Raw genomic sequence first — 72,089 nt, 5'->3', positions numbered from 1 at the left:
TTTTCCCACATTTTTCATGTTACAGCCTTATTCTAAAATGGATGAAATTCATTTTTCCCCTGGATAATTCTAAACACAAAACCCCATAATGACAATATGAAAAGTGGTGGTGGTGGTGGGGGGGGATTTTTTTTTTAGATTTTTGCAAATTTATTCAAAATACTAAAAACAAACAAAAACAAAACAGCCTTTACCATGAAGCTCAAAATTGAGCTCAGGTACATCCTGATTCTACTGATCATCCTTGAGATGTTTCTACAGCTTAATTGGAGTCCACCTGGTGTAAATTCAATTGCTTGGACATGATTTGGAAAGTCACACATTTGTCTACATATAAGGTCCCACAGTTGACAGTGCATGTCAGAGCACAAACCAAACATGAAGTTGAAATGAATTGTCTGTCAACCTCCAAGACAGGATTGTTTCGAGACACAAATCTGGGGAAGGGTACAGAAACATTTCTGCTGCTTTGAAGGTCCCAGTGAGCACAGTGGCCTCCAACATCTGGACTCTAGGACTCTTCCTAGAGCTGGCCACCTGTCTAAACTGAGCGATCGGGGGAGAAGGACCTTGGTCAGGGAGGTGACAAAGAAGCTGTTGATCACTCTGTCAGAGCTCCAGCATAACTCTGTGGAGAGAGGAGAACCTTCCAGAAGGACAACTATCTCTGCAGCAATCCACCAATGAGGCCTATAACACGTCAGTATTTTTCACAGCAATTGACGCAGGTCTTCTTCTTTGCTTTTCTTTGGACATATTTAAGTTTTATTGTCCTCTCTCACTTTAATAGACCTGTCTTTTTGCTATTCACACATTGACAGAGAGGTCATCTTGCTCATGGAAGATGCACAACTGCCAATTATCTTCCATTATATGGAGATAGGGTTGATCTGTTCAGTGGTGGGCACAAATAACCAGAAAATGAACTTCAATAACAGATAATCAGATAACTGAAAAGTTATCTTTGATAAAGATAAAACGATAAACCACCCAAAAATGTATCGGAAGTTACAGATAACCAATCAACTCCAGTATTGTCTCTGGTACATTTGCAATTACTAACAAACTGAATTTGAGTTTTAACACCACGATCGCTTCTGGTAGCATCAAAAGCAACAACAGACCCAAACAATGAACCCGCACTACTGTCTTTGAACATTTTGCCTCCTGCTGGAAGCTCTTGTTTACTACATGGCTTCCAGCACAGACGTAAGCTGAGTGCAGCCGCAAAGCCCAGCTCTCTATCCAATTGTAACGCTCCGGTCAGGCAGAGGTCTTGGAAAATAAAGCAATGCTGAGTTATGGTTTGGTGTATAAATAAAATGAATACTGATAGAATAACTCCATTAATGTCAATTCTGTCATTTGTATAAAGTTAAAATCTAACATATATCTTTTAATGTTGAATAATGCACTAATTCTGAAGTTTTGTAAAAAACACAGACAGATCGCAAAGGATTCTGGGTAAAATGTGCCTCTGCTAAACACTGATTGGTTGAGTCATTCATTATGTAAACCAACACGTTAATGTGATGTGTGTCGTGTGTTGCTGTTTACAAATAAATATGCTTTTGAAAAATATTCCATTTTTTTATTTGTAAAAACAGCCATTTTTACAGAGCCCTGGTGGTGTTATCGCAAAATGTTTTGCATGTGGAGAGAATGTGCGCTCATTTTATTATATTGTGCACTCATTTTATTATATTGTGCACACGTTTTATGATGTTGTGTGCACGTTTTATTATATTGTGCACATGTTTTATTATATTGTAAAACGTGCACTCATTATTGTCTTGACACATAAATGTTGGCTATTCACCCTATTGACGTTTCAAATCCCTCAAAACCTTGGAGAGGTCGCTGCGCTGCAAGATCTCAGTAACATTGAGAACTGCATTGAGACGCTCTGATCGGGCTGCACTTTAACCGCTGTACACAGACAACACCAATAACATCACAACATAAAACTATTTTTATATTGTGCCTAAAACTCTCGTGAATATATTCTCTGGGTTTATAGACGTTGTCATTGCATTTGTTTTATGTAAACATGCGAGAATCACAGGCTGTCGCTCCATTATTTTCAATGGGAGCTGCTGTGAGCTACACTCGCTTCCTGATCATGTCGTTCTGAGGGAAAGTGAAGTTTGCTCTTTAACGTCTTGATTATTGTTCTTTACAACACTGTTTGTCCTCTTTGTTCAAGACTAATATATATATATATATATATAATATGTCTGAAATTCGGTTTGCGTTTATTAAATTCCATGCAGATTAAACGTAACAGACACGGATTATTTGTTATAATTGTTTTAGCAAGATTTCAGGGTATCATGCAGCAGTCTCTTATTAACGTGACAAAAAGCATAAAAAAAAAATACATTTTTGTAGTATAATATTAATTTACAACTGTCATCATGTTGATTCTCTATATGTTGTTTGACTGCAGCGACTCTCTGGCATGCAAGGGATTATTTGTATACATCAATAGAGCGAATGAACACTACGATGGCAGTAGAGACCTTGAAAACTTGCCACAACAAAATTCCAGATAATCCGTGTCTGCTACATTTAAGATGCATGGAATTTAATAAACGCAGACACAATAACAACGTCTATGAACCCAAAGAATATATTCACGAGAGTTTTAGGCAATAGAGTTTAATGCTGTTGTCTGTGGAGCCTGATCAGAGTGTTTCAAATGCATTTCTCATGTCGTGAACGTACTGAGATTACCCTATCCTACCCATAATGCACTGCTGGGCACAGCATATATCCACACTAAAACCTTAAAAATTAGCACATTACTTTAAAACTAAAACATATATCTGATATTTTCACTTTATAAAACTTCAGACATGACATTAATTTAAATAACTTGTCCTAAATTAGTTTGGTTAAAAGTTGAACCATAAGTTAGAAATGTATGCCTCTGGATGACTTGGGTGATATTGGCCACGTATCAGTATGGGGTTAAAAAAAAAGAAAAAAAAAAAAGGTTTTTTTCGGTGGTGGTGGTGGTGGTGGGGGGGACAGTTCTCCTTTGTTTACAGAGGATAGAGCAGTTTCTTCTTAAAGCAGCTCTTCTCTGTTTGCAGAGGGTAGAACTACACATCAGCTACAAATCATTTAACAGGTAGGTGCTCAACTGATTTTAAGTTTTATAAATATTTGTAGCTGTTCAGCTTTATTTACCACGTTATCGGTCTAAAAATTATTGGACAAAAATTTATCGCAAGATAATCAGTCAGATAATGGTTTTTAAAGTTATCTAAAAAGATAATCCGATAATGAAAACATTATCTTCAATAATTATCGGATTATCGGAACTGTGCCCACCACTGTGCCCACCACTGGATCAGTTCAACTTTTTGCAGCCTTGACACAAACTCATCAAAGCAAAAACAGGGTCTTTTTGAGAAACAGAGACACTCTCATAGTTAGAAAGGAAACCCTCAGAGAGGAGGAGGAGCCACAGACATCCAACAAAACAATAACTATAGCAAAGCATCACACAAAAAATATTGAAATAGGATGGATTCACAATGACAATGAAGTGGAAAAGCAGGTCAGAGGAAAAACAGGGTGGATGGACAAGAAAGGTCACAATGAACATTTAGGCAGATTTTGACGAGATGTTGAATCAAGGAAAGGTCCTGTGCTTTCCAGAAGGTGAATCAGGCAAAGGTCAAGAATCTGACTTTGAATTTGATGTTTGGGATTTAAAGCAAAACTCTCTTTCCAACGTTTCCATTGAACAAATATAGAACACTGTCAAACTCCAAATTTTACCCTTCTGTTTCGCAACTAAGCCAAAGCTAGTGTTGAGTGAGGAGTCTGATCATGAGCTTTTCTGTTCTAATGTGTCTGAACCTGATGAAAAGTCAACACTGGAGTTCACAATGGACAGAAATGATCTGTTAGACTTTATAAATGAACCTCACAGCTCTCTTGAAGAAGTACTCATTGTTTCTGAAGAAAGCATCACTGGAGTCATCAGTAACCACAGAAAATCCAATAAGATCAAGTCATGTTCCAAGCATATTTGTTGACGTAATCCCATCTACACACAATACCCCATAATGACAAGATGTTTTGAAGACATTTCAGGCATGACCGAAGCAGACACCTCTGATCCTGGGATATTTGATATGATATATGATTGTTGCAGCCTTGGAACAACTTTGAAAGTGCCTTTTCTCAAATATGATTTCAGTGCTGCTACATGGAAAGCAATTGGACAAATTCTTCTGAAAGGGTTTCAAGATTACCAGTACTTTCCCATCAAGATACCCCACCTTTTTGAGAGGTGATGCTTTCTGGAACAGTTCACAGTGACCTGAAGACAAGTTTTCTTCAGTTTGTGAGCTCCCAAGAGCAGGATGTCCTCAGACAGGCTGTAGATGATTTTTCATCTCTTCATACTGATGACCTTCTAGAAGTGCTGGACACTTATGAGTGTAGAAAGAGTGTCACTGTTGTTACTCTGCCACACATCTTGGATGAGGAACACATAGCAAGAATTTACAGGAACCATGCCCGACACTGCAAATATTGCCATAATCCAATGCAGTCAGGAGGAAAAGATGCGTGGTCAGCAGTGTCAGAATGCATCCAGATTACCTCATCCACACCTGGACGATGGCATTCAAAGCACATGTAGACAACAGGTAGATGACACAGACTGCCATCAGACACCCAAAAGGGCCCCTTCACAATTAGTGCGAATTTGTTCAAATTGCGCATTAAGTGCGCATGAAACAGGAATCATATTCAAACTGTGTAATTTCGTAGCTGCTTCCAATGCCTCGTACACCTGTTGCTACAACTGCACACCAGTGGCTGAAAGACGGAGTTTGCGCTGTGCGAGCCCATCGAACCCTCTCATGGCAGGTGTCGGCCAAATTCCAACTGACACGCACAAACATCTAACACCGCTCACATGGCACTTAGAAATGTGTGGCCATTCGCACTCTTGGCATGACAACAAACTGCAGACAATCACTTTCATAATCGCAGTGAAATTTGTCTAAGTTCCCCAGGACTGTGGCTTTGCAAACACACACACACTGACACGTGGGTGTGTGCGCTCCACTGACAGGAGGTGTGGCTTCCGACAGAAGCAGCTGTAGGGATCTGTCATTCTGGACATTCCAGCTGGACAACACCTACTGTGTTTGGACAGACATGGACTAACAACTGTCCACTGTGACGTGCGTGTCTGACTGCTGTACTTATGTGGACATAAATAAAAACATATATCCCTGTGGCGACAAGCTGCAGCGAGCAAGCATGCGCACAGAGTGGACATGGACATTGACAGCCTGCCAGGTTGAAACGGACCGTCATATCAGAACACGCAGCGGGCGACCTGACCGTCATGTCACCCACGTGAGCTCTGTTGCACATGACGCGGGGTCAGTGCTGCGGCGCGCCATCCAGAAGACATGCGTGTGGGGTGAATGGATGCACCTGACCAGTAGATGTGGACATGATCAGAGCCCACTGCTTCTCATTCATGTCATTTCATGACTGTATGTCAGTGACCATGGGTCATCACCAGAGGAACAGACGGATCATATTTGTATTGCTTGCTTGATAAATGTGGTGTTTTTATATGGTGTGTGATTTTTTTTTTTTTTTTTTTTGTAATACTTCCATGTCCTTCCTCATATGAGGCAGGTTCTTGCAGCTTTCAAAGGACAGCTCCGTAGCTCAGTGGTAAAGTTTCTGAGTGGTAATCAGAACTTTTTGAAGGCATGGGTTCAAATCCCGTGGGTGGGATGTTTTCCCACATAAGCCGCGCGATGTGGTGCACCTCGCACTGTGTTCCTCCTCGAAAGACACGGTCGCATGCACGAACTTTCGTACCAGGATTGTGCAGGCCTGCCCGTCAGCGCGATGTTTCGTGGTGTGCTAATTCGAACTGTTTTACGCTGTTTCTCTGTATTCGACCAAACTTCGCACTATGTGTGATAGGGCCCTAAAAGGCACTGCAGACTGCCCGATATCCAAATGTCTGGTTGGCAAACATGGGACCAGAGTGGCAGGCAGTGCTGTGTTTCTCATGTGCGCGAGTGCGCAGCGCATGTGTGTGTGCGTGCCGAACATGCACCCCACGCAAATGCATTGGGCTGAAATTATCACTCAGCTGTCTGTGTGTGTGTGTGTGTGTGTGTGTGTGTGTGTGTGTGTGTGTGTGTGTGTGTGTGTGTGTGTGTGTGTGTGTGTGTGTGTGTGTGTGTGTACAGTAGTGTTCAGAATAATAGTAGTGCTATGTGACTAAAAAGATTAATCCAGGTTTTGAGTATATTTCTTATTGTTACATGGGAAACAAGGTACCAGTAGATTCAGTAGATTCTCACAAATCCAACAAGACCAAGCATTCATGATATGCACACTCTTAAGGCTATGAAATTGGGCTATTAGTAAAAAAAAAAAAAGTAGAAAAGGGGGTGTTCACAATAATAGTAGTGTGGCATTTAATCAGTGAGTTCGTCAATTTTGTGGAACAAACAGGTGTGAATCAGGTGTCCTCTATTTAAGGATGAAGCCAGCACCTGTTGAACATGCTTTTCTCTTTGAAAGCCTGAAGAAAATGGGACGTTCAAGACATTGTTCAGAAGAACCGCGCAGTTTGATTAAAAGTTGATTGGAGAGGGGAAAACTTATACGCAGGTGCAAAACATTATAGGCTGTTCATCTACAATGATCTCCAATGCTTTAAAATGGACACACAAAAAAAAAAAAACCCCAGAGATGTGTGGAAGAAAATGGAAAACAACCATTAAAATGGATAGAAGAATAACCAGAATGGCAAAGGCTCACCCATTGATCAGCTCCAGGATGATCAAACACAGTCTGGAGTTACCTGTAAGTGCTGTGACAGTTAGAAGACGCCTGTGTGAAGCTAATTTATTTGCAAGAATCCCCCGCAAAGTCCCTCTGTTAAAGACATGTGCAGAAGAGGTTCCAATTTGCCAAAGAACACATCAACTGGCCTAAAGAGATATGGAGGAATATTTTGTGGACTGATGAGAGTAAAACAGTTATTTTTGGGTCCAAGTGCCGCAGACAGTTTGTGAGACGACCCCCAAACTCTGAATTCAAGCCACAGTTCACAGTGAAGACAGTGAAGCATGGTGGTGCAAGCATCATGATATGGGCATGTTTCTCCTACTATGGTGTTGGGCCTATATATCGCATACCAGGTATCATGGATCAGTTTGGATATGTCAAAATACTTGAAGAGGTAATGTTGCCTTATGCTGAAGAGGACATGCCCTTGAAATGGGTGTTTCAACATGACAATGACCCCAAGCACACTAGTAAATAGCAAAATCTTGGTTCCAAACCAACAAAATGAATGCCTTGCAGATGTGAAGAAATCATTAAAAACTGTGGTTATACAACTAAATACTAGTTTAGTGATTCACAGGATTGCTAAATAAAAAGCCCTTTGAACATAATAGTTTTGAGTTTGTAGCATCAACAGCAGATGCTACTATTATTGTGAACCACCCCCTTTTGTACTTTTTTTTTACTAATAGCCCAATTTCATAGCCTAAGAGTGTGCATATCATGAATGCTTGGTCTTCTTGGATTTGGTGAGAATCTACTGGTACCTTGTTTCCCATGTAACAATAAGAAATATACTCAAAACTGGATTAATCTTTTTAGTCACATAGCACTGCTATTATTCTGAACACTACTGTATGTGTGTAAACATAACGCTGCATGTTCCAAGTGTCTTACACCACTCAAACAGCCTCAGGGACATGATCGAGAGCCCTTTCCTGACCCTGAGATTTTTGAGGTTCTGCACTGTTTCTGATTTGTTGGTATCTGGTCATATCAAGGTGGAGTTTGTAGTATAAACCAGTTTCACAAGATGGCCAATTGCACATGTTCATGTGGGATACTGTCTGACAGCTATGATAATTTTCCTGAATTTTGCAGTGAATTCAATTCCATTCTAGAGAGCAGCATCTGGATAATGGATAGTGTTTAAGCAGAATGTGTAGCATCAAATGTTGCAGCTGATTTTTTTCATTCTGAAATATAGTTACATAGTTTACTACCTTCACACACCTAGTGCAACAAAGATGTGAGATCATTAACACAGATGTTTCTTATAGACATATTCAACACACACATTCTTATCTTACAGAAAAGCCAGCTACAATACTCACTCACTCACCTTCAACGCTTACTCCAATTAAGGGTCACACTGTAGCCTATCCAGATCGGCCTATCCATAGATCATGAAACAGGGTACCCCTTGGACAGGACACCAGTCTGTCACATGGCCACATATAGACAAACACACTCACACCTACAGACAATTTAAAGTTTCCAATCCACCTAACCTGCGTGTCTTTCGATGTGGGAGGAAGACAGAGCACCCGGAGGGAACCTGACACGGGAAGAACATGCAAACTCCACACAGGAAGGCCACAGTGGGAATCGATCCCACAACCTTCTTGCTGTGAAGCAACAGTGCTAACCACTAATTCCACCATGCCGCTCAGCTCAAATGCATTGTTCAAAAATTTCTCAGTTACAGAAAAGTGTTTTGGCCTGTTCTAATGAAATGAGGTTTCTATATGTTTACAGAAAATGTATTGAACAGTTGTGATGAATGTGATGTTGCTGGTTATTCTAAAAAAAGATACTGATCCGTTTTAATCAGACTGAGATTGCTAACAGTTCCAGCTGTTAGATTTTCTTCATTGTTGTGGATTACAAAAGTAAGTGAAAGTAAATGACTTCCAGAGGTCATATGCAGATCTTTGCAAACTTTATTATGAATGTTTACGCACTAATAAAGTTAGTAAAAGATATGTTTGACATCTTGTGTTTGAGTCATTTTTAATAAAAAAAAAAAAATGCATTAAACATTTCCAAAGTTCACTCGGTAGTGGGCAGAATAGAAATACATTAACTCAGTTGCTGCTCCTAAAAGTATGGTACTTGCACTTTACATGAGTATTTCCAGTTCAAGCTACTTTATTTACTTTTATACAACAGTTCATATTCTGTATTATGGCTTTTAGTAAAGACACTTTTGTCACTTTGGTGATAATTTGTTGTAAATTTAAGACTTACAGAGTACATTGCATATTCTTGCTATTTTCATTGATCGCCTTACAAGAACTGTTTTAACGCTTGAATTCCTGTTGCTCCTGTTGGATTTGGCTTTTAAGTGGACCTTTATCCAGTGACAACAAATATCCATTTAAAATGACCTGTACTCAATACAACCACTGTCTGTCACAATAAACGTACAGTGTATTTTTAAGCTGATGTTTAAAAAAGTAATGATTATACTTTTCTATAGGCTATGCGTGAAACTACAATAACCAGTGAGTGACCTCAGGATTGTGTTCAAATATCAAAGATTTCTAAAAAAAAAAAAAAAAAAAATGATGTAAAGATGTTTTTCAGGATTTCATCAACCTAACGTGGTGATAATCAGAATGAGAATTCCATACTTACTGGAGTATTTTCCTTTTAAGCAACTTTAACTTTGTATTGCACAACATCTTAAATTTAACAAGAGCAAATGTACAAGATTTCTGGCATGCGCTGAGGGTTATTACTCATAACCATCCCAAAGACATATCGTTATCTTTGGCTGCTCTCAGTGATGCCGGTATTTGGTTAGACTCTTTCTCTCCAATTGTTCTGTCTGAGTTATTTTCATTAGTTACTTCCTCCAAACCATCAACATGTTTATTAGACCCCATTCCTACCAGGCTGCTCAAGGAAGCCCTACCATTATTTAATGCTTTGATCTTAAATATGATCAATCTATCTTTATTAGTTGGCTATGTACCACAGGCTTTAAGGTGGCAATAATTAAACCATTACTTTAAAAAGCCATCACTTGACCCAGCTATCTTAGCTAATTATAGGCCAATCTCCAACCTTCCTTTTCTCTCAAAAATTCTTGAAAGAGTAGTTGTAAAACAGCTAACTGATCATCTGCAGAGGAATGGTCTATTTAAAGAGTTTCAGTCAGGTTTTAGAATTCATCATAGTACAGAACAGCATTAGTGAAGGTTACAAATGATCTTCTTATGGCCTCAGACAGTGGACTCATCTCTGTGCTTGTTCTGTTAGACCTCAGTGCTGCTTTTGATACTGTTGACCATAAAATTTTATTACAGAGATTAGAGCATGCCATAGGTATTAAAGGCACTGCGCTGCGGTGGTTTGAATCATATTTATCTAATAGATTACAATTTGTTCATGTAAATGGGAATCTTCTTCACAGACTAAGGTTAATTATGGAGTTCCACAAGGTTCTGTGCTAGGACCAATTTTATTCACTTTATACATGCTTCCCTTAGGCAGTATTATTAGACAGCATTGCTTAAATTTTCATTGTTACGCAGATGATACCCAGCTTTATCTATCCATGAAGCCAGAGGACAAACAACCAATTAGCTAAACTGCAGGATTGTCTTACAGACATAAAGACATGGATGACCTCTAATTTCCTGCTTTTAAACTCAGATAAAACTGACGTTATTGTACTTGGCCCCACAAATCTTAGAAACATGGTGTCTAACCAGATCCTTACTCTGGATGGCATTACCCTGACCTCTAGTAATACTGTGAGAAATCTTGGAGTCATTTTTGATCAGGATATGTCATTCAATGCACATATTAAACAAATATGTAAGACTGCTTTTTTGCATTTGCGCAATATCTCTAAAATTAGAAACGTCTTGTCTCAGAGTGATGCTGAAAAACTAATTCATGCATTTATTTCCTCTAGGCTGGACTATTGTAATTCATTATTATCAGGTTGTCCTAAAAGTTCCCTGAAAAGCCTTCAGTTAATTCAAAATGCTGCAGCTAGAGTACTGACAGGGACTAGAAGGAGAGAGCATATCTCACCCATATTGGCCTCTCTTCATTGGCTTCCTGTTAATTCTAGAATAGAATTTAAAATTCTTACTTATAAGGTTTCCAATAATCAGGTCCCATCTATCTTAGGGACCTCATAGTACCATATCACCCAATAGAGCGTTTCGCTCTCAGACTGCAGGCTTACTTGTAGTTCCTACGGTTTGTAAGAGTAGAATGGGAGGCAGAGCCTTCAGCTTTCAGGCTCCTCTCCTCTGGAACCAGCTCCCAAATCAGATCAGGGAGACAGACACCCTCTCTACTTTTAAGATTAGGCTTAAAACTTCCTTTTTGCTAAAGCTTATAGTTAGGGCTGGATCAGGTGACCCTGAACCATCCCTTAGTTATGCTACTATAGACGTAGACTGCTGGGGGGTTCCCATGATGCACTGTTTCTTTCTCTTTTTGCTCTGTATGCACCACTCTGCATTTAATCATTAGTGATTGATCTCTGCTCCCCTCCACAGCATGTCTTTTTCCTGGTTCTCTCCCTCAGCCCCAACCAGTCCCAGCAGAAGACTGCCCCTCCCTGAGCTGGTTCTGCTTGAGGTTTCTTCCTGTTAAAAGGGAGTTTTTCCTTCCCACTGTCGCCAAGTGCTTGCTCACAGGGGGGTCGTTTTGACCGTTGGGGTTTTTCCGTAATTATTGTATGGCTTTGCCTTACAGTATAAAGCGCCTTGGGGCAACGGTTTGTTGTGAGTTGGCACTATATAAATAAAATTGATTTGATTTGATTTGATCCACATCGTGACCCGGACTTTACCTGCATGCGGAATCCACAACACAATGCAATAATTGCATACTGATCCAGAATGGTCCGACTGATCAAGATGTTGCAATCTGATATTTAATTCACAAGCTGAAACAAAATAGTGTCTTCCTGATCTTGGGTTTACATCATAATGTTTCTGCTACAGAACCTGTATATTGATCCAGATCACTCTCACCATCCAACACTAACAGGGTCTTCCTTTGTATAACAGACGTGATTTAAATTTTGTCAAGATCCATCAAGCAGATTTGAGATGATCTTCAAAATCCACGCAGTAGTTTTGATGTAATCCTTAATAAAGTCATGACTAATGCCTGACATGATGTCAGACGTGATGTTGAGATGAACTCAAAGATCTAAAACTTTTTCCACATACACAATATCACCATTTCCCTCAAATATTGTTCACAAACCAGTCTAAATCTGTGATAGTGAACACTTCTCCTTTGCTGAGATAATCCATCCCACCTCACAGGTGTGCCATACCAAGATGCTGATTAGACACCATGATTAGTGCACAGGTGTGCCTTAGACTGTCCACAATGAAAGGCCACTCTGAAAGGTGCAGTTTTGTTTTATTGGGGGGGGGATACCAGTCAGTATCTGGTGTGACCACCATTTGCCTCATGCAGTGCAACACATCTCCTTCGCATAGAGTTGATCAGGTTGTCAATTGTGGCCTGTGGAATGTTGGTCCACTCCTCTTCAATGGCTGTGCGAAGTTGCTGGATACTGGCAGGAACTGGTACACGCTGTCGTATACGCCGGTCCAGAGCATCCCAAACGTGCTCAATGGGTGACATGTCCGGTGAGTATGCCGGCCATGCAAGAACTGGGACATTTTCAGCTTCCAAGAATTGTGTACAGATCCTTGCAACATGGGGCCATGCATTATCCTGCTGCAACATGAGGTGATGTTCTTGGATGTATGGCACAACAGTGGGCCTCAGGATCTCTTCATGGTATCTCTGTGCATTCAAAATGCCATCAATAAAATGCACCTGTGTTCTTCGTCCATAACAGGCGCCTGCCCATACCATAACCCCACCGCCACCATGGGCCACTCGATCCACAATTGTTGTGTGTTGGGGGGGGTTTGGCTGGTCAAGATACTGTTTTGTGTGTTTTGTGTATATTCCGGGTGGTTTGGTGGGGGGCGTGTCTGAAGCTGTGATGATGGATGAAGCGTCTCTCACCCTCCACTGTCATCATGCCACCCCATGCACCTGATGAGCAGTTCATGTGCAGATCTAAAGGACTACCAGCTGAAGAGGATGCACCTGATGAGCAGTCACGTGTAGAGCTAAAGGACTACCAGCTGAAGTGGATGCACCTGATGAGCAGTTCACGTGCAGAGCTAAAGACTTCCCGCTGAAGTAGATATCCTAATGATGTACTACATTTAAGCCATGATGCTCTGTTTAAGGTGCTGGGGAATCAACCTTGTTACTTCTGTTTGATGACCGTTTGTCTAACACTGTGACGCCGAGGATCGCTCCAGGTTTGACGCACCGTGCCTGTTAAGGAGATGGGTGAGAGGATATGCTCCATCAGCACACCTCAGAAGTAACTAAAGCTTAAAGACTTTGAGTAATTAACAATAGTAATTTGGCGTTTTGCACACAGCAATATTTGAGCTACTCTATAGTTGTGTAAATTCGCTCTTCACAGCTGTGGCGTGCGGATTGATGGTCCTCCACAGGCTGTGAGAGCTGTCTCTTTAATTTGAGTCTGAAGTAGAACCTGAATGTGTTTTGCTGATGGTGTGAATCCTAACAGTATTGTGTGAACAGTGACTTACCTCACCTCTCGTCCCTTAACAGGCGCTGTCCCGATTCATTAACCAACCTGGGGGGTGCCGGCGGGAATTTCTGGGTCCAGAACTGTCGGGCTCCAATCCCTTGGGCGCTAGGAAGAGCGCGTCGTCCTCCACCCCGCCAGGCCATTAATTCACCTTTTTGTTTATACATAGCATTGTAAAATAAATCTGTTTTCTGGAACCGCTGTCTGTTTATTAGTGCTGGGTCCTTGTCAGATGCTGGTTTCGCTCCTCAAACCCGCGTCCAAACTAACAACAACATTGACATCAGAAAACCGCTCACCCACACGGACACCACACACGCTGTCTGCCATCTTGCCCTGGACAGTGTGAACCGGGATTCATCCGTGAAGAGAACATCTCTCCAACGTGCCAAACGCCAGCAAATGTCAGCATTTGCCCACTCAAGTCGATTACGACAACGAACTGGAGTCAGGTTGAGACCCCGATGAGAACGACGAGCATTCAGACGAGCTTCCCTGAGACGGTTTCTGACAGTTTGTGCAGAAATTCTTTGGTTATGCAAACCGTATTGTTTCAGCAGCTGTCCGAGTGGCTGGTCTTAGACGATCTTGGAGGTGAACATGCTGGATGTGGAGGTCCTGGGCTGGTGTGGTTACACATGGTCTGTGGTTGTGAGGCTGGTTGGATGTACTGCCAAATTCTCTGAAACGCCTTTGGAGACGGCTTATGGTAGAGAATGAACATTCAATACTACGAGCAACAGTTGCTGGTTGACATTCCTGCTGTCAGCATGCCATTGCACGCTCCCTAAAATCTTGCGACATCTGTGGCATTGTGCTGTGTGAATAAAACTGCACCTTTCAGAGTGGCCTTTTATTGTGGGCAGTCTAGGCACACCTGTGCACTAATCATGGTGTCTAATTCAGCATCTTGATATGGCACATCTGTGAGGTGGGATGGATTATCTCAGCAAAGGAGAAGTGCTCACTATCACAGATTTGGACTGGTTTGTGAACAATATTTGAGGGAAATGGTGATATTGGTGTATGTGGAAAAGTTTTAGGATCTTTGAGTTTCATCTCATACAAAATGGGAGCAAAACCAAAGGGCTTGCGTTTATATTTTTGTTGAGTGTACATTTATGTTTGAACTATGCTGATCAATAATGGTACAGTTTGAACAATTGTACTGTTCAAAATTAATTGCTGCTTCGGTATTCTATAAAATGTGAGTGATTTCATACTTTGACTGTGTGAAAGAATTTTAACAAACAAAAAAAAAAAAAATTCCCTACCTGTCAATCTGGTGGTGCTTTTCCATAAATATACGTTGTGGGTTATTTCTTATCTGAAGCCACCCTTGAGATGTTTGGAGAAACACAATTACGTTCTCTGTGAACTGAACTGAACATGGACCTGTTCTCATACGGAGCTGAAAGTAACAAGAAGAGAGTGATTCTTTAACAACTGATCTACATTAATTAATTAGTTACACTTGCGCAAAGGCAGAGTGGGGTGATATGTGCTTGCAAACCTCTGCACCCAGGGTGATTATCAGATCAGTTTCCATCACAACGTGGACGATTAAGGATTAACAACGCCTGCTTTATGGACTTCATTTCTACCATGGAGTTACATTACTGCATGTTTGTGCTCAGACCGAGAACGTGTGGGACTAGGAGCCCCGGCCGGACAGATTTCTGGACTGCAAGATTAAAAACTCTGTTTTTGAAAAGAAGAGTGTTCATTTTTGCTGCACAATGCTGTGGGTATCAGTTTTGTGGCGTATTAAAGATGTGTATCAATTCTGAAGCCATTTTTGCGCAAAGATGAGTGATTTTTGATGAGTGATCTGCTCTGCTGTTTGCTAAATGTGAGATTTCACATAAAGTACTTAGACTTTAGATATAGAGCTTGCAAAGCAGAACTGTCCAGAGAAAACTTTCTGGCATTGGTAAGAACAAACTGATAGTGCCTGATGCATATGATTCTGATGGAATGAAATTTTTTTTCTTTTTTTTTTCCCGTCTGCATATAGTAATGGTAAATACCACACTGGCAGAACTATGTTATGAACTTAATACACATATATACACTCCTTGCTTGCCTCTACTGGTGGTTGGCTCTCACTGCGGTATTGTATCACTTTCTGTTCCGGAGCACAGCGGTGTTTGTTCTGTATCTGTTAGCTGTTTAATCTGCGCAGTTAGATTGATCTAGTTATCTAGATTACGATTTGTTTCCCAGTGTAATCTTTACGTGCCTTAACTAAAGCACTCCCTCTGCTGAATCACCTCTAAATTATTTACACATTATTCACTTTGCGTGTTTTTAGGAATCCGCTAGCTTAGCGTAGCTACTAGCTCTTAGCCGATTTAGCATGGGCGGCTTCTCCTGTCTCTCCCGCACTTTTCTGCTCTGGGTGTGAAATGTTTAGTTATTCCTCGGCCTCCTTTAGCAGTAACGGTACTTGTAATAAGTGTAGCTTATTTCATAGCTTTGGAGGCCAGGCTGGGCGAATTGGAGACTCGGCTCCGCACCGTGGAAAATTCTACAGCTAGCCAGGCCCCTGTAGTCGGTGCGGACCAAGGTAGCTTAGCCGCCATTAGTTACCCCCTGGCAGATCCCGAGCAGCCGGGAAAGCAGGCCGACTGGGTGACTGTGAGGAGGAAGCGTAGTCCTAAACAGAAGCCCCGTGTACACCGCCAACCCTTCACATTTCTAACCGTTTTGTTATGTGTCAACGCGGGTTGAGGAGCGGACCTGCGTCAGACGGAACCCGGCGCTAAAAATAACCAGAAAAGCGGTTCCAAAAACAATATATTTATTACCCCCACTGTGCATAAAAGGTGTAAGAGCAAAAACAGCGTCCCTCTGGTGGAGTGACTGTTGGCACGCTCTCCAGCGCCCGCAAGGATCAAAGCCCGGCGCTCCTGGACTCACTACCACCACTAAACACCCCCCAGGTGGACACGACAAACTGACTCTCTGTGAAGCAAAGAAGAGGTGAGGTAAGTCAGCAGTTACAACAATATCTTTCAAAAGACACACGCTATCAGCAACACATTCAGGTCTGTATCTTTTTTAACTTTATGCAAATGAGCAGCTTCTCACAACAAGTGGAGGATCACTTACGCCACAGCAGTGAGAAGCAAACTGCACAATTTTCATCACAATTCCAGTATACTGTGTAACAAAACACCAAGTTACTATCAACAATTAGTCGAACACTTAATCACCTTTAATGTGTGCTGACAGCAAGTGTCCTCACCCTTCCTTGCTTCACGGGCTCAATGTGTCAAACCCAGGCGCGGTCCTCAGCGTCTCACAAACGGACATCACAAGGTCGAGTTCCCGGCAGTTCTGCTTGAATCACACATGCCTTAAATGCAGAACGCCATCCAATTATCTGCTTCAGCTGAAAGTCTTTAAGGTTGCATGTGAGCACCAGTCACAGGTGCTTCACATGATGTTGATGAGGGTGAGGACTCTTCAGCCAGCACCTTCTCCACAGAAGAATCAGTTTCCATGCCACCTGAAGAGCAAAGAAAAGAAAAGAACACCAAAACATCCAGCCACACCCCCCAACACACAAAGTACCCCCCCCCACCAACGGGAAGCCTCCCGCGACCGAACAGACCAGGCCCGAGAACAGCCCCTCCCTCCGGGGTCCACGTCAGGAAGCAGACAGCACCACGCTCCTAAGGTCCACCACACAGCAGGACAGGCACCGCAGCTGGAAGGCCGGCTGGCATCAACAAAAGCCCCAAAACATTCCCCAGTACAATTCAACACACAGAAAAAACATAAAACCCACCCAAAACCTCCCCAGGGACCGTCCCATCAAACCCCGGGAAGAAAAGAAAAACTCCCAATCGCAAAAACCCAACACAGCCCCACAAACACAATACAAACGTAAATGCATAAAAGAAAAATAACAAACAACCCCCCCAGAATGACCTGCAGAGCCCAACCCCCCCCCAGAAGGCCTTTATCGCCAGTTCCAGGAGGAACAGCCAGAACCATAATCCCACAAAGGTCCCCAGGTGTACATGGAGCAAACGGCGCCCCCCAGAGGACCGTACCATCAACCCCAGGAGGTACCCTCCCCACAACCCCAGACCCGGTCACACTTGGCTAGTTGGCCCCAAGCCAATTCCCCCCCAGAGGACCGTCCCATCAACCCTGGAGGTGGAACCCGGAAGGAAACAGAACAAAATCAAAAATCAACCCCCGGAGGACTACCAAAAACAACCCCGGGGGATATAAAACGACCATAAACCCTGTTACTCTCCCCCACCCCGAAAGACCCCAGGTCCCTCCCAGAGCCCTTCGGCGGCTCAATTTTGGCGAACGGCTCAAAATATTAAGCCGGAGAAGGGAACAGGAAAAAACTAACCCAGCTCCAACCCCAAGGCGCAGCAGAGACCGGAAATGCGTCCGGTGCCCCAACTCGACCATACCCCAGCCTCTCGGGAGGGGTGGAACTACCGAAATGGCGAACGGCAACAGATCGGCCCACCCTTCCGACCGAGGTAAGTCTCCGCTGCACCACACCCCGGCAACACCAATGACGAACGGTACAAAGGCTCACCGAGGCTGGAGTGGAACCGGGCCCTAACCAAACCAAGAAAAACGCCCCTAACACCCCCCCCCCCCCCCCCCTAGGTGCAGAGGTCTTCTGAGAATGCTCAGCGTGACCAACCTGCACCACCCCACAACCCACAAGACAAACGGTCTTGGGCACGTGAGGTTGGGGTTAGGGATGTAGAGAAATAAAAACAACAAAATAAAACGACCCAACAACCCAAACAGAAAATACCTAAAAACACAAAAATTGACAATTAAGTGAGCCCAGGCAGACTTCTAACCGCCTAACAATCACCCACCAGATACGCCTCTGACTCCCCATACAATTATAACCCCTATTTAAAGAAAACAAACATTTACCCGTGCTAGATTATTTTTTTTATTTTTTTACGTGTGTTATTTTGCCTGTCCCAGAACACTTGGAGATACGTCACCATTATTTCTCTTGACGCTTACGTGTCGGGGCAATACAGGAATCTCTGCTCGTCCGAGCTGCATGGGCTCGTCAACAGGAGGAGCCAGAGGTCCCGTCGGAGAAGCCTCAGTGGGGCGAAGAAGAGGCGGCCCAGATTTGTGTCGGGGAAAGCCCCGAGACGAAAGAACCAGCTCTGATGGGCGTCCTCTCTCGCGTCCACGCTCCTTCATCCGATCATCTAGACGAATCACCAACGATATTACCTTATCTAAATCGTTTGGCTCGTCACGGACTGCCGGCTCGTCTTTTAATGACTCATTTATCCCATCTACAAACTGCGGCACTCCAACCTGACTGAGCAGAAACCAGAGAACATTGCATCACCGCACAAGGCTCCGGACGACAAACAATCGGTTCGGACGCCGAATCTCTGGTGACGGAGTTATCTGCACTAGTATCGATGATGCCGCAGCTGGAGCAGCAGGAAGCAGAACGGCTTGCGCTGCAAGCTCCGTAACACGAGCGTCTGTTTGTTTAATTTGGTTTGCGAGATGCTGTAATTGCTCCCATATTTTCTCCAAGTGTTCTTGAACTTTTTCGGCAAAAGGAACCGCTTCTGCCGCTGGGTCCATTATGGAATGGCCGGGAACTACTGTTATGTGTCGACGCGGGTTGAGGAGCGGACCTGCGTCAGACGGAACCCAGCACTAAAAATAACCAGAAAAGCGGTTCCAAAAACAATATATTTATTACCCCCACTGTGCATAAAAGGTGTAAGAGCAAAAACAGCGTCCCTCTGGTGGAGTGACTGTTGGCACGCTCTCCAGCGCCCGCAAGGATCAAAGCCCGCGCTCCTGGACTCACTACCACCACTACACCCCCCAGGTGGACACGACAAACTGACTCTCTGTGAAGCAAAGAAGTGAGGTAAGTCAGCAGTTACAACAATATCTTTCAAAGACACACGCTATCAGCAACACATTCAGGTCTGTATCTTTTTTAACTTTATGCAAATGAGCAGCTTCTCACAACAAGTGGAGGATCACTTACGCCACAGCAGTGAGAAGCAAACTGCACAATTCTCATCACAATTCCAGTATACTGTGTAACAAACACCAAGTTACTATCAACAATTAGTCGAACACTTAATCACCTTTAATGTGTGCTGACAGCAAGTGTCCTCACCCTTCCTTGCTTCACGGGCTCAATGTGTCAAACCCAGGCGCGGTCCTCAGCGTCTCACAAACGACATCACAAGGTCGAGTTCCCGGCAGTTCTGCTTGAATCACACATGCCTTAAATGCAGAACGCCATCCAATTATCTGCTTCAGCTGAAAGTCTTTAAGGTTGCATGTGAGCACCAGTCACAGGTGCTTCACATGATGTTGATGAGGTGAGGACTCTTCAGCCAGCACCTTCTCCAAAGAAGAATCAGTTTCCATGCCACCTGAAGAGCAAAGAAAAGAAAAGAACACCAAAACATCCAGCCACACCCCCCAACACACAAGACGTTTTTCCCCACTCGACGATGATTGATTGATTGATATATGCAATTTATTCTTGCAGGACAGGCAACATTCTGGAATTCCAGACATCAAAGGTAGTTTTACACTTACTGACATTCTTTATGGTTACTGGGCAACCACACACACACACCACACACACACACACCACACACACATATATATATATATATATATATATATATATATATATTATATACAGGGTTGGGTAGGATTACTTTGAAATGTAATCCAAAAGTAGTCAGATTACAAGTAATCCAAATGTATGTACATACATACATGTAATCCATATGTATTCTTTCAAAGTAATCCTACCCAACCTTGTATATATATATATTTTATATATAACGTGGGATGTAAAAGCATTTTATTTACCATTTCATAAATATTCACATTTTGTCAAACACAAACCTGAAACCTGAAATCTGAAGTCCAATAGGTTGATCTGGTTTAAATTCAGGAGTTCCAAAAACTACAGCTGCTTTCACTAAAACACAACACCCAAAGACAGAGAGTAACTGAACCACAGGCCCTTAAGAGGGAGAAAGATTAAAGAAAGGACAAAGAGATTAAAGAATTATTACTTTAATCTATTATCTTTATCTATTTATCTTTTATGGTTACTGGACAACCAATGATTTAATGCTTTAATCTATTCTATTTATCTACTTATCTATTACAGAATTCAGCTTGACTCATTACTGCTAGAAATAATGTATAGATCTATTACAGAATTCAGTTTTAATCATTATTGCTAGAAATCTTTGACAAAAACACAAATTGTGCCAAATACATACAGTGCCTTATATCTAAAATGGATTAAATATTTTTTCCCCTCAACAGTGTAAACATAATACCCCTTAATTACATTTTAGATTTTTTTTTTTTGTTAAAATAAAACAAACTGAGGAAATCACTTGTACACTGAAAAAAATGATACTTTGGATCAACTTTAAAAAATTGATGTAATTTGTTACAGCTAATTTTTTTTAGTTTCTCACAATGTATATTTATGATTTTGTAAGTTGTCTCTCAGTCGCTGTCACTGAAAAACACCCCCACAGCATGATGCTGCCACCACCATGCTTCACTGTAGGGATGCTGTCAAACATGACATCTGGCATTCACACCAAAGAGTTCATCTTTGCCTCATCAGAGCAGAGAATTTTGTTTCTCGTGGTCGAGTCCTTCAGGTGCCTTTTGGCAAACTCCAGGTGGGCTGCCATGTGTTTTTACTAAGGAGTGGCTTCCTTCTGGCCACTCTACCATACCGGCCTGATTGGTGGATTGTTGCAGAGATGGTTGTCCTTCTGGAAGGTTCTCCTCTCTTCACAGAGGAATGCTGGAGCTCTGACAGAGTGGCCATCTGGTTCTTGGTCACCTCCCTGACTAAGTCCCTTCTCCCACGATTGCTCAGTTTAGACGGGCGGCCATCTCTAGGAAGAGTCCTGGTGGATCCAACTTCTTCCATTTACAGATGATGGAGGCCACTGTGCTCATTGGGACCTTCAAAGCAGCAGAAAGGTTTCTGTACCCTTCCCTTCTGTGCCTCCAAATCTGAAGACTTGAAGTTGTAATTGCTGCCAAAGGTGCATCAAAAAGTATTGTGCAAAAGGCGTGAGTAATTGTGTACATGTGATTTCTTAGTTTTTTTTTAATTTTTAATAAATTTGGGGGGGGGGGACATTTTATGTTGTCATTATGGGTGTCATTAATGTCCTTTTAGGGAGTAATGAATTTACTCCATTTTGAAATAAGGCTGTTGTTCTGTGTCGGACGCAGGACGGAGAACCGACCAGCGTTTGAAGGACCCAGTATGAAATAAGCAGAGCACGGTACAAAGGATAACTGAATTTAATAACATAACAGTGATGTGATAAATACAAACAATGAGTGCACGGTCTGGTGAGGTGGTAATACGGTGCGCTCCAGGCAGCACAAACGGTCCGGAGCCAGAAATAGTTCAGACCCAAGGACCCCGCCGACACCCCCCAGGTGGCCGCGACAAACCGAGTCTGTGAAAGAAGAAACCATCATGTGAGTCCACACTCCACACACAGAGAGACCACTCAAAGGTGTACATAAACAGCAAACACTTCCTGGCTTAATCACTAATCAGCTTCCCACCCTGCAGGCATGGAACACCCAGTTCACATTCTCAACTGCAGTGGAAGCTGATTAAACGACTAACATAACAGCTCAATATAATAAGGTGTGAGGGACACCACATTTACTGACTGTACTAATGTTAGTCACAAAACCTAACGTACCTCAAGAAGTGTGCTGACGAGCGTGAGACCTCACCCCCTCCTCTTTCACAGACCATGGCATCAAACCTGGACGGTCTCTGCATCCATGATGAGATGGCTCTCAAGACGACGATCTCACCCGTCTGGTCACAAGGTCGAGTCTCTGGCAAATACACACTGTGTACTCCAGACTTAAATGCTACCATGCTCCAATCCATATAGATGCACCACAGCTGTAAGTCCTGACGAGCTGCACATGATCAGCCTCAGGTGATCAGGGTGAGGTCCTGATAACTCAGCCACACAGCCACTCAGTCCTAAACGCGTGCCACCTGAAGGAAAAACAAAAGACAGAAACAGAAGACAGCCAGGCACCCCCAGCCATACAACAGCTGTAACATAAAATGTGGAAAAAGTTAAGTGCTGTGAACTTGATGACGTTATTTCCTGCCACGTAACGGCGCTTGTGCAACAGCTTGCTGGTGGTTTGGCAAGTGGCAACGCATACTAGTTTGTGGAAGTATTCAGCTGTCTTATGCCTGCTGGGGAGAAGTGTTCATAAAATCAACAATAGCCTTAAAAGAACTCAAACATGGGAGGATCTCAGAGTGTGGAAATACCCGGGGGAGGCTCCGTGGGTTACCATGTCATCCAGGTGAGGTTTTTTCTTGAAAAAGCCTGGTGTTAGCTGTTAGCTTAGCATGGACTGAGAGGCAGTGGACTCCCCGTTGGATCGGTTGACCCGTGGTCGAGGATCCACCTAAGACATCTGGCTAGACAGAAGCACAACTAATGTCCAGAGTTCTGGGAATAAGTTTGGGCCATTTATTCCAGCGTTTATTGCATCTTGTCCTAAATGTTTTTGTTAATTAGTTGTCGCTGGCTGTGTTGCCAGAGACTGTGTTGCTAAAGAAAGCTCCATTGCTTTATGGCAGTGGATATTTTGCCGGATACAGCAAACACGCACCTCGCAATATTTGACTGGATCTCCTTGCTGATTGGCTAGTTCAAATGACATCATCGTAGAGCTTATTTCAACATGGCGGTGCCCTCGGCATTGAGTGTTGGTGCTAATTTTTATCTTTAAATGCCGTTTTGGGTGCCATAAAGTTGTTTGAATCGGAACAGAAAATCACCTACTGGCAGAGGGATTCTTGGACACTAAAAGCAGCTCAACAACGTGGCATAGTCGTGCCAGAAATTTTTCCACCGCCGCGCCAAAAATTATTTCCACCGGCACTTTGCGCCATGCGATGGAAATAATTTTTGCAGTCTTGGTATTTTTCTGTGTAGGGCAGGGATGATAAACAAAACCTGCAAATTCAAGACAGAATAAAAACGAAAATACAGAAGTCCATGTTGGCAAGTGTGTTTATCCTGTTTTTTTCTCTGTCAGTGTCATGCAGAGGTGTCAAATCCAGCTTCATAAAGTAAAAACCCTCCCATGTGTTGCTTCCAGTGATGCCGGTAACGCGTTACTTAGTAACGTGTTACTCTAATCTGACCACTTTTTTTTAGTAACGAGTAATCTAACGCGTTAATCTTTCCAAATCAGTAATCAGATTAAAGTTACTTCTCCATGTCACTGTGCGTTACTATTATTTTTCATTGTGGGTCGATAGCAGCATTAAACTTGGTCCGTGGGCAGGAGGTCGGGGTTCGACTGAATTGCCCACTTTCAGCGAGCTGTGAGCTTTTCATCCGCGGTTTTTTGCAGCTGCTCGACTTGTCCTCACCTCTTAAAGCGCGGTGATCAGCACACCTGCACTGAGCTTTACAAAGACATTTTTATACTTTTTTCCTCCTTTATTTAGAATTCTGAGCTGAGCCGCTCCGTATCTGCACGTTAAAACAACTTATCCTCCGCGACGCGTCAACAACTAACACTATTTTCCACTCAAATGCACCTAAACTCTCTTTCTGAGGACCACATGATGTGAAAATGCAATAAAACTTTCTTACGTGTAAATCTGGTCATGTTTTCTGCATAAATAAATGTTATCCATTCTTTGTGCTCAAACGCCAAAGCAGGGGCGAATCCAGATGGAATGGGGGCGTGGGGCAGGGATGTGCCCCCCTCACAACACCCCTAGATTAAAGGTCCAGTTTTGAAGCCGTTTTTTACTACAACTAATACTACTTAAAATAATATTAATTTCGACAAGTAAAATATTTAGAGAGAATTTAAATGTTAGAAAAATGCTAGAATGAATTTAATAGTTACATTTATAAACAATGTAGGTTCAAAATTGCAAGTTTTACTGTTACAGTGCTGTCAACAGTTAAATATGAGGTCAAGAAAGAGGTCTTTATTTTACTTTTTATAAAACAAGTATTTATTTTCATTGAAGTCAAGAAAGGGTGACTATAAAGTAAGTTTTGGCAAAACAGGTATCATTGTCATGTTGAGGTGGGTTGTTGTCGGCAGCTGGGGAAAGTAACTAAAAAAGTAACTAGTAATCTAACTTAGTTACTTTTACAATTGAGTAATCAGTAAAGTAACTAAGTTACTTTTTCAAGGAGTAATCAGTAATTGGATTACTTTTCCAAAGTAACTGTGGCAACACTGGTTGCTTCAACCTTGCACCTAAAACAGGTGATCTCAATAATTAGCTCATCCACCTGCGTGAAGAGCTGAACTAATTACAATCAGCTGGTTTTATTGGGAAGATGGAACAAATATGTGGCTGGACTTTTACTTTCTGAAGCTGGATTTGACACCTCTGGTGTCATATCTGTAAAACCTTCGATCAGTCTACCCCTGAAAATAGTGAATGGTAAAATATGCCAAATTTCAATAATGAAAATCACCAATATCGAGCTGCTATCATGAATGTGAAATAAGGAGATCTTAAATGGCCAGCAAAACAACGCAAGCCATGTACGGCGAAATATTGTCCAGTTCAACTTTGATAGAGCTGATTTCATCACAGGTTCTGGTACCAATGACATCATTTGAATTAGCCAATCAGATAGGAGATCCGGCAAAACATCGCTAGCTGTAAGTTTGCCAGGTCCGGCAAAATATCCACTACCTATTTTTTCAGTGTTTTGTGGTAATAGGAAAAGTCCAGTACATTTTGAGACTGATGCAGATTTAACGGTTATAACAGTTGGTGATCTATTTTTATATCCATTATACGCCAGTGAAAATACATGCACAGGCTGGGGGTATGCGGTGGTGGTGTGCTTCACCTCATCCATGACACCACGGAACCTCTTGGGTGGAAACCAGTCTGCCCCCACATCTCTAAAATTACCATCTATCTGCCACAGCCAGAAGAAACGTGGGCATAACCTTGGCCTTCTCAATCTACTGGGCCTTCAACACTCTGGTACTTACGGTACATTCAGAAAGTATTCACAGCGGTTTCACTTTTCCCACATTTTTCATGTTACAGCCTTATTCTAAAATGGATGAAATTCATTTTTCCCCTGGATAATTCTAAACACAAAACCCCATAATGACAATATGAAAAGTGGTGGTGGTGGTGGGGGGGGATTTTTTTTTTAGATTTTTGCAAATTTATTCAAAATACTAAAAACAAACAAAAACAAAACAGCCTTTACCATGAAGCTCAAAATTGAGCTCAGGTACATCCTGATTCTACTGATCATCCTTGAGATGTTTCTACAGCTTAATTGGAGTCCACCTGGTGTAAATTCAATTGCTTGGACATGATTTGGAAAGTCACACATTTGTCTACATATAAGGTCCCACAGTTGACAGTGCATGTCAGAGCACAAACCAAACATGAAGTTGAAATGAATTGTCTGTCAACCTCCAAGACAGGATTGTTTCGAGACACAAATCTGGGGAAGGGTACAGAAACATTTCTGCTGCTTTGAAGGTCCCAGTGAGCACAGTGGCCTCCAACATCTGGACTCTAGGACTCTTCCTAGAGCTGGCCACCTGTCTAAACTGAGCGATCGGGGAGAAGGACCTTGGTCAGGGAGGTGACAAAGAAGCTGTTGATCACTCTGTCAGAGCTCCAGCATAACTCTGTGGAGAGAGGAGAACCTTCCAGAAGGACAACTATCTCTGCAGCAATCCACCAATGAGGCCTATAACACGTCAGTATTTTTCACAGCAATTGACGCAGGTCTTCTTCTTTGCTTTTCTTTGGACATATTTAAGTTTTATTGTCCTCTCTCACTTTAATAGACCTGTCTTTTTGCTATTCACACATTGACAGAGAGGTCATCTTGCTCATGGAAGATGCACAACTGCCAATTATCTTCCATTATATGGAGATAGGGTTGATCTGTTCAGTGGTGGGCACAAATAACCAGAAAATGAACTTCAATAACAGATAATCAGATAACTGAAAAGTTATCTTTGATAAAGATAAAACGATAAACCACCCAAAAATGTATCGGAAGTTACAGATAACCAATCAACTCCAGTATTGTCTCTGGTACATTTGCAATTACTAACAAACTGAATTTGAGTTTTAACACCACGATCGCTTCTGGTAGCATCAAAAGCAACAACAGACCCAAACAATGAACCCGCACTACTGTCTTTGAACATTTTGCCTCCTGCTGGAAGCTCTTGTTTACTACATGGCTTCCAGCACAGACGTAAACTGAGTGCAGCCGCAAAGCCCAGCTCTCTATCCAATTGTAACGCTCCGGTCAGGCAGAGGTCTTGGAAAATAAAGCAATGCTGAGTTATGGTTTGGTGTATAAATAAAATGAATACTGATAGAATAACTCCATTAATGTCAATTCTGTCATTTGTATAAAGTTAAAATCTAACATATATCTTTTAATGTTGAATAATGCACTAATTCTGAAGTTTTGTAAAAAACACAGACAGATCGCAAAGGATTCTGGGTAAAATGTGCCTCTGCTAAACACTGATTGGTTGAGTCATTCATTATGTAAACCAACACGTTAATGTGATGTGTGTCGTGTGTTGCTGTTTACAAATAAATATGCTTTTGAAAAATATTCCATTTTTTTATTTGTAAAAACAGCCATTTTTACAGAGCCCTGGTGGTGTTATCGCAAAATGTTTTGCATGTGGAGAGAATGTGCGCTCATTTTATTATATTGTGCACTCATTTTATATTTGTGCACACGTTTTATGATGTTGTGTGCACGTTTTATTATATTGTGCACATGTTTTATTATATTGTAAAACGTGCACTCATTATTGTCTTGACACATAAATGTTGGCTATTCACCCTATTGACGTTTCAAATCCCGCAAAACCTTGGAGAGGTCGCTGCGCTGCAAGATCTCAGTAACATTGAGAACTGCATTGAGACGCTCTGATCGGGCTGCACTTTAACCGCTGTACACAGACAACACCAATAACATCACAACATAAAACTATTTTTATATTGTGCCTAAAACTCTCGTGAATATATTCTCTGGGTTTATAGACGTTGTCATTGCATTTGTTTTATGTAAACATGCGAGAATCACAGGCTGTCGCTCCATTATTTTCAATGGGAGCTGCTGTGAGCTACACTCGCTTCCTGATCATGTCGTTCTGAGGGAAAGTGAAGTTTGCTCTTTAACGTCTTGATTATTGTTCTTTACAACACTGTTTGTCCTCTTTGTTCAAGACTAATATATATATATATATATATATAATATGTCTGAAATTCGGTTTGCGTTTATTAAATTCCATGCAGATTAAACGTAACAGACACGGATTATTTGTTATAATTGTTTTAGCAAGATTTCAGGGTATCATGCAGCAGTCTCTTATTAACGTGACAAAAAGCATAAAAAAAAATACATTTTTGTAGTATAATATTAATTTACAACTGTCATCATGTTGATTCTCTATATGTTGTTTGACTGCAGCGACTCTCTGGCATGCAAGGGATTATTTGTATACATCAATAGAGCGAATGAACACTACGATGGCAGTAGAGACCTTGAAAACTTGCCACAACAAAATTCCAGATAATCCGTGTCTGCTACATTTAAGATGCATGGAATTTAATAAACGCAGACACAATAACAACGTCTATGAACCCAAAGAATATATTCACGAGAGTTTTAGGCAATAGAGTTTAATGCTGTTGTCTGTGGAGCCTGATCAGAGTGTTTCAAATGCATTTCTCATGTCGTGAACGTACTGAGATTACCCTATCCTACCCATAATGCACTGCTGGGCACAGCATATATCCACACTAAAACCTTAAAAATTAGCACATTACTTTAAAACTAAAACATATATCTGATATTTTCACTTTATAAAACTTCAGACATGACATTAATTTAAATAACTTGTCCTAAATTAGTTTGGTTAAAAGTTGAACCATAAGTTAGAAATGTATGCCTCTGGATGACTTGGGTGATATTGGCCACGTATCAGTATGGGGTTAAAAAAAGAAAAAAAAAAAAAGGTTTTTTTTGCGGTGGTGGTGGTGGGGGGGGACAGTTCTCCTTTGTTTACAGAGGATAGAGCAGTTTCTTCTAAAGCAGCTCTTCTCTGTTTGCAGAGGGGTAGAACAACACATCAGCTACAAATCATTTAACAGGTAGGTGCGCAACTGATTTAAGTTTTATAAATATTTGTAGCTGTTCAGCTATTATTACCACGTTATCGGTCTAAAAATTATTGGACAAAAATTTATCGCAAGATAATCAGTCAGATAATGGTTTTTAAAGTTATCTAAAAGATAATCCGATAATGAAAACTTATCTTCAATAATTATCGATTATCGGAACTGTGCCCACCCACTGTGCCCACCACTGGATCAGTTTCAACTTTTTGCAGCCTTGACACAAACTCATCAAAGCAAAAACAGGGTCTTTTTGAGAAACAGAGACACTCTCATAGTTAGAAAGGAACCCTCAGAGAGGAGGAGGAGCCACAGACATCCAACAAAACAATAACTATAGCAAAGCATCACACAAAAAATATTGAAATAGGATGGATTCACAATGACAATAAGAAGTGGGAAAAGCAGGTCAGAGGAAAACAGGGTGGTGATGGACAAGAAAGGTCACAATGAACATTTAGGCAGATTTGACGAGATGGTGAATCAAGGAAAGGTCCTGTGCTTTCCAGAAGGTGAATCAGGCAGAAGGTCAAGAATCTGACTTGAATTTGGATGTTTGGGATTTAAAGCAAAACTCTCTTTCCAACGTTTCCATTGAACAAATATAGAACACTGTCAAACTCCAAAATTTACCCTTCTGTTTCGCAACTAAGCCAAAGCTAGTGTTGAGTGAGGAGTCTGATCATGAGCTTTCTGTTCTAATGTGTCTGAACCTGATGAAAAGTCAACACTGGGAGTTCACAATGGACAGAAATGATCTGTTAGACTTTATAAATGAACCTCACAGCTCTCTTGAAGAAGTACTCATTGTTCTGAAGAAAGCATCACTGGAGTCATCAGTAACCACAGAAAATCCAATCAGATCAAGTCATGTTCCAGCCTATTTGTTGACGTAATCCCATCTACACACAATACCCCATAATGACAGAATGTTTTGAAGACATTTCAGGTCATGAGCCGAAGCAGACACCTCTGATTCCTGGGATATTTGATATGATATATTATTGTTGCAGCTTGGAACAACTTTGAAAGTGCCTTTTTCTCAAATAGATTTCAGTGCTGCTACATGGAAAGCAATTGTGACAAATTCTTCTGAAAGGGTTTCAAGATTACCAGTACTTTCTTCCCATCAAGATACCCACCTTTTTGAGAGGTGATGGCTTTCTGGAACAGTTCACAGTGACCTGAAGACAAGTTTTCTTCAGTTTGTGAGCTCCCAAGAGCAGGATGTCCTCAGACAGGCTGTAGATGATTTTCATCTCTCATACTGATGACCTTCTAGAAGTGCTGGACACTTATGAGTGTAGAAAGAGTGTCACTGTTGTTACTCTGCCACACATCTTGGATGAGGAACACATAGCAAGAATTTACAGGAACCATGCCCGACACTGCAAATATTGCCATAAATCCAATGCAGTCAGGAGGAAAAAGATGCGTGGTCAGCAGTGTCAGAATGCATCCAGATTACCTCATCCACACCTGGACGATGGCATTCAAAGCACATGTAGACAACGAGGTAGATGACACAGACTGCCATCAGACACCCAAAAGGGCCCCTTCACAATTAGTGCGAATTTGTTCAAATTGCGCATTAAGTGCGCACTGAAACAGGAATCATATTCAAACTGTGTAATTTCGTAGCTGCTCCAATGCCCTCGTACACCTGTTGCTACAACTGCACACCAGTGGCTGAAAGACGGAGTTTGCGCTGTGCGAGCCCATCGAACCCTCTCATGGCAGGTGTCGGCCAAATTCCAACTGACACGCACAAACATCTAACACCGCTCACATGGCACTTAGAAATGTGTGGCCATTCGCACTCTTGGCATGACAACAAACTGCAGACAATCACTTTCATAATCGCAGTGAAATTTGTCTAAGTTCCCCATGACTGTGGCTTTGCAAACACACACACACTGACACGTTGGGTGTGTGCGCTCCACTGACAGGAGGTGTGGCTTCCGACAGAAGCAGCTGTAGGGATCTGGTCATTCTGGACATTCCAGCTGGACAACACCTACTGTGTTTGGACAGACATGGACTAACAACTGTCCACTGTGACGTGCGTGTCTGACTGCTTGTACTTATGTGGACATAAATAAAACATATATCCCTGTGGCGACAAGCTGCAGCGAGCAAGCATGCGCACAGAGTGGACATGGACATTGACAGCCTGCCAGGTTGAACGGACCGTCATATCAGAACACGCAGCGGGCGACCTGACCGTCATGTCACCCACGTGAGCTCTGTTGCACATGACGCGGGGTCAGTGCTGCGGCGCGCCATCCAGAAGACATGCGTGTGGGGTGAATGGATGCACCTGACCAGTAGATGTGGACATGATCAGAGCCCACTGCTTCTCATTCATGTCATTTCATGACTGTATGTCAGTGACCATGGGTCATCACCAGAGGAACAGACGGATCATATTTGTATTGCTTGCTTGATAAATGTGGTGTTTTTATATGGTGTGTGATTTTTTTTTTTTTTTTTTTGTAATACTTCCATGTCCTTCCTCATATGAGGCAGGTTCTTGCAGCTTTCAAAGGACAGCTCCGTAGCTCAGTGGTAAAGTTTCTGAGTGGTAATCAGAACTTTTTGAAGGCATGGGTTCAAATCCCGTGGGTGGGATGTTTTCCCACATAAGCCGCGCGATGTGGTGCACCTCGCACTGTGTTCCTCCTCGAAAGACACGGTCGCATGCACGAACTTTCGTACCAGGATTGTGCAGGCCTGCCCGTCAGCGCGATGTTTCGTGGTGTGCTAATTCGAACTGTTTTACGCTGTTTCTCTGTATTCGACCAAACTTCGCACTATGTGTGATAGGGCCCTTAAAGGCACTGCAGACTGCCCGATATCCAAATGTCTGGTTGGCAAACATGGGACCAGAGTGGCAGGCAGTGCTGTGTTTCTCATGTGCGCGAGTGCGCAGCGCATGTGTGTGTGCGTGCCGAACATGCACCCCACGCAAATGCATTGGGCTGAAATTATCACTCAGCTGTCTGTGTGTGTGTGTGTGTGTGTGTGTGTGTGTGTGTGTGTGTGTGTGTGTGTGTGTGTGTGTGTGTGTGGGTGTGTGTGTGTGTGTGTGTGTGTGTGTGTACAGTAGTGTTCAGATAATAGTAGTGCTATGTGACTAAAAAGATTAATCCAGGTTTTGAGTATATTTCTTATTGTTACATGGGAAACAAGGTACCAGTAGATTCAGTAGATTCTCACAAATCCAACAAGACCAAGCATTCATGATATGCACACTCTTAAGGCTATGAAATTGGGCTATTAGTAAAAAAAAAAAAAGTAGAAAAGGGGGTGTTCACAATAATAGTAGTGTGGCATTAATCAGTGAGTTCGTCAATTTTGTGGAACAAACAGGTGTGAATCAGGTGTCCTCTATTTAAGGATGAAGCCAGCACCTGTTGAACATGCTTTTCTCTTTGAAAGCCTGAAGAAATGGGACGTTCAAGACATTGTTCAGAAGAACCCGCGCAGTTTGATTAAAAGTTGATTGGAGAGGGGAAAACTTATACGCAGGTGCAAAACATTATAGGCTGTTCATCTACAATGATCTCCAATGCTTTAAATGGACACACAAAAAAAAAAAACCCCAGAGATGTGTGGAAGAAAATGGAAAACAACCATTAAAAATGGATAGAAGAATAACCAGAATGGCAAAGGCTCACCCATTGATCAGCTCCAGGATGATCAACACAGTCTGGAGTTACCTGTAAGTGCTGTGACAGTTAGAAGACGCCTGTGTGAAGCTAATTTATTTGCAAGAATCCCCCGCAAAGTCCCTCTGTTAAAGACATGTGCAGAAGAGGTTCCAATTTGCCAAAGAACACATCAACTGGCCTAAAGAGATATGGAGGAATATTTTGTGGACTGATGAGAGTAAAACAGTTATTTTTGGGTCCAAGTGCCGCAGACAGTTTGTGAGACGACCCCCAAACTCTGAATTCAAGCCACAGTTCACAGTGAAGACAGTGAAGCATGGTGGTGCAAGCATCATGATATGGGCATGTTTCTCCTACTATGGTGTTGGGCCTATATATCGCATACCAGGTATCATGGATCAGTTTGGATATGTCAAAATACTTGAAGAGGTAATGTTGCCTTATGCTGAAGAGGACATGCCCTTGAAATGGGTGTTTCAACATGACAATGACCCCAAGCACACTAGTAAATAGCAAAATCTTGGTTCCAAACCAACAAAATGAATGCCTTGCAGATGTGAAGAAATCATTAAAAACTGTGGTTATACAACTAAATACTAGTTTAGTGATTCACAGGATTGCTAAATAAAAAAGCCCTTTGAACATAATAGTTTTGAGTTTGTAGCATCAACAGCAGATGCTACTATTATTGTGAACACCCCCTTTTGTACTTTTTTTTTACTAATAGCCCAATTTCATAGCCCTAAGAGTGTGCATATCATGAATGCTTGGTCTTCTTGGATTTGTGAGAATCTACTGGTACCTTGTTTCCCATGTAACAATAAGAAATATACTCAAAACCTGGATTAATCTTTTTAGTCACATAGCACTGCTATTATTCTGAACACTACTGTATGTGTGTAAACATAACGCTGCATGTTCCAAGTGGTCTTACACCACTCAAACAGCCTCAGGGACATGATCGAGCCCTTTCCTGACCCTGAGATTTTTGAGGTTCTGCACTGTTTCTGATTTGTTGGTATCTGGTCATATCAAGGTGGAGTTTGTAGTATAAACCAGTTTCACAAGATGGCCAATTGCACATGTTCATGTGGGATACTGTCTGACAGCTATGATAATTTTCCTGAATTTTGCAGTGAATTCAATTCCATTCTAGAGAGCAGCATCTGGATAATGGATAGTGTTTAAGCAGAATGTGTAGCATCAAATGTTGCAGCTGATTTTTTTCATTCTGAAATATAGTTACATAGTTTACTACCTTCACACACCTAGTGCAAACAAAGATGTGAGATCATTAACACAGATGTTTCTTATAGACATATTCAACCACACACATTCTTATCTTACAGAAAAGCCAGCTACAATACTCACTCACTCACCTTCAACCGCTTACTCCAATTAAGGGTCACACTGTAGCCTATCCAGATCGGCCTATCCATAGATCATGAAACAGGGTACCCCTTGGACAGGACACCAGTCTGTCACATGGCCACATATAGACAAACACACTCACACCTACAGACAATTTAAAGTTTCCAATCCACCTAACCTGCGTGTCTTTCGATGTGGGAGGAAGACAGAGCACCCGGAGGGAACCTGACACGGGAAGAACATGCAAACTCCACACAGGAAGGCCACAGTTGGGAATCGATCCCACAACCTTCTTGCTGTGAAGCAACAGTGCTAACCACTAATCCACCATGCCGCTCAGCTCAAATGCATTGTTCAAAAATTTCTCAGTTACAGAAAAGTGTTTTGGCCTGTTCTAATGAAAATGAGGTTTCTATATGTTTACAGAAAAATGTATTGAACAGTTGTGATGAATGTGATGTTGCTGGTTATTCTAAAAAAAAGATACTGATCCGTTTTAATCAGACTGAGATTGCTAACAGTTCCAGCTGTTAGATTTTCTTCATTGTTGTGGATTACAAAAGTAAGTGAAAGTAAATGACTTCCAGAGGTCATATGCAGATCTTTGCAAACTTTATTATGAATGTTTACGCACTAATAAAGTTAGTAAAAGATATGTTTGACATCTTGTGTTTGAGTCATTTTTAATAAAAAAAAAAAAAATGCATTAAACATTTCCAAAGTTCACTCGGTAGTGGCAGAATAGAAATACATTAACTCAGTTGCTGCTCCTAAAAGTATGGTACTTGCACTTTACATGAGTATTTCCAGTTCAAGCTACTTTATTTACTTTTATACAACAGTTCATATTCTGTATTATGGCTTTAGTAAAGACACTTTTGTCACTTGGTGATAATTTGTTGTAAATTTAAGACTTACAGAGTACATTGCATATTCTTGCTATTTTCATTGATCGCCTTACAAGAACTGTTTTAAACGCTTGAATTCCTGTTGCTCCTGTTGGATTTGGCTTTTAAGTGGACCTTTATCCAGTGACAACAAATATCCATTTAAAATGACCTGTACTCAATACAACCACTGTCTGTCACAATAAACGTACAGTGTATTTTTAAGCTGATGTTTAAAAAAGTAATGATTATACTTTTTCTATAGGCTATGCGTGAAACTACAATAACCAGTGAGTGACCTCAGGATTGTGTTCAAATATCAAAGATTTCTAAAAAAAAAAAAAAAAAAATGATGTAAAGATGTTTTTCAGGATTTCATCAACCTAACGTGGTGATAATCAGAATGAGAATTCCATACTTACTGGAGTATTTTCCTTTTAAGCAACTTTAACTTTGTATTGCACAACATCTTAAATTTAACAAGAGCAAATGTACAAGATTTCTGGCATGCGCTGAGGGTTATTACTCATAACCATCCCAAAGACATATCGTTATCTTTGGCTGCTCTCAGTGATGCCGGTATTTGGTTAGACTCTTTCTCTCCAATTGTTCTGTCTGAGTTATTTTCATTAGTTACTTCCTCCAAACCATCAACATGTTTATTAGACCCCATTCCTACCAGGCTGCTCAAGGAAGCCCTACCATTATTTAATGCTTTGATCTTAAATATGATCAATCTATCTTTATTAGTTGGCTATGTACCACAGGCTTTTAAGGTGGCAATAATTAAACCATTACTTTAAAAAGCCATCACTTGACCCAGCTATCTTAGCTAATTATAGGCCAATCTCCAACCTTCCTTTTCTCTCAAAAATTCTTGAAAGAGTAGTTGTAAAACAGCTAACTGATCATCTGCAGAGGAATGGTCTATTTAAAGAGTTTCAGTCAGGTTTTAGAATTCATCATAGTACAGAAACAGCATTAGTGAAGGTTACAAATGATCTTCTTATGGCCTCAGACAGTGGACTCATCTCTGTGCTTGTTCTGTTAGACCTCAGTGCTGCTTTTGATACTGTTGACCATAAAATTTTATTACAGAGATTAGAGCATGCCATAGGTATTAAAGGCACTGCGCTGCGGTGGTTTGAATCATATTTATCTAATAGATTACAATTTGTTCATGTAAATGGGGAATCTTCTTCACAGACTAAGGTTAATTATGGAGTTCCACAAGGTTCTGTGCTAGGACCAATTTTATTCACTTTATACATGCTTCCCTTAGGCAGTATTATTAGACAGCATTGCTTAAATTTTCATTGTTACGCAGATGATACCCAGCTTTATCTATCCATGAAGCCAGAGGACAAACACCAATTAGCTAAACTGCAGGATTGTCTTACAGACATAAAGACATGGATGACCTCTAATTCCTGCTTTTAAACTCAGATAAAACTGACGTTATTGTACTTGGCCCCACAAATCTTAGAAACATGGTGTCTAACCAGATCCTTACTCTGGATGGCATTACCCTGACCTCTAGTAATACTGTGAGAAATCTTGGAGTCATTTTTGATCAGGATATGTCATTCAATGCACATATTAAACAAATATGTAAGACTGCTTTTTTGCATTTGCGCAATATCTCTAAAATTAGAAACGTCTTGTCTCAGAGTGATGCTGAAAAACTAATTCATGCATTTATTTCCTCTAGGCTGGACTATTGTAATTCATTATTATCAGGTTGTCCTAAAAGTTCCCTGAAAAGCCTTCAGTTAATTCAAAATGCTGCAGCTAGAGTACTGACAGGGACTAGAAGGAGAGAGCATATCTCACCCATATTGGCCTCTCTTCATTGGCTTCCTGTTAATTCTAGAATAGAATTTAAAATTCTTACTTATAAGGTTTCCAATAATCAGGTCCCATCTTATCTTAGGGACCTCATAGTACCATATCACCCCAATAGAGCGTTTCGCTCTCAGACTGCAGGCTTACTTGTAGTTCCTACGGTTTGTAAGAGTAGAATGGGAGGCAGAGCCTTCAGCTTTCAGGCTCCTCTCCTCTGGAACCAGCTCCCAAATCAGATCAGGGAGACAGACACCCTCTCTACTTTTAAGATTAGGCTTAAAACTTTCCTTTTTGCTAAAGCTTATAGTTAGGGCTGGATCAGGTGACCCTGAACCATCCCTTAGTTATGCTACTATAGACGTAGACTGCTGGGGGGTTCCCATGATGCACTGTTTCTTTCTCTTTTTGCTCTGTATGCACCACTCTGCATTTAATCATTAGTGATTGATCTCTGCTCCCCTCCACAGCATGTCTTTTTCCTGGTTCTCTCCCTCAGCCCCAACCAGTCCCAGCAGAAGACTGCCCCTCCCTGAGCCTGGTTCTGCTTGAGGTTTCTTCCTGTTAAAAGGGAGTTTTTCCTTCCCACTGTCGCCAAGTGCTTGCTCACAGGGGGTCGTTTTGACCGTTGGGGTTTTTCCGTAATTATTGTATGGCTTTGCCTTACAGTATAAAGCGCCTTGGGGCAACGGTTTGTTGTGAGTTGGCACTATAAATAAAATTGATTTGATTTGATTTGATCCACATCGTGACCCGGACTTTACCTGCATGCGGAATCCACAACACAATGCAATAATTGCATACTGATCCAGAATGGTCCGACTGATCAAGATGTTGCAATCTGATATTTAATTCACAAGCTGAAACAAAATAGTGTCTTCCTGATCTTGGGTTTACATCATAATGTTTCTGCTACAGAACCTGTATATTGATCCAGATCACTCTCACCATCCAACACTAACAGGGTCTTCCTTTGTATAACAGACGTGATTTAAATTTTGTCAAGATCCATCAAGCAGATTTGAGATGATCTTCAAAATCCACGCAGTAGTTTTGATGTAATCCTTAATAAAGTCATGACTAATGCCTGACATGATGTCAGACGTGATGTTGAGATGAACTCAAAGATCTAAAACTTTTTCCACATACACAATATCACCATTTCCCTCAAATATTGTTCACAAACCAGTCTAAATCTGTGATAGTGAACACTTCTCCTTTGCTGAGATAATCCATCCCACCTCACAGGTGTGCCATACCAAGATGCTGATTAGACACCATGATTAGTGCACAGGTGTGCCTAGACTGTCCACAATGAAAGGCCACTCGAAAGGTGCAGTTTTGTTTTATTGGGGGGGGATACCAGTCAGTATCTGGTGTGACCACCATTTGCCTCATGCAGTGCAACACATCTCCTTCGCATAGAGTGATCAGGTTTCAATTGTGGCCTGTGGAATGTTGGTCCACTCCTCTTCAATGGCTGTGCGAAGTTGCTGGATACTGGCAGGAACTGGTACACGCTGTCGTATACGCCGGTCCAGAGCATCCCAAACGTGCTCAATGGGTGACATGTCCGGTGAGTATGCCGGCCATGCAAGAACTGGGACATTTCAGCTCCAAGAATTGTGTACAGATCCTTGCAACATGGGGCCATGCATTATCCTGCTGCAACATGAGGTTGATGTTCTTGGATGTATGGCACAACAGTGGGCCTCAGGATCTCTTCATGGTATCTCTGTGCATTCAAAATGCCATCAATAAAATGCACCTGTGTTCTTCGTCCATAACAGGCGCCTGCCCATACCATAACCCCACCGCCACCATGGGCCACTCGATCCACAATTGTTGTGTGTTGGGGGGGGGTTTGGCTGGTCAAGATACTGTTTGTGTGTTTTGTGTATATTCCGGGTGGTTTGTGGGGGGCGTGTCTGAAGCTGTGATGATGGATGAAGCGTCTCTCACCCTCCACTGTCATCATGCCAACCCCATGCACCTGATGAGCAGTTCATGTGCAGATCTAAAGGACTACCAGCTGAAGAGGATGCACCTGATGAGCAGTCACGTGTAGAGCTAAAGGACTACCAGCTGAAGTGGATGCACCTGATGAGCAGTTCACGTGCAGAGCTAAAGGACTTCCAGCTGAAGTAGATATCCTAATGATGTACTACATTTAAGCCATGATTGCTCTGTTTAAGGTGCTGGGGAATCAACCTTGTTACTTCTGTTTGATGACCGTTTGTCTAACACTGTGACGCCGAGGATCGCTCCAGGTTTGACGCACCGTGCCTGTTAAGGAGATGGGTGAGGGATATGCTCCATCAGCACACCTCAGAAGTAACTAAAGCTTAAATGACTTTGAGTAATTAACAATAGTAATTTGGCGTTTTGCACACAGCAATATTTGAGCTACTCTGATAGTTGTGTAAATTCGCTCTTCACAGCTGTGGCGTGCGGATTGATGGTCCTCCACAGGCTGTGAGAGCTGTCTCTTTAATTTGAGTCTGAAGTAGAACCTGAATGTGTTTGCTGATGGTGTGAATCCTAAACAGTATTTGTGTGAACAGTGACTTACCTCACCTCTCGTCCTTAACAGGCGCTGTCCGATTCATTAACCACCTGGGGGGTGCCGGCGGGAATTTCTGGGTCCAGAACTGTCGGGCTCCAATCCCTTGGGCGCTAGGAAGAGCGCGTCGTCCTCCACCCCGCCAGGCCATTAATTCACCTTTTGTTTATACATAGCACTTGTAAAATAAATCTGTTTTCTGGAACCGCTGTCTGTTTATTTAGTGCTGGGTCCTTGTCAGATGCTGGTTCGCTCCTCAACCCGCGTCCAAACATAACAACAACATTGACATCAGAAAACCGCTCACCCACACGACACCACACACGCTGTCTGCCATCTGCCCTGGACAGTGTGAACCGGGATTCATCCGTGAAGAGAACATCTCTCCAACGTGCCAAACGCCAGCAAATGTCAGCATTTGCCCACTCAAGTCGATTACGACAACGAACTGGAGTCAGGTTGAGACCCCGATGAGAACGACGAGCATGCAGACGAGCTTCCCTGAGACGGTTTCTGACAGTTTGTGCAGAAATTCTTTGGTTATGCAAACCGATTGTTTCAGCAGCTGTCCGAGTGGCTGGTCTTAGACGATCTTGGAGGTGAACATGCTGGATGTGGAGGTCCTGGGCTGGTGTGGTTACACATGGTCTGTGGTTGTGAGGCTGGTTGGATGTACTGCCAAATTCTCTGAAACGCCTTTGGAGACGGCTTATGGTAGAGAAATGAACATTCAATACACGAGCAACAGTTCTGGTTGACATTCCTGCTGTCAGCATGCCAATTGCACGCTCCCTAAAATCTTGCGACATCTGTGGCATTGTGCTGTGTGATAAAACTGCACCTTTCAGAGTGGCCTTTTATTGTGGGCAGTCTAAGGCACACCTGTGCACTAATCATGGTGTCTAATCAGCATCTTGATATGGCACATCTGTGAGGTGGGATGGATTATCTCAGCAAAGGAGAAGTGCTCACTATCACAGATTTGGACTGGTTTGTGAACAATATTTGAGGGAAATGGTGATATTGTGTATGTGGAAAAAGTTTTAGATCTTTGAGTTCATCTCATACAAAATGGGAGCAAAACCAAAAGTGCTGCGTTTATATTTTTGTTGAGTGTACATTTATGTTTGAACTATGCTGATCAATAATGTACAGTTGAACAATTGTACTGTTCAAAATTAATTGCTGCTTCTGTATTCTATAAAATGTGAGTGATTTCATACTTTGACTGTGTGAAAGAATTTTAACAAACAAAAAAAAAAAAAATTCCCTACCTGTCAATCTGGTGGTGCTTTTTCCATAAATATACGTTGTGGGTTATTTCTTATCTGAAGCCAACCTTGAGAGTGTTTGGAGAAACACAATTACGTCTCTGTGAACTGAACTGAACATGGACCTGTTCTCATACGGAGCTGAAAGTAACAAGAAGAGAGTGATTCTTTAACAACTGATCTACATTAATTAATTAGTTACACTTGCCGCAAAGGCAGAGTGGGGGTGTATGTGCTTGCAAACCTCTGCACCCAGGGTGATTATCAGATCAGTTTCCATCACAACGTTGGACGATTAAGGATTAACAACGCCTGCTTTATGGACTTCATTTCTACCATGGAGTTACATTACTGCATGTTTGTGCTCAGACCGAGAACGTGTGGGACTAGGAGCCCCGGCCGGACAGATTTCTGGACTGCAAGATTAAAAACTCTGTTTTTGAAAAGAAGAGTGTTCATTTTTGCTGCACAATGCTGTGGGTATCAGTTTTGTGGCGTTATTAAAGATGTGTATGCATTCTGAAGCCATTTTTGCGCAAAGATGAGTGATTTTTGATGAGTGATCTGCTCTGCTGTTTGCTAAATGTGAGATTTCACATAATATTACTTTAGATATAATGAGCTTGCAAAGCAGAACTGTCAGAGAAACTTTCTGGCATTGGTAAGACAAACTGATAGTGCCTGATGCATATGATTCTGATGGAATGAAATTTTTTTTCTTTTTTTCCCGTCTGCATATATAGTAATGGTAAATACCACACTGGCAGAACTATTTATGAACATTAATACACATATATACACTCCTTGCTTGCCTCTACTGGTGGTTGGCTCTCACTGCGGTATTGTATCACTTTCTGTTCCGGAGCACAGCGGTGTTTTTCTGTATCTGTTAGCTGTTTAATCTGCGCAGTTAGATTGATCTAGTTATCTAGATTACGATTTGTTTCCCAGTGTAATCTTTACGTGCCTTAACTAAAGCACTCCCTCTGCTGAATCACCTCTAAATTATTACACATTATTCACTTTGCGTGTTTTTAGGAATCCGCTAGCTTAGCGTAGCTACTAGCTCTTAGCCGATTTAGCATGGCGGCTTCTCCTGTCTCTCCCGCACTTTTCTGCTCTGGGTGTGAAATGTTTAGTTATTCCTCGGCCTCCTTTAGCAGTAACGGTACTTGTAATAAGTGTAGCTTATTCATAGCTTTGGAGGCCAGGCTGGGCGAATTGGAGACTCGGCTCCGCACCGTGGAAAATTCTACAGCTAGCCAGGCCCCTGTAGTCGGTGCGGACCAAGGTAGCTTAGCCGCCATTAGTTACCCCCTGGCAGATCCCGAGCAGCCGGGAAAGCAGGCCGACTGGGTGACTGTGAGGAGGAAGCGTAGTCCTAAACAGAAGCCCCGTGTACACCGCCAACCCGTTCACATTTCTAACCGTTTTGTTATGTGTCAACGCGGGTTGAGGAGCGGACCTGCGTCAGACGGAACCCGGCGCTAAAAATAACCAGAAAAGCGGTTCCAAAAACAATATATTTATTACCCCCACTGTGCATAAAAGGTGTAAGAGCAAAAACAGCGTCCCTCTGGTGGAGTGACTGTTGGCACGCTCTCCAGCGCCCGCAAGGATCAAAGCCCGGCGCTCCTGGACTCACTACCACCACTAAACACCCCCCAGGTGGACACGACAAACTGACTCTCTGTGAAGCAAAGAAGAGGTGAGGTAAGTCAGCAGTTACAACAATATCTTTCAAAAGACACACGCTATCAGCAACACATTCAGGTCTGTATCTTTTTTAACTTTATGCAAATGAGCAGCTTCTCACAACAAGTGGAGGATCACTTACGCCACAGCAGTGAGAAGCAAACTGCACAATTTTCATCACAATTCCAGTATACTGTGTAACAAAACACCAAGTTACTATCAACAATTAGTCGAACACTTAATCACCTTTAATGTGTGCTGACAGCAAGTGTCCTCACCCTTCCTTGCTTCACGGGCTCAATGTGTCAAACCCAGGCGCGGTCCTCAGCGTCTCACAAACGGACATCACAAGGTCGAGTTCCCGGCAGTTCTGCTTGAATCACACATGCCTTAAATGCAGAACGCCATCCAATTATCTGCTTCAGCTGAAAGTCTTTAAGGTTGCATGTGAGCACCAGTCACAGGTGCTTCACATGATGTTGATGAGGGTGAGGACTCTTCAGCCAGCACCTTCTCCACAGAAGAATCAGTTTCCATGCCACCTGAAGAGCAAAGAAAAGAAAAGAACACCAAAACATCCAGCCACACCCCCCAACACACAAGAGTACCCCCCCATCAACGGGAAGCCTCCCGGCGACCGAACAGACCAGGCCCGAGAACAGCACCTCCCTCCGGGGTCCACGTCAGGAAGCAGACAGCACCACGCTCCTAAGGTCCACCACAGACAGCAGGACAGGCACCGCAGCTGGAAGGCCGGCTGGCATCAACAAAAGCCCCAAAACATTCCCCAGTACAATTCAACACACAGAAAAAACATAAAACCCACCCAAAACCTCCCCAGGGGACCGTCCCATCAAACCCCGGGAAGAAAAGAAAAACTCCCAATCGCAAAAACCCAACACAGCCCCACAAACACAATACAAACGTAAATGCATAAAAGAAAAATAACAAACAACCCCCCCAGAATGACCTGCAGAGCCCAACCCCCCCCCAGAAGGCCTTTATCGCCAGTTCCAGGAGGAACAGCCAGAACCATAATCCCACAAAGGTCCCCAGGTGTACATGGAGCAAACGGCGCCCCCCAGAGGACCGTACCATCAACCCCAGGAGGTACCCTCCCCACAACCCCAGACCCGGTCACACTTGGCTAGTTGGCCCCAAGCCAATTCCCCCCCAGAGGACCGTCCCATCAACCCTGGAGGTGGAACCCGGAAGGAAACAGAACAAAATCAAAAATCAACCCCCGGAGGACTACCAAAAACAACCCCGGGGGGATATAAAACGACCATAAACCCTGTTACTCTCCCCGGCACCCCGAAAGACCCCAGGTCCCTCCCAGAGCCCTTCGGCGGCTCAATTTTGGCGAACGGCTCAAAATATTAAGCCGGAGAAGGGAACAGGAAAAAACTAACCCAGCTCCAACCCCAAGGCGCAGCAGAGAACCGGAAATGCGTCCGGTGCCCCAACTCGACCATACCCCAGCCTCTCGGGAGGGGTGGAACTACCGAAATGGCGAACGGCAACAGATCGGCCCACCCTTCCGACCGAGGTAAGTCTCCGCTGCACCACACCCCGGCAACACCAATGACGAACGGTACAAAGGCTCACCGAGGCTGGAGTGGAACCGGGCCCTAACCAAACCAAGAAAAACGCCTCTAACACCCCCCCCCCCCCCCCCCCTAGGTGCAGAGGTCTTCTGAGAATGCTCAGCGTGACCAACCTGCACCACCCCACAACCCACAAGACAAACGGTCTTGGGGCACGTGAGGTTGGGGTTAGGGATGTAGAGAAATAAAAAACAACAAAATAAAACGACCCAACAACCCAAACAGAAAATACCTAAAAACACAAAAAATTGACAATTAAGTGAGCCCAGGCAGACTTCTAACCGCCTAACAATCACTCCACCAGATACGCCTCTGACTCCCCATACAATTATAACCCCTATTTAAAGAAAACAAAACATTTACCCGTGCTAGATTATTTTTTTTATTTTTTTACGTGTGTTATTTTGCCTGTCCCAGAACACTTGGAGATACGTCACCATTATTTCTCTTGACGCTTACGTGTCGGGGCAATACAGGAATCTCTGCTCGTCCGAGCTGCATGGGCTCGTCAACAGGAGGAGCCAGAGGTCCCGTCGGAGAAGCCTCAGTGGGGCGAAGAAGAGGCGGCCCAGATTTGTGTCGGGGAAAGCCCCGAGACGAAAGAACCAGCTCTGATGGGCGTCCTCTCTCGCGTCCACGCTCCTTCATCCGATCATCTAGACGAATCACCAACGATATTACCTTATCTAAATCGTTTGGCTCGTCACGGACTGCCGGCTCGTCTTTTAATGACTCATTTATCCCATCTACAAACACTGCGGCACTCCAACCTGACTGAGCAGAAACCAGAGAACATTGCATCACCGCACAAGGCTCCGGACGACAAACAATCGGTTCGGACGCCGAATCTCTGGGTGACGGAGTTATCTGCACTAGTATCGATGATGCCGCAGCTGGAGCAGCAGGAAGCAGAACGGCTTGCGCTGCAAGCTCCGTAACACGAGCGTCTGTTTGTTTAATTTGGTTTGCGAGATGCTGTAATTGCTCCCATATTTTCTCCAAGTGTTCTTGAACTTTTTCGGCAAAAGGAACCGCTTCTGCCGCTGGGTCCATTATGGAATGGCCGGGAACTACTGTTATGTGTCGACGCGGGTTGAGGAGCGGACCTGCGTCAGACGGAACCCAGCACTAAAAATAACCAGAAAAGCGGTTCCAAAAACAATATATTTATTACCCCCACTGTGCATAAAAGGTGTAAGAGCAAAAACAGCGTCCCTCTGGTGGAGTGACTGTTGGCACGCTCTCCAGCGCCCGCAAGGATCAAAGCCCGGCGCTCCTGGACTCACTACCACCACTAAACACCCCCCAGGTGGACACGACAAACTGACTCTCTGTGAAGCAAAGAAGAGGTGAGGTAAGTCAGCAGTTACAACAATATCTTTCAAAAGACACACGCTATCAGCAACACATTCAGGTCTGTATCTTTTTTAACTTTATGCAAATGAGCAGCTTCTCACAACAAGTGGAGGATCACTTACGCCACAGCAGTGAGAAGCAAACTGCACAATTCTCATCACAATTCCAGTATACTGTGTAACAAAACACCAAGTTACTATCAACAATTAGTCGAACACTTAATCACCTTTAATGTGTGCTGACAGCAAGTGTCCTCACCCTTCCTTGCTTCACGGGCTCAATGTGTCAAACCCAGGCGCGGTCCTCAGCGTCTCACAAACGGACATCACAAGGTCGAGTTCCCGGCAGTTCTGCTTGAATCACACATGCCTTAAATGCAGAACGCCATCCAATTATCTGCTTCAGCTGAAAGTCTTTAAGGTTGCATGTGAGCACCAGTCACAGGTGCTTCACATGATGTTGATGAGGGTGAGGACTCTTCAGCCAGCACCTTCTCCAAAGAAGAATCAGTTTCCATGCCACCTGAAGAGCAAAGAAAAGAAAAGAACACCAAAACATCCAGCCACACCCCCCAACACACAAGACGTTTTTCCCCACTCGACGATGATTGATTGATTGATATATGCAATTTATTCTTGCAGGACAGAAGGTATGTAGTGCGTGAGTGAATGTGGTGTGCGTGTGTGACCCCCATCCGCCCTTACCGATCACCCTACAAGATCCTACTCAAAGCCGACTGACAACTTCTATCAGGAGGGAGTAACCACCAAAACAACACCGGGGCAGCATGTCGGACCAACAACACACCCCCCACCACCACCACCACCACCACCAACGGAGCCACAGGAAGTAACCCCACACCCGAGGGAAGCATGTGGGGCACCGGCAGGGCCCACCAAGAGGGGGGAGCCCAGAACCGCACCGCCCATGGCCCCGGAGGGAGGACAAGCGGCGGCGGGGACGGGGGCAAAGGAGCCACCGCAACTGAACCCAGAGCGCAGGCAGGGACCACCCCAGCACACAAGGGTGGGGCCCAGCCCCCAGAAAAGAGGCAAGACCCACCCCCCCGGGCCAGGAAGCACACGAGGTCCCCCGACACCCGAGACCCCCCCAAGCAGCCCGCAGAACCCCCCAGATACCCCAGCCCCCAAACCACCCCCACCCCAGATCCCACTCCGAAACCAAGCCCAAGGTCGGGAACCGCCTAAGCGAGAACGTGGCAACACCCCATCCCACAGAAACTGTGGCCCCCAAACCCACAGCAGCCGTCCGCCCCATGCCAGACTCCTGCACCCCACCGCCACCACCCCCCCAACAAATCGCAGGACCCCGGGTCCCCACGAGTCCCAGAGCAGCCCCCCCCCACCAAAGGCCCCAGACCCCCACAGCAATCCAGGGCCAACCTCACATGCCACACTCACCCTACCCACCAACCCCACCATAATTGTTATGTTAACTCCCTTGTAGTGTGTGACCCCCTAAGTGAGCAAAGATAGTGTTGCATTAAAAGCAGGGTAGGAGACGGCAGGTGGCGAACTGCCGTGGAAGGCTGTGGTACACTGCTGCACCACAGCCTGCACTACAAACCCACCACCGCCTGTGACCCCGACTCTGAAAAGTGAGTGTGTTTACTAATTGTGTTGAATTATAGTGTGTGCATTAAAATGGCAAGGCAGGAGTGACGGATGGAGATCAATCCATACCCAACACCTGGATGCAGAACTATATGATCCTTATAATGTGCTACTTAAATCCCAGTATGATGTGCGTGCGTGTGCTGTGGTGGTGAAGTGCATTAGAAGGGTGTGACATGTGAGGCCCAACCCCAAGCTGCCAGCAGAAGGAGAGGCGCGGTGCAAGGAGACCATGAGACAGAGGGGAGGCGGGCAGCCGTGGAGGAGCACCGGAAACACTGGGAAAGAACAAGCCAACAGGGGGAAAGGGGGCCAGGCAGCCGGAGATGGGTGAGCCACCCCGCCCGGCGGCCCCAAGCCAGGAAGGCACAAGATGAGACCCAGGAGAGACGGGGCAGCGAAGGAGCCAGAGGGAGACAGGTGGGCCCCACAAACCTGGAGGGAGAAGCAGGGGCACGGGGGGGCCATGTGCGATCCAGCCATTGGGAGAGGCGCCCCCCCAGGCACTAGACCCCGGCCCACCAATGGACAGTCCCAACGTGGATAGGAACGAAGGCCATCCAGTTATCCCCAGCCCACCGCCACCCCACCCCCCCATAGGACCAGAAGCCCAGCGGCCACCGCCGCCCAGCCCCGCCCCCAGGCCAGGGGCACACCCGCGCCCCGAAAGGGAGGAGCCGGAAGAGAGCGCGGGCCAGCACCCGACCTATCCCCCCCCAGAAGTCCGCAGAGCCACCGGGCAGCACCGGAATGCAACCCCCCAGGCCCCCGATGTCCTGTGCTGCACATCAGGATGTAATTCATAAAGAATGCAGGACGTCTCATTTTGGGAGGAAAAAAACATTTTAGTAGATTGTAGTCTGTCTATATTACAGTTTGTTTTAAAGTTATTAATTCCGACTGGTCTCTGTGTCAGCAGAGAGCCGCACAGCGTTTGGAGCTATGCGAACGGATCGTAGAATGATTCTCATTTCTTGACTACAACAAGACAAGAGTCCCAGTTAGTGACTTTAATCCACACAAAAGTGACTCACGATTGACATATTTTAATGGCATTGAGAGGGGTTAAGAAGCGGATTTGCCACTTCTGAAGAGTTAGTATTACTATTATTGCTGTTGTTGCTGCTATTATTATTATTAATATATAAATAAAAATAAATTGAAAAATATTACAATTTTTTATTAACTTGACTCTTTTACAACAATAAACGCTCAGCCATTAATTATTATACAGAAAACAAATGCACACAAACGTGCTGAGATGCGAACAGCTAATGCTAACTTTAACATTGAAAACGCCATAGACACGCTAACGGGTTAGCATCGGTCCCATCTTTAAGTTATAAAATACATCTATCAACTGTTTCAGAAGACCATAACAGGTCGGTTTAACATAAAAGGGTATATATTACTCACAGACATATGCTCTTTGGGGTTTTAGCGGGGAAAAATTAAGGTAAAGTTAAATAAAACAAAGAACTGGTGAACAAGTGCATCGCAGCATTTCGTCATTGGCTCACACTTCAAAGTGGAGTCGCTCTGTAGAAGTGGTTGATTGCAGAGCCGCTGCAGGGTCTGTAATCAACATCAAGAAATTATAATTTTCCCAACAAACACCCTCAAAAACAAAGGCTGCTCCAAAGGACTGATAAGGAAATCATTAAGCAAAAAGACTATTGATATTGGTGGATACCCAAAAAGAACTGGTTCTCGATACCCAGCCCTAATCCCCTCTTCCTCTCTTGTTTTGCCCAAGGATGCAGTGTATTTTTGTGAATGCCAGGAGTCATGTTTAGAGGAAACCAGGTACCATCCCATGAAGCACGGTGGGGGCAGCATCATGCTGTGGTGATGTTTTTCAGTGGCAGGAACTGGGAGACTTGTCAGGATTGAGGGAAAGATGAACGCAGCAATGTACAGAGACATCCTGGATGAAAACCTGCTCCAGAGTGCTCTTGACCTCAGACTGGAGCGACAGTTCATCTTGCAGCATGGCAATGACCCTAAGCACACAGCCAAGATATCAAAGGAGTGGCTTCAGGACAACTCTGTGAATGTCCTTGAGTGGTCCAGCCAGAGCCCAGACCTGAATCTGATTGAACACCTCTAGGGAGATCTGAAAATGACTGTGCACCGACACTCCTCATCCAACCTGATGGAGTTTGAGAGGTGCTGCAAAGAGGAATGGGCAAAACTGCCCAAAGATCGGTGCACCAGGTTTGTGGCATCATATTCCACAGACCTGACACCGTAATTGCTGCCAAAGATGCATCAACAAAGTACTGAGCAAAGGTTGTGACCAGTGATGTGAATACTCTGCAGGTGCACTCTGCATACAGAAATGTATTTTCTCCACATTTTTTAAATTGGTGCTTTGTCTCTGCCTTTGACTCCAGGTTTACCTACAGTTCCACTGCTTCCATCCTCCTCTAATCGCACCTTCAGCCCCTTGCTCCACTGAATCCTGCCACCACCAGCTTCAACCCTGCCAGCACGCTACCAGGTGGCATTTCTCCTACATGCACCTTAAGGGCACTCGTACATCTCGTCAACTCTCAAACGTCCATATCATATCTTTGTACTGTTCATCTAAACTCTTAAGTGCTTCCCACCAATTGTGATACATGTTTTACCTTGGTTTTTTTTTGGGGGGGGGGGGGGTGTTAAATCTTTTCTACAGTTACTGCAGTAATGTAGCACACTTGTCTCAAATATAGGCAGTTTAAAAAATGAGCTCTGATTTACTTTTGTGGTTATAGGTTTGATGCCGCTGCCTGGGGGGTTACCTCCACTCCCTAACCTGCCCAACCTCAACCTGCCACTGCCAGACCTCAGTGCTGTGTCACTACCAGGAGCCAGCAATTTACCACCGCCACAAGGAATGACGTGTAAACCGTCTTGCATTTCTTTCCATGCCTGTTGTCAAACTTAGCTAACAGTTGTCTAGTTTTCTCTCATAAGGCCGAAGACTCTGTCATACATTTCAGGAAAATCTCATCCTTGAAGTATTTCTGACCTATTGCACCATTCTTAATTTACAACAGTATCAAAACACTGGTCAGTCAGGCCAGCTTCAATTGTTGTCGACTATGACCAAGAAGAAACAGAGTTCATCATGTATAGCTGACAGGCAATTCTTTTGAGTCTTTCCAGATTAGCCTCTTTATCCACCTTAATTCTGCACCTGAGAGTTGCATGTCAAGTGTCATGATCAGTACATACAAATGTCCGGGTAGCAGGGTTTATTTGAAAGTTTTTCAGATCTTGTTTCAGAATATCCTTGTACCTAAGGCGAGGTTAACCAATTGCCCTTGATCTATCTTTGAGAACACTATGGAGAATGCACCAAGGTAGACGAGATTTTGGCATTTCATGGACCTCTTCAGCCCACTTGAGACTAATGGATTTCAGGGTACCTGATAGAGGGCTGGAATCTGTAATGTGAAAAAGGTCCTCGTTGATAATCTTGTCTTTCCAAGTGGCACCAAGTATAGCTCTTAAAGATCTTGTGTGAAAAGCACTGAGTTGCTGTTTTTGATGGCCATAAGTTGTCCAGCCTGAAGAGTCATACAGAAATATGCTCAAAATACAAACTTCATATACTCTTGCTTTGGTCTTGATGGTAAGGTTCCTATTTCTAAAAACACATTTCTCAAGTTTTCCAAACACAGTGGTAGCTTTGCCAAGTCTTGTAGACAATTCTTTATCAAGACAAAGATGATGTTATGTGTCGACGCGGGTTGAGGAGCGGACCTGCGTCTGACAGAACCCAGCGGTTAAAATAACCAGAAGGCGGTTCCCAACAGAAAACAATTTATTTTTCACCTGTGCTTACAAATGTAAAACATAAAAAGCGTCCCTCTGGTGGAGTGATAAGTGGCACGTTCTCCAGCGCCCGCAAGGATTAAAGCCCGGCGCTCCTGGACTCACTACCACCGCCAAACACCCCCCAGGTGGACACGACGAACCGATTCTCTGTGGAGCAAAGAGAAGGTGAGGTGAGTCAGCAGATACAACTCTATCTTTCGCATAACACACGCTATCAGCAACACACTTAGGTCAATGTTTCTTTTTAACTTTATGCAAATGAGCAGCCTCTCACAACAAGTGGAGGATCACTTATCCTGCACGCCACCGCAGTGAGAAGCAAGCTGCACAATTCTCTTCACAGTCTCAGTTTACTGTGTAACAAAACACCAAGATACTATCAACAATTACTTAATCACTTAATTACCTTTAGCATGTGCTGACAGCATGTGTCCTCACCCTTCCCTGCTTCACAGGCTCGATATGTCAAACCCAGGCGCGGTCCTCAGCGTCTCACAAACAAACGTCACAAGGTCGAGTTCCCGCAGTTCTGCTCAAATCACACATGACTTATATGCAGAACGCCATCCAATTATCTGCTCCAGCTGCAAGTCTTCAAGGCCGCACGTGAGCCCCTGCCACAGGTGTTCCACATGACGCTAATAAGGGTGAGGACTCTTCAGCCAGCACTTTCTCCACAGACAAATCAGCCCTCATGCCACCTGGAGAGCAAAGAAAAGAAAAGAACACCAACACAGCCAGCCACGCCCCCCCAACACACAACAGATGAGATGTTATGTCGCGTTCACACTAGACGACACGCGAGCGACAGCGGCGACAGGTTGCCATGTAATCCCTATGGAAGCAAGCGCTGTGGCACCACAAAAGTTTAAGCCATGCAATGCGATGCGATGGACGCGAATGAAGCCACGCGAATGAAGCGATTTTGAGCAATTGGTGCATTTTTGGCGCAATATCGCGTCGCGTCGCTCCCTACTCCCCAAGTTGAAAAATCTGAACTTTTTCGTCTTGTCGCTTCACCATGACCAATCAGGGACTGGATATGTAGTGACGTGGAGATGTCTGGAGTTTAAACTTGATGTGGACATGTCCTGTCTCTGGCAGCCAGCCTGTGAGCAGGACTTATGTCCCTTTTGTCCTTTATTTCACAATTATGACAGAGTTTGAGGGGAGAGTGAGCAGCAGCAGCGGCAGCAGCCAGTTTTTTTTTTCACGTGCACGTGCGAACAAATTGTCCGTGAAGATTATTTTATTTATTAACTACACAGATGTATAATGAAACAAATGGTGACTGGTTTATAACACAATTATTGCAGCGTTTGAGGGGAGAGTGAGCAGCAGCCAGTTTTTTTTTTTCACGTGCGCGTGAATGAATCGTCTGTGAGATAATTTTATTAACTACACAGATGTATAATAAAACAAATGGTGACTGGTTTATAACACAATTATGACAGAGTTTGAGGGGAGAGCGAGGAACTGCAGCAGCAGCCAGTTTTTTTTTAATTGTTCACATGTGCGTGTGAATGGGACAGGAGGTCCTCAAACTGGGTCCTGGAGAGGCAGAAGTACCGCTTTACCATCATTCATTTACCTGAATGATGGTAAAACTGAGATCATGGTGTTTGAGCGCACTGGCATACCAAATGTGGTAACACCAAATTTTGGTGCTTTGGCTAACTATGTAAAACCAGCTGTCAAGAATTTGGGAGTGATATTTGACAGCTGTTTGAGGTTCGATCAACAGATAAATTCTGTTGTCAAAGCTAGTTTTTTCCAAATTCGCCTCTTGGCTAAAATAAATCACTTTCTCAGTAGACGTGAGAGACGGCCATTCATGCTTTCATCAGCTCCAGACTTGATTAAAGTAATGCACTTTATGCGGGCATTAATCAGTCGTCTCTTGTGCGTCTCCAGTTGGTGCAGAATGCTGCTGCTCGTCTTTTGACAAACACTTCTAGACGTGAGCATATTGCGCCCATCCTATACTCACTCCACTGGCTTCCAGTTCGTTTTAGAATTGATTTTAAAATTTTAATGTTTGTTTTTAAAGCTATTTATGGCCTTGCACCTCCCTACTTGTCTGAAATTTTAACTTTGCGCACCTACAGTAGGACGTTAAGGGCGTCTGGCCAGCTTTACTTAGATGTTCCAAGGTCAAGATATAAACGCTGGGGTGATCATGCTTTCGCGGTAGCTGGCCCCAGACTGTGGAATGAGCTACCTCTTGAGTTACGTACTATTCCTGACCTAGCACTTTTTAAATCTAAGTTAAAGACTTATTTATTTAAACTGGCTTTTAATACTTAGTGGGGAGGTGACATGTTCTGTTATTTTTATGTTCTTTTTTTATGTGTTGTTTTAAAATTTTATTTTATATGTGTTTTATTTTGTAAATTTGTGTTTTTAATGTTAAGCACTTTGGACACCAGTCGGTGCTGTAAAGCGCTTTATAAATAAATGTTGATTGATTGATTGATTGAAAGTGGCCATCATCCAGACGCAGCTCCTGCAGCAAATAATGAAACTCCACAAATTGGGAACGTCTCATGAGGATGTTGTGAACCCAGGGACGGCGCCATTGGCGACGTTTGTCAGCTTTCCACAACAAATAGAGCACAGCAACTCACTCCATGTGATCAAGGTCCACCACGTTGACTTGACTGACAACCGGAGCCGGCGAGCGTAATGGAAGCTCCTCCTATTTGATGACACTGTTGTGTGTTGGGGGGTGTGGCTGGATATTTTGGTGTTCTTTTCTTTTCTTTGCTCTCCAGGTGGCATGAGAACTGATTTGTCTGTGGAGAAGGTGCTGGCTGAAGAATCCTTCACCCTCATCAACATCATGTGCAGCACCTGTGAATGGTGCTCACATGCAAACTTAAAGACTTTCAGCTGAAGCAGATAATTGGATGGCGTTCTGCATTTAAGCCATGTGTGATTCAAGCAGAACTGCCGGGAACTCGACCTTGTGATGTTCGTTTGTGAGACGCTGAGGACCGCGCCTGGGTTTGACACATCGAGCCCGTGAAGCAAGGAAGGGTGAGGGACACATGCTGTCAGCACACATCAGAGGTGATTAAGTGTTTGACTAATTGTTGATAGTAACTTGGTATTTTGTTACGCAGTGTACTTGAATTGTGATGAGAATTGTGCAGCTTGCTTCTCACTGCTGTGGCGTGCGGACAAGTGATCCTCCACCTGTTGTGAGAGGCTGCTCATTTGCATAAAGCTTAAAGTACAGACCTGAATGTGTTGCTGATAGTGTGTGTCTTTTGAAGGATATTAGTTGTAACTGCGAACTTACCTCACCTCTTCTATGCTTCGCAGAGAGTCGGTTTGTCGTGTCCACCTGGGGGGTGTTTGGCGGTGGTAGTGGGTCCAGGAGCGCCGGGCTTCGATCCTTTTGGGCGCTGGAGAGCGTGCCAGCCTTCACTCCATCAGAAGGACGCTATTTCTGTTTTTACACTTTTTATGCACCAGCGGGTGAAATAAATATATTGTTTTTTTCCAACCCGCGTCGACACATAACAGACATATTGGGGCAAATTTTCGCAGTGAAAGCAGAGCGACACACCGGGCGATGGTGGTGCGTCCATCGCCCGGCGAGGGATGCAAATTTGTGGCGTCCAGTGTGAATGCGGCGTTATAGTTGATCCAAGATATGTGAAGGAGTCAACATTATCGAGTGTTGTGTTGTTGATCGAGAATCTTAGATTACCGGTTAGAGATAGGACAACTGTCTTCTTAAGACTAATGGTGAGACCAAATCTCTGGCACACTGTACTGAACCTTGCAGCTGTAGGACTGAGGACGTACACAAAGCAGCATTGTCTGCATAGAGAAACTCGTGGACAAGCCTCTGGACTCTTGAATTTAGCAAGAGATAACTTTCCATAATCTCAAGTAAGCAGAGAGACTCCTAGTGTCATGATTAGTACATACAAATGTCCGGGTAGCAGGCTTTATTTGGAAGTTTTTCAGATCTTGTTTCAGAATATCCTTGTACCTAAGGCGAGGTTAACCAATTGCCCTTGATCTGTCTTTGAGAACACTATGGAGAATGCACCAAGGTAGACGAGATTTTGGCATTCCATGGACCTGCTCAGCCCACTTGAGTCTAATGGATTTCAGGGTACCTGATAGAGGGCTGGAACCTGTAATGTGAAAAAGGTCCTCGTTGATAATCTTGTCTTTCCAAGTGGCACCAAGTATAGCTCTTAAAGATCTTGTAAGAAAATCACTGAGTTGCTGTTTTTGATGGCCATAAGTTGTCCAGCCTGAAGAGTCATACAGAAATATGCTCAAAATACAAACTTCATATACTCTTGCTTTGGTCTTGATGGTAAGGCTCCTATTTCTAAAAACACATTTCTCAAGTTTTTCAAACACAGTGGTAACTTTGCCAAGTCTTGTAGACAATTCTTTATCAAGACAAAGATGAGATGTTATGTCGCGTTCACACTGAACGACACGCGAGCGACAGCGGCGACAGGTTGCCATGCAATCCCTATGGAAGGAAGTGTTGTGGCACCACAAAAGTTCAAGCCACGCAATGCGACGCGATGGACGCGAATGAAGCGACGCGAATGAAGCGATTTTGAGCAATTGGTGCATTTGTGGCACAATATCGCGTCGCGTCGCTCCCTACCCCCCAAGTTGAAAAATCTGAACTTTTTCGTCTTGTCGCGTCACCATGACCAATCAGGGACTGGATATGTAGTGACGTGGAGATGTCTGGAGTTTAGACTTGATGTGGACATGTCCTGTCTCTGGCAGCCAGCCTGTGAGCAGGACTTATGTCCCTTTTGTCCTTTATTTCACAATTATGACAGAGTTTGAGGGGAGAGTGAGCAGCAGCAGCGGCAGCAGCCAGTTTTTTTTCATGTGCACGTGCAAACAAATTGTCCGTGAAGATTATTTATTAACTACACAGATGTATAATGAAACAAATGGTGACTGGTTTATAACACAATTATGGCAGCGTTTGAGGGGAGAGCGAGCAGCAGCACTGCAACAGCGGCAGCAGCCAGTTTTTTTTTCACGTGCGCGCAAATGAATCGTCCGTGAGATAATTTTATTAACTACACAGATGTATAATAAAACAAATGGTGACTGGTTTATAACACAATTATGACAGAGTTTGAGGGGAGAGCGAGGAACTGCAGCGGCAGCCAGTTTTTTTTTAATTGTTCACATGTGCGTGTGAACGGGACAGGAGGTCCTCAAACTGGGTCCTGGAGAGGCAGAAGTACCGCTGAAAGTGGCCATCATCCAGACGCAGCTCCTGCAGCAAATAATGAAACTCCACAAATTGGGAACGTCTCATGAGGATGTTGTGAACCCAGGGACGGCGCCGTTGGCGACGTTTGTCAGCTTTCTACAACAAATAGAGCACAGCAACTCACTCCGTGTGATCAAGGTCCACCACGTTGACTTGACTGACAACCGGAGCCGGCGAGCGTAATGGAAGCTCAGAACAGAACCATCCGTTTAGAAATGATACAGTGGTTTGTGGCTCTCGATGGCGGCACGGAGCGCGGCGCACCAAGCGTCCTTAAAACCGTCCTTAAAGCTGTAGTAACAGTCCTTATTCTCTGTGAAGCCTGTAAAATTTTCACTGAAAGCCAGATAAATTTTTGTAATGGTTTCCAGCTGCCTGTCTCTAACAGTTTCTGAAAAAATTCGGATGGAAAAAAAGCCCAAATCATTCCGCCATTTCCTGACAATGAAAATCCGCCGAGGGGGCTGGACCACTCCTCACTCAAAGCCTGCTCACAGGCAAATGACGCAACCGACAGGCGTGGAAAAACTCACACATGCGCATGAGGGTTCAAGCTTGTCTGACACAATCACACGTGATTCAAATCCATATGGTTTTTGAAAAAAACCATAACGTCGGATACTTTTCTAATAGACCTCGTAAATGTTTTTTTTCCCACTTGTGTACTAGTAAATGAGAAACAATTAGCTTTTTAATACTAAACTACTAATGGCCACTGTTGTCTTTATTCAAAGGTTATAAGAAGTATCTGGACTTAAAAATTAGTCCGAAGAAGCTTGTGATGGGAGTGCCATGGTATGGGTATGATTACACCTGCCTCAGCATATCCAAGGTACAGTTACTGTTCCTTTTAAAAACCATAATGGCAAAAGTACAAAAATCTTGTTAGTCTTGTTTTTTTTTACTCCAAATGCTGTTACTGCATCATAAATCCTGTAAGCAGTGTGACCATAGCCTTTCTTTTTATCTTCATGACAGGAGGGTATATGTTCCATTAAAAAAATGTTTCTTTCCATGGCGCCCCCTGCAGTGACATAGTTGTAAAACCAAGAAGTTACAGCTGGATCATGAAGCACATCAACACCTCAATTTCTGGCAGGTTGTGGGACACAAAGCAGCAAGCTCCCAACTTCAATTATAAGGTTACCTTTCAAGCCATAAGGATGGGGAATATACTCAGAAATATACACTCACCGGCCAATTTATTAGGTACACCTTGCTTTTTGTCTCGAGAACTGCCTTAATTCTTTGTGGCATAGATTCAACAAGGTGTTGGAAAAGGTCCTCAGAGATGTTGGTCTATATTGATATGACAGCATCACAGTCACCCATTCAATCAGTCTGCCCATTTTCCTCTGACCTCTGACATTAACATGGCATTTTCGTCCACACAGCTGTCGTTCGCTGAATATCTTCTCTTTTCCGGATCATTATCTGTAAAGCCTAGAGATGGTTGTGCATGAAAATCCCAGTAGATCAGTAGTTTCTTAAATATTCAGACCAGCCTGACTGGCATCAACAACCATGCCATGTTCAAAGTCACTTAAATCGTCTTTCTTCCCCATTCTCATGCTCTGTTTGCACTTTAGCAAGTCGTATTCACCACATCTGCATGCCTAAACGCATTGAGTTGCTACCATGTGATTGGCTGATTTAGCTATTTACTGTATGTTAACAAGCAATTGAACACATGTACCTAATAAAGTTGCCAATGAGTGTACAATATACTCTGTGTTTTGGTTAAATGTTTAAGTGGATTCCAGTTTAACACGAGTTGGCTCTGGGCTGAGGAAATGGGTTGTGTATTATTTTAAGGACTAATTATCTACAATGTTTTTGAACCTTCTCGCTGCACAAGAAGATGCCATTATGACTTGTCTTTGAGTAGTCTGTAATTTGTGTCTTTTCCTGCAGAATGAGCAAGAACAGATCCAACAAGTTTGATATGATGACCCTGAGAGCATTTGTGCCAAGGCTGACTTTGTGACTCTCAAAGGGTTGAGAGGCATTGGCATGTGGAACGGCAACATTCTGGACTACAGTGACATACATACCAGTGGCCAAGCAGCAGACTGCAAAAATGTGGGATGCTCTAGGATGCTAGCCAGAAAGAACATCAAGGCTGTAGACACATATGGTGCTTTTGTACCAGCGCAACTCGACTTTACTTGCGTTTGATACCAAGTCTTTCCTTTTTTACTGCCATTTGTAGTATCTTTAATTCATCATTTCAACACTGCACAAAATTGCAGTTAAGTCATCTTTAAATCAACACTAATCATCGAACAGTTCACCTTTTGTGTTATGTGTTTTGTGTAAACTGCAGTTTACACAAATTTCCAAATGATATTTTAGAAATGTTGGGTTTGTTGAGGATGTTTTTTGTCTCCTGTCTTGTACAGTGATGATGTAATGATTGTGACGATTCTTTCTGACCAATTTTGGCGTTGCCTCAGCTCACATGGAGCCATGATGGAGGTGACACCAAAAACAGGACTAGGATAATATATTAAATTCCAAGTTTAGCCAATGAAAAACCAAAAAATGAAGACAGAGCCATTATATTATATATTATATTCCTCTCTAGCGGAAGCAGAGACTGTGGCTTGAGTTCACGGATGCATATTTGCATAGGGTTTAGGGTTTGCATAGGCTTTAGGGTTTTGTGGCATTGATTACTGTTGATTTTACCTGTAGTCACATCTCAGCTTTTCTATTGTGGAAAGTGAAATGAAATGTTTTATTAATCATCTGCACAGACAGTGGATTAATAATGATTACATAACTGCATTTAAAAAAATTCTGAATCATGTTACCATCATTGAAATTTTACAGTATAATCTATGAAATGTTTTTCTAATGCTAGAAATCAGCATCAAGAATGAAAACAAGTTGTTAAAGAGGCCATTACACACAAGTAATTAGGAAATAAAAGGACAAAATATACAGGTATGAAATAGTACCCTTTGTATAAAGACAGTAACTGAACGTGAATCATATTTCACAGGAAAAATTATGTTATTCGGCTGATTGATTTGACAGTTTTTGGACTAAATTACAGTAGATGTGGTGGTTTGAATTTACAGTTTGTCCCGTGTATTCTTTACGAAGCTCAGAGAAGCTACAGGCCCCAGATGAGATGACTGGCTCCTCTTCTGGGCCAGCTCGGCCTTCAGGGCCCTCAGCTCTGTGGCAGCTTGTTTCCTCAGCTACAGATGTTTGTGGGGGGAAAAGTTAGAAAATATGAGAAATATATATGAACAAACAAACATTTAATCTCAGGGTGTTTCTTCTAATTGTGATCATTTGTACAGCTGTATTTTGTCCCTGGTGCTGCATTAAAATAAAGGTCAACAAATTGGAAGGAACAGTTCCTCCTGCTAGTCAGACCATTCTGGTCTTAATCAAAAACCAATGCAAACAAAATGTTTTGGAGTAATGTCAGTCGTCCCATCCTTATTTATCACTGCTTATTCTGGGATGTTGAGAGTTGGCAGCAGGAGATCCTGGAAATAATTGTCCTTCGATAACATTGTCACATAAGGACTGTTGTGTGCTAAAGGACTGTCACGACAGCCGCCGCAAAGTAAGACTGTAGGTTGCTACAGTGACTCCCGCTCCGTGTGTGTCTGTGTGTCTGTCTGTGCTGTTGTTCGGGTTCGCTCAACATATTTGTCTGCTCGTGCCCTGTCTTAAATTAAAATGTTCTTCTTTAAACTAAAAGTAGCGTGTGGACATCACTTACTTTTACATGGTGTCAGAACCTGGTGACGGACATACAGCTTCAAGAAAATGGCGAAATAATCCTCCAGACAATTTCCACTTCAACCACACGACTAAATGGAGAAAATGGAAGCAATGTTTCCAGCACTTTCGCGTGACAACAAAACTAAACCAGGAGGACGGTGAGGTCCAAGTGTGTTCTGTACTATATGCCACGGCTCGAGGCTGAAAACATTTATTAAAACTTTCACTTTTGCGGAGGAAGCGAACCAAAAGAAGCCTGACGTCGTGTTATGAAAATAATTCATGAGCGCGCCTGTTTCCATCAAAGAGTACAGCGGCCCAGTGAGAAAGCAGAAATGTTCATCAGAGCTCTTTGCGACTTGTCAGAACATTGTGACATCCAGAGAGGAGCACATTAGAGACCGAACGGTTGTGAGAATTCATGACAAAGAGCTGTCCTGTAAACTACAGTTGGAGATGACGCTCAAGTTACCCCACAGCATGTGCAAAGGGGCTAGTCAAGCACACTGAGGAAGTGCACAAGCTTTTGGTGAGCTTGGGATGCTGAAGACGGAGCCTGTTAAAATACAGTTAACAGAGAACCCTGAGTTATATGCAGTGCACGCAGCGCGCAGAGTCTCCTTACCTCCCATACAGAAAGTCCTGCTATCCGTCCGTCTGCAGGAGACGATGGTGTAGCATCCAGTTTGTCTGCTTCTTTTTTTTTGTTTGTTTGTTTTTACACTCTTTCAATTAAATTTTTATTTATTGTATTTATATAATGCCAAATCACAACAAATCTGCCACAAATACAGAAAGTAAAAGAGGAAATACAGCATAGGGAGGAGAGTGGTGTCATTGAGAAAGTGACAGAGCCAACTGACTGGTGTGCACCAGTGGTGCCAGTCGCAAGGCGAAATGGCAAGGTGCGCATCTGTGTGGAGGCTGTAAAAGAGAGAGAGGTACGTCCTTCCAGCTGCTGAGGAAATCTCTGTAATGCTGACACACCGCCACATTACGTGGAGAAATGTGACTGGGGTGGAGTTTGAACCAGGAACCATCTGCACTGAAACCAAGTGCACTAATCGCTTGTCCACCACCCCTGAGTTTTAAGTCCCTTTGGCTGCCCTTGTTTTCACTCAGAGTCGCCGCAGCAGATCTTGGATCATTAGTTCATGAATGTGTTCATTCTAAAACAACCATCGATGCATCTTGATGCATCTTTTTTCTAAACAATTTCTTTTGTCCCACTGTCTGACAAATGTAAGTATTTTTAATCATCCACAGTAGGCAGAGGTGTGGCCAAGTAGTTAGTGCACTTGGTTTCAGTACAAAAGATTCCCAGTTCAAACCCCACCCCTGCTGCATTTCTCCATGTAATGTGGAGGTGTGTCAGGAAAGACATCCAGTGTAGAATTTGTGCCAAATCAACATGCAGATCCAAAGTGGATCTGCTGTGGCAACCTTGAGTGAAAACAAGGGGAACAGCTGAAAAGTTAAACTTTTTATGAATAAAGACAGTAAAATTCAATGAAAATATTCACTTGATAATTGCTAGTAAATGTTACTGGAGTTATTCTTTTAGAAAAACTAATATATTTTACTTATATATTCTCCTTGTAAAATTCACTTGGAATTTCTGAGTTAAAAAACTTTCCTAGGTTTTTTCAAGTAAATATCACTCCAAAATTTTCAGTGAAAATACCAGAGATTTAATGCTGCCACTATGTCAAACCTTCTTTGGCTGCATCTTTGCTTTTTGTCTGAAAATCACAGAAGATGACAACACAGTTCAACCCTGATCAACTCCAAAACACATACCAATTTCTGAATTTCTGCTGAGTATTTTGTGTTTTTGGAAAATGTCTGTCTGAATGTCTTTACAATATTTTCAAATCTATTCAGGAACGTTTACCTTTATTTCTGTTTCCAGCTTCATCTTGGCATCTTCTACTTTCCTTTTCAGGCTGTCGATCTCGTGGCTTTCTGTCATGATCTGGATGATGAGCTCATTCTGCAATTCACAGTTATCACCCCTTTATTTTTATTTTCTATGTATAAAACAATTAAATCACCCAGTTATTGAGGACAATGTTGTGTAAAAGCTGCAGAAAAATACGAATTAACCTTTGTAGATTTCCAAGGCTGTCTGGCTTTGCCTCTGCTGTCTCTGGCGTGGAGTTGTTGCAACAGTTTGTTGTAAAATGTCTCTAATCCTTCTTGCAAATGTTTCAGGTTGTCCTCCAGCGGTGCTGTTGCCTTCTTTGTCACAAAATATTTCTTTTTCCAGCTGTCACGGGCTTTAAATTGGTGAAGACAACAGCAGCAGAGTTTAGATTTGTGCCAAAATGAACCATTTTTTTCAGAAACTGTACTAAAATGTTTACTTGCTTGAATGAAAAATCCAACAACTAGAGAGTCATCAAAAAGTGTTTCGACTGTCCAGCATGAATTTAAAAGCTGATGTTTTGTATTTGGTGCGTCTGCCTATGACATAATAAAATCATCTGCGTTAATTTGTCTGTTTTTCTTTTAGAAAGATTATGTCAAAACTACTGCAGGGATTTTGATGAAATTTTCACCACAGATACATATTAGGCCATGGAAGACTCCATTAAATGTTGGAGGTGATCCGGATCCTGGATCAAGTGTCACATTGTATAGTCTTTGAAGGATTACGTCAAAACTACTTCACAGCTTCTCACCAAATCTGCACCACAGACAGATATTTGGGCATGGAAAACTCCACTGAATTTTGGAGGTGATCCGGATCCGGATTGGACGTCAGAAATCTCTGATTGCTCTTACTTTTTTTTGATGATTACACTTTCCAAGATGTTCCTCTGAAAGGATGGTTCTTATCTTTAATCAAGTTTCCACTTGTAATAGTTCAAGTTGTAAAAACAGTACCCCAATCTTAATTTTCATCCCCCGGACATAGTTTTGTTTTTGAGTGCAGAGTTTTAAATAGTTCCTGTATGAATGATGATGTGGACGTGTCCGTTTGACCTGAAATGACCCAGTTTTGCTTTTCACCGAGCAGATCCTCGGTCCATACCTTGGTTCTTACAGTGTCTGTTTTGGGCCAATAAGTCTTTGCCCTTTCTCAGCAGCTCCTGTCGTGTCCACTCCAGACATTTCCTCTCCTCTCTCATCACCTTGATTTCTGCCATGAGTTCCTCTCCTTCAAAGAGACGAGCTGTGTCAGGTGCATAAAAACGATGTTTGTTATTGTTCAGTAGGTGACAGATTGCTGGCTTACTGTTTTTCTGAACGTCTGCAGGTTTGTGGTCGTCCTCAGCTGCAGGTGGAGACGAGCACTGAACAGGCCGAGACAGTGCAGCAGAATTTTTTGTCACCTATGAACAGGCCAGAAATGATCATGTTTGTGTTGTTCATCACCTCCACTGGACTCAGCAACAGTGAATTAACATCCTCAGTCACTGTAAGACAGTGGACACTTCCTGCTCATTTTAAAAACACTTTGCACTGGCTGACATACCTCGACTTTGGATTCATTCCTGATGGACTTTAGTGTACATGTGGTTCTTGATTTGCTGAGACTGCAAAAAGACATAGTTATATAAAGCAGGAGTCATATTTGTACAATGTGCACTGTGTGTGTTTGTGTGTCAGATGCTGACAATAACAAATGATTAAACTTGAAAGATTAAACAAAAATCAAAATGTAGCCTACCTGTCCGTGACCCACGAGCCAGAGTCTCTGTCCTCCGAAGATTCTGCCTTTTCTGAATCTCCGCTCACTATGTTTTGTTTGTGGAGTTTTTTCTTTCTGCAGTTTTCCTCTTTCTCTGTTGTAAAGTTGCACAGGTGTAAAGCATCAGGATGGTTCGATTCCAAAGTGAGAAATCCACTGATTTATAACAGCTGATCTGATGACGATCAGCAGGAAAATATTTCACAAAATATGCATTTTATAGATATTAAACAATGTGCCTGAAGCAAACATGAGAAAAATCAATATTAGAAAATCAATTCACTGCTCTGAATGTGCTATTACATCGCCATAAAAGACCTGAAGCCACAGTAAAGGGAATTGATACCGAAATCTTATACAGTGTAAAATAGTTTGATTGATTCATTTGTATCATTTCACAAAATTTTTAATGTAGAAATTTCCTGCTTTTCCATGCTTTGAAAATATTGTATATTTAATAATGTAACAGCCAAGTGGCCTCTGTGTGCGCGTGTATGGGTTCGATCACGCAAAAACTGGGAAGAGCTGACATTTTCCATTTAGCATGCTTATGTATTTTGGGTCAAGGATGAATGCTGCAAAAACAGAAAGTTGATAGGACAAATATTTTTGGAGAAATTAGCAATTTTATCTAACCGATAAACAATGGATGCTGTGTTGCAATGCACTATGGGAGTTCAGGGTTTTGAGGTTTTACATGTTCTTGTGGTTTGTGTTAGTTTAACAGTGTTGTTAGTGTTATTGATTTAATGTGTTTTTGAAGTTCAATCGGTTTAGTCATGTTGGTATTACCATGAGTGAAATGTTTAGTGATGAGTGATTTTAAGTTCAATGTAAGTACATAATATAATTGTGAATATGTTAAAAAATACATGGATGACACAAGAAAATAAACACTTATTCTGTTGTGGTCCATTTAAAAAACAAATGGCAAAATAGAAGTAGAAATAAAATAAACAATGGTGTATATGATAACAAGAACCTAAAGAATTTATAAATACATTAAAATTCCACAATTAACAGGAAATAAAAGGGCTGAGTTCTTCCTCAAAAACTTGTTGAGGTCTAAGGTACTAAAAAACATTCTGGACTCACACATCATTCCAACTCATTATATAAGCTTTGATTAATTTATTACCACCCACTCTTCAAGTTTTTGACATATCCAAACTGATCCATGATACCTGGTATGCGAAATATAGGCCCAACACCATAGTAGGAGAAACATGCCCATATCATGATACTTGCACCACCATGCTTCACTGTCTTCACTGTGAACTGTGGCTTGAATTCAGAGTTTGGGGGTCATCTCATAAACTGTCTGTGGCCCTTGGACCCAAAAAGATCAATTTTACTCTCATCAGTCCACAAAATATTCCTCCATTTTTCTTTAGGCCAGTTGATGTGTTCTTTGGCAAATTGTAACCTCTTCTGCACATGTCTTTTATTTAACAGAGGGACTTTGCGGGGGATTCTTGCAAATAAATTAGCTTCACACAGGCGTCTTCTAACTGTCACAGCACTTACAGGTAACTCCAGACTGTCTTTGATCATCCTGGAGCTGATCAATGGGTGAGCCTTTGCCATTCTGGTTATTCTTCTATCCATTTTGATGGTTGTTTTCCGTTTTCTTCCACGCGTCTCTGTTTTTTTGTCCATTTTAAAGCATTGGAGATCATTGTAGATGAACAGCCTATAATTTTTTGCACCTGCATATAAGTTTTCCCCTCTCCAATCAACTTTTAATCAAACTGCGCGGTTCTTCTGAACAATGTCTTGAACATCCCATTTTCCTCAGGCTTTCAAAGAGAAAACAGGTGCTGGCTTCATCTTTAAATAGGGGACACCTGATTCACACCTGTTTGTTCCACAAAACTGACAAACTCACTGACTGAATACCACACTACTATTATTGTGAACACCCCCTTTTCTACTTTTTTTTTTTTACTAATAGCCCAATTTAATAGCCTTAAGAGTGTGCATATCATGAATGCTTGGTCTTGTTGGATTTGTGAGAATCTACTGAATCTACTGGTACCTTGTTTCCCATGTAACAATAAGAAATATACTCAAAACCTGGATTAATCTTTTTAGTCACATAGCACTACTATTATTCTGAACACTACTGTATTTATTTTAGATTTTGGATGGATTTTATCTGATACAAAAATTCACAAGGTAATTTGAAGGCACTTTGAAAAATTGTAATTGAGGCCCACCAAATAGGCTTTGTGATTAAAAGTGTTTTGTTTTAAATTCCAAAAAAAATTTAAAAAATAAAAAAATAATCATACATTACAGGCTTCATTTTCACCTTTGGTCTGTGAGTCAGGCTGGACCACCTTTAGATTTTTGGCCTTTCTGGAGCAAACTTCCTGCTCCACACATTCCGACTTTTTAGAAGAGAAGATGTCCTCCTCTGAAAAGCTGCACCTCTCCTCCTCCTCCTCCTCCAGGCCGGAGGTGGGAGGTGGCTGTTGAGAAGACAGGGGGTTGTGGGAGAATTTAACAGCCTCCTTTGTTCCCGCTGGCAGGCTGTAGGACTTGTGGTGGTCTGGGGAGATGCTGCCAGTTTCCAGGGTGAGAGACTGTGAACAAACACTGCTGTCGTTCTCCACCACGGGCAGCAAGTAAAGCTCGGGCTGTGGGGCCTGTAGGCGCACATGGGACAAACATGTGTTACCGGGACACCTCTGATCATATTCAGACTCAGCACAGATTTTGGGCCGAGAAATGGTTCAGATCAGAGAGGATATAAGAGTAAAAGTTAAAAAGACAAAGTCCACATCAGTGTTTGTACAATACCAAAAATAAATAAATACTGCACATAAGAATCCCATCCACCAACGAGAGGTGATCACCTGCATTTGTCTATTAGGATTATTAAAAGGTTTTCAGAGATTCTGAAGGAGGTCCGTGGAAAGGTCAGTCCAGTTAAGAGGAAGAACACAAGTCTTACGTGATGCTGAAAAGGATTCTGAATAAATTCTCTGTTTCCCTCCCAGGACTAAACCAAACCAACTTTTTTAGGTTCCTTAGATGACCCCAAAACACAATCAGGATGTTCCCAAAAATAAAAACTGGCCTCAAGCCAGTTATCCAAGATGGCGTCCAAGATGGCCGCTAAAATAGGGTTTTTCACTAAACCACCTTTAAACAACATATACGAGGTCTATTAGAAAAGTATCCGACCTTATTATTTTTTTCAAAAACCATATGGATTTGAATCACGTGTGATTACATCAGACATGCTTGAACCCTCATGGGCATGCAAGAGTTTTTTCACGCCTGTCGGTTACGTCATTAGCCTGTGGGCAGTCTTTGAGTGAGGAGTCGTCCACCCTCTCGTCGATTTTTTCATTGTTTAGGAATGGCTCAGAGACTGCTGCTTTGTTTGATAAAATTTTTTTCAAAACTGTAAGGCACAACTGAGTGGACACCATTCGATAAATTCAGCTGGTTTTCGTTGAAAATTTTAACGGCTGATGAGAGATTTTGGTCTGGTAGTGTCGCCGTAAGGACGGCCCACGGCACCTGACGGCGATCTGCGCTCTGAGGCAGCGTCATCTCGCTGTTTCAAGTTGAAAACTTCCACATTTCAGGCTCTGTTGACCCAGTAAGTCGTCAGAGAACAGAGAACTTTCAGAAGAAGTCGGCATGAGGAGTTTATGCGGACATTCCACTGTTAAAGGTCATTTTGTAAAGAAAGAACGTGTGGGCAGAGTCGCATGTCGGGTCGCACCCGACCGCGGGGGGTCGCGACAGGAAAAACACCTCCGTTGGAAACCTTAACGGACAAGTTGGAACATGCCCAAGCTGTTAAACAATTTCTCAGATACTCACTTGTTGAAAGCCATCAAAAGCCGCCTGAATTTTACAAATGGTTTTCAACACGGAGGTGTTTTTCCTGTCGCGGCACACACAGATTCGCAGCATCATCACGGAAACGATTGTGCGAATTTGCGTGCACGTTCTTTCATTACAAAATTACCTTTAACAGTGGAATGTCCGCATAAACTCCTCAAGCCGGCCTCTTCTGAATCTTCTCTGTTCTCTCACGACGTCCTAGGTCAACAGAGCCTTAAATTAGGATGATTTCAGCTCGTAACAGCCAGACGACGTCGCCTGGGAGCGCTGCGCGACGTCCCGCTCCGTGGGAAGTCCTTAAAGCGACAGAAACACCCCATAATCTCTCATCAGCCGTTAAACTTTTCACTGAAAACCAGCTGAATTTCTCGAATAGTGTCCACTCAGATATCCCTCACAGATCCTGAAAAAAGTTTGATAAAGCAACGCGCGCCGTCTCGAGCAGCGTCTCAAACAAAGGAATTCAGCCGAGAGGGCGGGACCAGTGCTCACTCAAAGCCTGCCCACAGGGAAATGACATCACCGACACGCGTGAAAAAACTCACGCATGCGCACGAGACATATGGTCCACAGTTTCCAAGTAGAGAATTTGCTGACTTAACCACTGTTACGATTAGCAGTTACAAAATGAACAGGCAGGAGCCAACTGGGAGGTAGATGAAAACACAGGAGATTTATTGTCCAAAACACGTGAGATAAGTCCAACGAACAAAGTACGAGTATTGGGTTTAACATGAGTCAGAAACAAACCCACAACAAAATCCAAACACACAGGTAACACAACAGCGCTATATAAATGAAATGAAAACGTAAGTAGCAGGTGTGGGAATTACGGGAGACCGGGATGTAACACACATGCTGACACTAACGTACAAAAGGAGACTCAAAACTCAACATAAACTCAGGGGTGAGTGGAACCAAAAAACATCAAGATAATAATGCAAAACATAAAAAGGGAGTCACAAAACAACCAACTACAAAACCAAGAAAACAAAGGCAACAAACATGGAACTCAAAAGTGTACAAGGTGCAAACAGGGAAACGTAAGATGATAAACTGAGGAACACATGATAAAGACATAATGACAAAAAAAAACAAAAAAAAACAGATATACAGAGATACGGACAGTGGACAGATCACTAGGACAATGACTAAACAGACCACCGACATAGACAGGGGACAGACCACAAGGATGACAAACACGGATGACTGACATAGACAGGGGAGAGAACACAAGGAATGTTAACAAAAGGACACAGACAGAAGACAATGACAATTAACACACGCACACAGACAGAGACTGACCACACATACGGACAGGGGAGAGACCACAACAGCCAGTGAATGGGGGTTCCAACATACAACATCCAGCCCAGATTATCCCAGAACAAATGGCGTCGCAGAAAACTCAGTGAAGGTTGTCAAAGGGCTCGTGAAGAAAGCACATGACGGAAAGTCAGATTTTCATCAGAGTATAATGACCTATCAAAGTGCACCACTACAGAATGGCCTATCACCAGCCCAGATGCTGATGGGATGGCGCATACGCACAAACCTGCCAATACAGGAGCACCTGTTGACACCAAAAGGAGCACACAAATTCAGAACTGATACAGTGTTAACTTTTGAGATTGAAATGTGTGTTAAAAATTATTGTGTGTTTGTTGTGTTCGGTTTTACAAAAAAGTGTATTTTTATTTATTTATTTTTAAGGGGGGAGATGTGAGCTTTGTTAATGTGTTGTTGTTAACTACATTTCCCAGAATGCTCAGGGGAGTGCCGAGGCTGCAGTGACGCTCAAGTGCCAAGCACAACTACTTACTTGACTTCTATTTCATTTCAGACAGAATGAATCAAAGATTTTTCATATCTGAAACATTTGTTTTATTTAGTGGGATTTTTTAAAAAATATTTGTGAAACAGGTGATTAGTTTAATTCATTTAGGATTTCTCAAAGAACTGATTCATTGGTTGAAAAGTTAAAAAATAATAAAAAAAGAACAACAACAAAAAGTCTGATTTGTACCATCACTGTGTGTACAATATTTTGGGGGACGTTTAAATCTGAAATGTTGATAAAATACATCAAACACAAACATGGAAACTTTGTTGTACATACATATGGTGGAGCGAACGTTTTCACTTTTAGATCCTTCTCCTGTTTGCTTTTGACCTGAAACATGAAGCAGATTTTGTGCGTTAGTGAAAGCGGGTTGTCCTTTGTGGTCTGACAGTGTTTGTGTGCAGCCTGAACAGTGAAGCTGTTAATCTGTCAGCGTTGTTCCTCACCAGAGCCAAACTGCGGCCCACACATTTCAGAAAGGAAAACCTGTTGATGCTCCTCTCTGCTCCGAGGAGAACATCCAGCTCGCTCCTCACGGCTCTCAGAGACACATCAGGATAAACCCTAAGAAAAACACATTTTTACATTATAGTGGCCGAGTGAACATCATCACAGTATCCATTCATCAAACACGTGCACTGTGCAACACTGCAGAAAGTCAACCGAAGCAGTGTCACAAGTCTCAAATTTAATGACCTGTTAGAGATGATATGACCAAAAATATGTTTATACGGTATATTTAAAAATCTCCAAATAAATCCATATGGTTGACTTAAATACAAAAAGTCCATATGGTTTATTTAAAACCCAAAAATTACACCATCTGGTGTATTTTTTTTAAATCCAAAAGTACCAAATGTGCATATTTGAACATCTCCAAATATGTCCATATGGTATATTTAAAAATCTCCAAATAAGTCCATATGGTTGGCTTAAAGACCCCAAAAAAAAAAAAAAAAAAAAATCCATATGGTTTACTTAAAAATCCAAAAATAAAACGATATGGTGAATTTAAAAAGCCAAATATAAAACAATGTGATGTATTTAAAAATCCAAAAATAAGTTCATCTGGTGTATTTAAAGAAAATCTAAAAATAAATAAAAAAATAAAAATCTGAAAATAAGCCTATGGTGTATTACATTTTAAATAAGACCGTGTGTGTGTGTGTGATACCATATACTCTATTTAAAAATCCAAAAATCACACCATCTGGTGTATTTTTAAAAAATCCAAAAATAAAACCATATGGTGTATTTAAAAAACAAATATAAAAGAATGTGATGTATTTTAAATCCAAAAATAAGTCCATCTGGTGTATTTAAAGAAAATCTAAAAAAAAAAAATGTATTTAAAAATCCAGAAATAAAACAATACGTAATTACAGCACTTTATGCTGTATAGATGTTATGCAGGATTTGTGCATCAGTTATTTGTGCATGTTTGCACGTTTGTGTTTTCATGTGCAGTTCCTCTCTGTATGTAGATATTTCTTTCTCTTGTCTGAATCTGAGGATTTGTACTCAAACATTTCCAGCAGTTTGACCTGATGAAGCCAGCAGACACGAAGCTCTCGATGGCTTCAGCAGGAACTTTATTGAGCTTCACATTCCACTGGTCATCTGGCACATACAGCACATGGAGCTCCACGATCTAAACAGCACCGCCATGAACACACAAATTATCTTACACAATTTACACCACAGTTTCATTTTTATTTATTAATGAATTTATTTTTATACATGAGGCTTAAGTATTTTTTGTGAACAAATTAAGAGTGGATGCTTTAACTGTTAATTTTACATCCATAAATGTAAAGTTTTCTGTTTAAAGGCTTTAATATAAACCTAGACCAGACTTTTACAAATTATATTTGATTTCTGAGGCACTTGAATTATCTTTACCTTGCAGCTTGATGGTCTCATCTCCTCAGCATGTGCCGCTGAATCACAAGGCAGGTCCATCATCAGTGCAGTTCAACACAAAGTAAAGAAGAGACGAACAGTTTGCACTGACTTTGTAAGTAATGTTTTTTTTGTCCTCTGAAGATGTCAAACCCCCTTGTGAAAATCCAGTGCAATCAGACGCTGGAGTTCTTTTTACGAGGATGCCAGCACTGGTTGCTCCGTTGCCAGTGGTGACAACTGCTGCAGAAACAAAGTTTGTCTCATCAGTGGTGCCAGTGCCATCAGTGGTGTACAGTGTATATATATATATATATATATATATATATATATATATATATATATATATATATATATATATATATATATATATATATATATATACTGTACACACACACACACACACACACACACACAGTGGTATGTAAAAATTTGGGTACCTCTGATAATTTTCATGATTTTCCTTTATAAATCATTGGTTGTTTGGATCAGCAATTTCAGTTAAATATATAATATTGCAGACAAACACACTGATATCTGAGAAGTGAAATGAAGTTTCTAGTATTTACAGAATATGTATAATAATTATTTAAACTAAATTAGGCAGGTGCATAAATTTGGACACCCTTTTCATTTTTTATTGATTTTAATACACTTAGCATTAATTATTGGAACACAAAATTGGTTTGGTAAGCTCACTGATCCTTGACCTCCTTACACAGATGAAGCCAATCATGAGAAACGGTATTTAAGGTGGCCATTTGCAAATGTTTGCCCTCTTTGCATCTCTTCTAATGAGGGGGCAACATGGAAGCCTCTAAACAACTCTCAAATGACCTGAAAACAAAGACTGTTCAACATCATGGTTTAGGGGAAGGATACAAAATGCTATGTCAGCAATTTCAGCTGTCAACTGTGAGGAGCATAGTGAGGAAATGGAAGACCACAGGCACAGTACTAGTGGAAAACCATGGTATAATCCTTACATATATACTAGCTGGGATACCCGGCGCTGCCCGGGTTAACCTGTTTTAGACATAAGCCAAATGCCAATCATTTTAATCAAAACAATTGCCCAACATTTGTTTTTGTAATGCTGATGTCTTATAAATATAATAGTTAATGGGCTAAGGTTTGTCCAGCAGAACTATAAGAGGTGGACTCCCCAAACTAAGTGGAAATACTTGGTTAAAAGACAAACACATTTGAAGTCCTTCATGCAGACTTTGTTTTGCAATCAAATTTA

The 72,089-nt window shown here is 42.6% G+C and overlaps 1 protein-coding gene and 2 long non-coding RNA genes across 3 annotated transcripts; 2 read left to right on the top strand and 1 right to left on the bottom strand.

The window, feature by feature from the left end:
- The first annotated feature begins 49,050 nt into the window (after positions 1-49,050).
- Positions 49,051-49,531, top strand: LOC117519500. The gene is made up of 2 exons (XR_004563307.1): positions 49,051-49,181; positions 49,438-49,531. It is a non-coding gene; the product is annotated as an uncharacterized LOC117519500 (long non-coding RNA).
- Positions 49,532-56,450: 6,919 nt separating this feature from the next.
- LOC117519499 lies at positions 56,451-57,929 on the top strand. The gene is made up of 3 exons (XR_004563306.1): positions 56,451-56,619; positions 56,766-56,929; positions 57,702-57,929. It is a non-coding gene; the product is annotated as an uncharacterized LOC117519499 (long non-coding RNA).
- A 731-nt stretch (positions 57,930-58,660) lies between these two features.
- Positions 58,661-70,927, bottom strand: spata1 (spermatogenesis associated 1). The gene is made up of 12 exons (XM_034179914.1): positions 70,844-70,927; positions 70,486-70,592; positions 69,388-69,505; positions 69,218-69,271; positions 65,546-65,882; positions 63,211-63,325; positions 63,016-63,076; positions 62,776-62,872; positions 62,572-62,697; positions 61,641-61,813; positions 61,429-61,527; positions 58,661-58,996 (listed from the first exon to the last, which is right to left on the bottom strand). The coding sequence occupies exons 1-12, from the start codon at positions 70,904-70,906 to the stop codon at positions 58,868-58,870; spliced, it is 1,479 nt and encodes a 492-aa protein (XP_034035805.1). The 5' UTR covers positions 70,907-70,927; the 3' UTR covers positions 58,661-58,867.
- Between the last annotated feature and the right edge of the window lie 1,162 nt (positions 70,928-72,089).

This window comes from Thalassophryne amazonica, chromosome 10, assembly GCF_902500255.1.
Source record: "Thalassophryne amazonica chromosome 10, fThaAma1.1, whole genome shotgun sequence".
In the NCBI taxonomy this organism is placed as follows: domain Eukaryota; kingdom Metazoa; phylum Chordata; class Actinopteri; order Batrachoidiformes; family Batrachoididae; genus Thalassophryne; species Thalassophryne amazonica.
Note: the sequence above shows the minus strand (reverse complement) of the source record. Positions and strands in the feature narration are given on the sequence as shown.

Coding starts and splice junctions, on each gene's coding strand:
- spata1 (XM_034179914.1), bottom strand. CDS start 70,906: ATGATGGACCTGCCTTGTGATTCAGCGGCACATGCTGAGGAGATGAGA. Junction 61,528..61,640: donor AGCCTTGGAAATCTACAAAG/GTTAATTCGTAT, acceptor TGTGAATTGCAG/AATGAGCTCATCATCCAGAT. Junction 58,997..61,428: donor AGCTGGAAACAGAAATAAAG/GTAAACGTTCCT, acceptor AAACATCTGTAG/CTGAGGAAACAAGCTGCCAC.